The 72,089-nt window shown below is 31.7% G+C and overlaps 3 protein-coding genes and 2 pseudogenes across 3 annotated transcripts; 1 reads left to right on the top strand and 4 right to left on the bottom strand.

The window, feature by feature from the left end:
- The first annotated feature begins 2,077 nt into the window (after positions 1–2,077).
- Positions 2,078–8,416, top strand: LOC131875806 (uncharacterized; annotated as a pseudogene).
- Positions 8,417–15,208: 6,792 nt separating this feature from the next.
- On the bottom strand, positions 15,209–15,825 carry LOC131043091 (18.1 kDa class I heat shock protein). The gene is made up of 2 exons (XM_057976436.2): positions 15,597–15,825; positions 15,209–15,515 (listed from the first exon to the last, which is right to left on the bottom strand). The coding sequence occupies exons 1-2, from the start codon at positions 15,823–15,825 to the stop codon at positions 15,259–15,261; spliced, it is 486 nt and encodes a 161-aa protein (XP_057832419.1). The 3' UTR covers positions 15,209–15,258.
- A 3,539-nt stretch (positions 15,826–19,364) lies between these two features.
- On the bottom strand, positions 19,365–24,391 carry LOC131043084 (probable boron transporter 2; annotated as a pseudogene).
- A 10,783-nt stretch (positions 24,392–35,174) lies between these two features.
- LOC131043088 (18.1 kDa class I heat shock protein) lies at positions 35,175–35,921 on the bottom strand. The gene is made up of 2 exons (XM_057976435.2): positions 35,611–35,921; positions 35,175–35,529 (listed from the first exon to the last, which is right to left on the bottom strand). The coding sequence occupies exons 1-2, from the start codon at positions 35,837–35,839 to the stop codon at positions 35,273–35,275; spliced, it is 486 nt and encodes a 161-aa protein (XP_057832418.2). The 5' UTR covers positions 35,840–35,921; the 3' UTR covers positions 35,175–35,272.
- Positions 35,922–39,447: 3,526 nt separating this feature from the next.
- Positions 39,448–44,461, bottom strand: LOC131043081 (boron transporter 1-like). Its single transcript, XM_057976426.2, has 12 exons — positions 44,358–44,461; positions 44,064–44,146; positions 43,754–43,946; positions 43,441–43,579; positions 42,288–42,453; positions 41,689–41,855; positions 41,270–41,443; positions 40,852–40,947; positions 40,629–40,766; positions 40,219–40,535; positions 39,827–40,097; positions 39,448–39,726 (listed from the first exon to the last, which is right to left on the bottom strand). Exons 1-12 carry the CDS (start codon positions 44,459–44,461, stop codon positions 39,448–39,450), a joined length of 2,127 nt encoding a protein of 708 aa, XP_057832409.2.
- Positions 44,462–72,089: the final 27,628 nt, after the last annotated feature.

Genomic DNA, 72,089 nt, shown 5'->3' with positions numbered 1-72,089 from the left:
AATCAAAAGAGTTACTTATAAAGAAGGTATCTCCTTTTTATGATTATAGACAATTATAAATTAGTGTCATATATATATATATATATATATATATATAATCATAAAAAGGCAATACTTTCTTTTTATGATTATAGGTTAATATCTCTTTTAATTTTTCTTTTTATTTGTATATTTATATATGTTACTTTCTCCTTATACACACATAAATTTATGTTTAAGTTAATATGCTTCTCTTTTTCAGATTCATGTTTATGATATTAAGATAAAGTTATTTTTATTATGGTTATAAAAAGGAGATATCTTTTTTATGATTATAGGTTAATATTTCTTTTAATTTATAGGTTAATATTTCTTTTATTTTTATATTTATTATCTTAAATACCTCTCAATGATACTAATCAATATTGACATATATAGATTACCTAAAACAAAAAAGATATTAATCTAAAAAAGAGAAGCGCACAGTTTTTTTTTATTATAATCATAATTAAAAAAAAAACACAAGACAAATTAACCTATAATCATAAAAAAGAGGAATCTAAAGTATATAAAGATAGAAACAAAAACAAAATCAAAAGAGTTACTCACTTATAAAGAAGGTATCTCCTTTTTATGATTATAGACAATTATAAATTAGTATGTCTTTTACACACATATATATAAAGTTACCTCCTTTTTATGATTATAGGTTAATATCTCTTTTAATTTGTTTTTGTTTTTATATTTATATATGTTAGATACCTTCTTTTTATGATTATAGGTTAATATCTCTTTTAATTTTGTTTTTGTTTTTATATTTATATATGTTAGATACTTCCTTTTTATGATTATAGGTAAGTATATGTTTTGGTTTTTTTTTTTTTTTTTATCTAAGTTATATACGTGATTTTCTTCTTATACACACATAACTTTATGTTTAAGGTAATATGCTTCTCTTTTTCAGATTCGTGTTTGTGATATTAAGATAAAGTTATTTTTACTATGGTTATAAAAAGGAGAAACCCTTTTTATAATTATAGGTTAATATTTCTTTTAATTTTTTTTATTTTTTTAATATTTATATATGTTAAATACCTCTCAATGATAATAGGTAAGCATATCTTTTGGTTTTCTTTTTGTTTTTACCTAAGTTATATACCTTAGTTTCTCCTTATGCACACACATATAACTTTATGTTTAGGTTAATATGCAATTCTTTTTCAATCATGTTTATAGTGTTAAGATAAATTAATTTTTATTATGGTAAAATTATTAACAAATTTGTATTTATTATATATGTTTTTGGATTAGATTGTGCAGAATTTTTCTGGATTAAATTTGTATTTAATGGTTTGTGTGTCTTTTTAGGTTAATATATGTCTATATAGATTAGCATCTCCTTTTTATGCACATATATATAGATTAGTATCCCAATTTTTATAGGTTAGTGTCTCTTTTGGTTTTCTTTTTGTTCTTATATATATATAATTTTATTGTTTTATATGCTTCTCTTTTCTAGATTATTATCTCATCTTATGTCTATTTATTTGATTTTATTTGTTTTTATATTTATTGTCATCGTTATGTCTAGAGTTCTCACGTTTAACTTCATTTTTTAAATTTTTTTTAATTTTAATTTTTAATTGTTTTTTTTCTAATCTTTTCCCTCATCCCAACTCTCCTCTCTCCTTTATATCTACTTTTACAATCCTATTACACATTTTCCTCTTCTTGATGAAAGACTACTATGATTGAAAAAATAAAAAAACATATACAATTTAAATCAAAACTCATACACTTAGTCTAATAAACTGTGAATTGTGAAATATTAATGCCAACTAATCATAATTTCAAACAGTGAATTGTGAAATATTAATGCCAACTAATCATAATTTCAAACAATCATACACATCTAAATGAGAAATAAGCCATCCAGTTTAACATTACGTTAAATTCAAATTGCAAGCTCAAAATTTGGAAAAACAGTTACGGTCAAACAGATGACCGTTAAAAATCACTGCTCCCTCATGACATATGTACACCCAAGAATATTCAGAACTTTCAGTTGTAATCAAGGTTCACGTAATCTTTACGCAACGTGGAAGTGACCCACAGTAATTTACTCACATTAAAAATGCTCTATATATGCTATGGATAAGAAACTCTTGATCAGAGTTCTGGTGTTGGTTGTGATCATGGCTGCAATCAGTACACAGTTGACCTTTCCCAAAGGAAATTCCCAAGATAGCAATGCAGAACACAGGAACTCTACAGTGGTTTATAAGGATCCCCACCAGCCAGTTGAAGACAGGATTGAGGATTTGCTTTCAAGGATAACTTTGGCTGAGAAAATTGGGCAGATGAACCCAAATTGAGAGAGTAGTGGCTACTCCTGCAATTATAAGGCCCAAATTGAGAGAGTAGTGGCTACTCCTGCAATTATAAGGGACCTTGGAATAGGTATGAATGTTTTTAGTCTTGTGGCTTAGGATTATTTTGATCCAACTGGGTCTCATACTCCATTTTTTTAAAAAAAATTCTGAATTGGTTATTTTAGATTGCAACAGGGTAATGAATTGAGTAATATAGCTTGAAATGGGGAGTTATACTATGTTATTAGATTGTAGGAATTATGGTATTGTAGCTTGGGATAAGCATGAATTGGGTGTCACTGCTACATTTGTTTTCTGGGATTTATACGGTGTTGTTGGATTGTCGGAATTATGGCATTCTGGCTTGGAATGGTTATGAATAGGGTATTAATCCAAGAAATTTAAGGTCAGTTTTTTTGATATATTAAATTGCATTAGTTTAAGGATAATTCCTGGTTTGGGGTTTTAGATATCGTAACTTAGCAGGAACTGGATATATATATATATATATATATATATATATATATATATATATATATATATATATATATATATATATATTTTTTTTTTCACTGTGTAGGTTTTAAAAGGTTGTAGATTGTGGTATGGATTGGTTGTACTGTATAATCTTTTTGGGCATAGCTTGAAATGTATATGGACAGGTTAATATACTGCATTTTATATCAGAATTTATGTTCCGATGGGGCTGCTTAGCTTATTTTGGCTAGCAGCCGTTGTTCAATATTTTTAGGGATTATTTGTGAAGCAGCTGACCCCATGAATATTTATGTTTGCTGCTTATTTTTAAGCAAAACATCTTAAATTTGTATTAATAGCATTAATACTAATTTGTGCACTTAAAATTTGGAAAGAAAAAAGAAATAAAATCTTTAAAAAAAAGGGAAAGAAAATTGTGCAGCCACTGCTTATTTCCAGCCCCCTTTTTGTTCCATAGCTTATTTCTAATTCCTAAACAATAGCTGCTCCACCAAAATAGGAAAGATTCCAAATTATCCCTTTTTTTGACAATTTTTAAGTTGCATGGAAACACTTAACTGCTTAAATTTAAGCAAAAAATAGAGTTAAGCAGCCGCATGGGAACAGGATGTTAGGGTAAGGTTTTAAGGGGGCTTCAGAGGCTTCAAGATCTATTTTTATGGAGTGGGAGGTACCATAAAATAAAATAAAAATGCTGCAGGAATGTTTTTCTGAAAAATAGCAGCCCCTACTTTTTAGGACTGAATATTTCAGCAGGGGCAGGAAATTGCCCAACCAGCTTAGGAATTTTTTTGCCACTTGTTAGTTAGTTAATATTTAAGATTCCCCCAGAAAAGAAATAGAAGGAAAATAATACTTACTATTCACAACATTCTTCATGAGACCACCAATGCCCTTCAATTTTTAAGCTGAACTGCACTACTAAATTCATGTGACCACCAGATTTAAAATATTACTATAAATTCATGGGACCACCAGATTTAAAATATTACTAAAAAGTCTCAACAACACCCGCTGAATTCTTTTAGAAAGCCCTCTCTATGGAACCTTACCTTAGTGTGAAGGGTAGGCATTATGGTGAATTACTTTTTCTATTTAAGGTTTAAAGGCTTCTAGCTTGGGATAAGTGTGAACTGGATGTTATTCTGCAGTTATATTGTGTTTTTTTAGCTGAATGTTTTTCCGAAAAAAAGATGGTTCTATCATTTGTGCATTTGAAGGTACGTCTTTGGTACTTGTATACTGCATGCATTTTTAGTTAGATGAATTGGGTATGTTATGGTAAATTAAATCCTTTGAGGCATTAATTTTTAAGGTTTGTAGCTTGTGAAATGCTTGCAATGGAAATTGCACTGCATTTGTATTGGGCCATTTACTTATCATACAAAGTAAGATGGTTGTCGCATTTCATAAAATTAGAGTGGCATTTCTTTTGCAATGAATTTTGCATGTGTTACACTATTGAGATTGATCGAACATAAGGATTGTATTAATTTGAGCTCGTGAGTGGTTTAAATGCTAAAATTGGGGTCAAAAGATTAATTTTTCTATTCTGTATTTGTTCATTGGGTATTTGAATTTTTTATGGATTTTTGGAGATAGCTGGATCATGATATGTTTGAATGGAGTTTTGTTTGTACATCATTTTTTAAAGGATGTCTTTTATTGGGCAAAAGTGGCTCATACCAATTTTGAAAGAATGTTGTACTGTTGTGTTGTTACCTCATGGATTGTGTGTGTTGTGGCTAAGGAGAGTCATGATAGTTTTGAATGACTGCTATGGTACCATGTTCGTATCAGATTTTTTTTTATGACATCATTATTTATTGATGTAGAAATTTGAATCTCAAGGGTTCTTTGTATACCGCAGACTTTTATGGATGTATTGCATTACGGTTAAAATCTAGATGGGTCATCATGATTTTGGAAGTATTGATATTTTCCCATGTTAATACACGTTATTTATAATGTTTCTGTTAATTTAAATAGTAATTTGGATCTCACGTATTTTGCATATTATATATTATAAATGCAGGTAGTGTTTTGAATGGCAGAGGAAGTATCCCTAGAATTGAGGCATCTCCAGAAATGTGGGCTGATATGGTAGATAGTTTCGAGGATGGGGCTCTGAGCTCCCGTCTTTGGATTCCTATGATTTTTGGAACTGATGCTGTTCATGGCCATAATAATGTTTATGGAGCAACCATTTTTCCACATAACATAGGCCTTGGTGCAACAAGGAAAGTGATGTCCATTGTCTTTTTAGGCCTGTATGGATAGATATAAAACATAAATGATTTCTGCAGTTTTCTAATAGAGTCTTTGCAGAGAATTAGTAGCACAACCGATATGTTCCCAATGACTACAAAATATTTACAAAACTCAGGATCTAACTCTCCTACCTATTCTATCTCTCCCATTACACATCTACAATTTAATATCTCTTCCTTTCCTCACAAAGACACTGAGTCCTAATAGAATACTAACTCTTGATCTTTAGTAATCATGCAAGAATTGTCTCCCACTATTTTGTGCCGTTACTAACTATTCTAAACATAGCAAATACTATTAGACTAGTCTCCTAAATCTAGGGGATAGGTTTGATCATGCCTCTTAAAACACAAAAATTAGTTTGCATCATTCTCCCCTTCTTTTAAAATTTTGAACCTCTTGGTTTAAGCTTATTTGCATGAGAATCATCCTTTTGACCATCCTTTTTGACTTGAAGAATCAAGCCATGGTGTTCTCTTCCACCAAATTAAATTTCTTCTTAAATCTTCACTTTTTGTTTTCTTTTGCTTCCAATCACTTGTTGGAATAGAGATCCTCCTCCTTTGCCAGTTTATCTTCTTCTTTTTGCAGCTCCTGGAAGGCTTAGGAGTTCTCCTCCACTGAAAATCATCATTATTTTTCACATCACTTGCACATAAATCAATTAAAACAGAAATAAAGTTAAAGGAATAAAAATCTCCCAGTGGTTCCTTCTCCTCCTCTGTGTTCTGCCATTTAGGCATGCTTTCTTTTTCATATTTCTTGAGATGGTCTTCTTGTCTTAGCTTAGTGTGATGTTGTTAACAATACAAATTCTTTTAGACATTGTCCTTTATACCATAACTGCACTTACTCTCAACCTCAATCATCCTTGTTCCTTCCTCTATTTGAATTACCACCTCTTTTGCTGGCTGCTTTGCTTACTCTATTCAATTTCTCTTCTGTTCTTAAAGTTAATTGATAACTTCATCTACAGAATTCACCTTGAGTAAGGTTAACTCATTTTGTAGCTGGAATCTAAGTCTATTAATATACCTGGCCATAGTATGTGCATTGTCTTCTTGCAAATTAGTTCAGCTTCATAGATTCTTCAGTGTAGGCAGATATGGAGGACTCCTCCTGTTTGAAGTTCTAAAATTCTCTAAAAAGCTTCTGCTCATAATCTGAAGGCATGAATCTAGTCTTTAAGTGCTTCAATACCTTTGGCCACAACTTAATTTTCACCTTTCATTGACTCCTAGTGTTTTGAAGATTCTCCCACCATAGAGTTGCATGACCTCATCTTTGAAGCGGGAACGTCAACCTTGACTCTAGTTCCTTGTTTGTTGATGGCCTCAATAAAATTTGTTGGATGTCTATTGTGATCGAGTAACAGAAGGTGTAGTAGTTATTGCTAGCTTCAATGTATTAGTTCTCTAATTTTCCTTTAAAATGCTTGGTGCATGTCAATATTGTATTTTGTAGTTATATTGTTATAGGAATATCATTATAGTTTACTAAGATTTCTTGATGCCTTATTATAACTTTAATGTATAATTGAAAGCGAAATTGCCTTCTGTAGTCAAGAGTCTTTGCATGTATGATATTTAGGACTTTGAAGTTTAATGTATAACTGAAGGCAAAATTGACCTCTGCAATCAAAGTCTTTGAGTTTATAGTATTGTCTGGTTTTTTTATACTACAATCACAATAATTGAACAAGATTATTGTCAAGAGTCTTTGGATGTATGGTATTTAGAACTTTGAAGTTTAATGTATAACTGAAGGCAAAATTGACCTCTGTAGTTAAAGTCTTCGAGTTTATAGTATTGTTTGGTTTTCTTATACTGCAATCACAATAATTGAACAGGTTCGTTGTGATCCACGATGGGGAAGGTGTTATGAATGTTACAGTGAAGATACTGAAGTAGTTCTAAAAATGGCAGAAATCATTGAAGGGCTACAGGGCTCTCCTCCTGAAGAACATCCTAATGGCTATCCATATGTGGGGGGATGGTATGCTAGCTTTGTTACCATTTTTCATTTATTTTGAAAACTCTTGGGAATGTTTTTCCTATTCATGATTTTCTTCTATTCAAATGTTCAATTTCAGACTGAATGTTGTAGCTTGTGCCAGGCATTTGGTTGGAGATGGTGGAACAGAGGGAGGATTCAATGAACACAATACTTTGGCAACCTACTACGATCTTTTCCAGATTCACATGCATCCATACTTGTACTCCTTGGCAAAGGGTGTTTCAACTATCATGGCTTCTTACTCTAGCTGGAATGGAGAAAAAATGCATGCAAACCAACACCTTCTAACTAGGATTTTGAAAGATGAACTCGGATTCAAAGTAAGTAAATATGACAAATAGAGTGATTCATTTTATTTATTTTCTATAATAATAATTTTATTACAGAGGAAGAACTCTAATCAGAACACCACTTCCATTGGATTTCCAAAGCTTACCGATTTTTTTTTCTGATTAATACACGGAGCAGGGCCATTTAAGAAACATGTCTTTTCTATTACAAGAAAATCATGAAATACCTGCCCAGACAATATGCAAGAAATCTTGAACTGATAATTGGCTTGATCATTTTGAGTACAGGGATTTAACATTTCAGATTGTGAAAATTACATCAGTAACCTTACAGAATTAGTCAATCCAAGCCAGATTTCTATGAGCAGAATAGATGATGCAGTTAGGAGGATTCTCAGGGTCAAGTTCATTGTTGGCTTGTTTGAACATCCCAAAACAGACAGATCATTGTTGGGCATGGTTGGAAATCCTGTGAGTAAAATGAAATCCACTTGCATTGCATGTATTTTTCACTTTGAGGACATTGTATTACAATGTTGACAAGAAGCAAGTGGATTTCATTTTGATTTTTAGTAAATTTTTGTTTTGGTTCAGGCTCACAGAGAAATAGCCTCTCGAAATAGCCAGAGAGGCAGTTTGCAAGTCACTGGTTCTCTTGAAGAATGGAAACAGGGGTGAGAAACCATTATTACCTTTAAACAAGAATGCCTAGAAGATACTAGTAGTGGGCAATCATGTAGACAATCTGGGATATCAGTGTGGTGGATGGACAATAAGCTGGGTAGGCAGCAGTGGATCCACGACTATAGGTAAAAATTTGATAACCCAGAAGGCTTGTGTCAATCTCATCTCCCTATATCATACTTAATGGTTTTGAGTCAATGTCATCTGCCTATCTCATACTTAAGCAGAATTTAGATGACTATTGAGATAGATTCTTTCTTAGAGTAGAATATAGATGGATGGTAGAAGATAGCTGGTTTAAATGGGTCTGAGCAAGAGTTCACAATCTCAAATTCCTCATTGTACCTTTAGATCAACTGCTTCAATTTCCTACCTTGAGCTAATGCTCTCTCCAAGTTGATCTGCCCCTTATTATTTTTAATGTATATGATAATGTTGAAGCCTTTCCAGTTTAAGAAGCAATTCTCAAGTAAAATTTATCTCTTTTTTTATAGGAACCACTATTCTGGTAGGGATCCAAGATGTTGATGGTGATTGTGTTCGAGCCTTAACTGATTGGGATCATTACTTTAGTGTGTGTGGACCTAAATTGGGTCTGATACTATCTAGGTTATGGATTGGCTTAATGTAACATGTTGTTAGGACTTCTCTATGTGCTTATGGGATGACTTATGGGCTGGATGATATTTGTTTGGTCTCTGGCCGCCATGTTTTATAATTATATAATCGGTTTTATTGTCTGGTGGCCGACCTAGTTGTTCAAGGTCGAGGGTTTGTATATATATGTGTAAGATCTCTTTGTAGATCATGTCAAGGATAAGGTAATGCAAGCGAATAATGAAATAATCATTCATGCAGAGGATTTGGTCGATCATAGGTGATCAAGTTGGGTTTATGCAAGAGCTTTAAGACCTCCGGTATTGAGCTTAATAGTTCATTCTTTCTTCCGGATTGTAGTTTGGATTTCTATGTAGTCAGTGAGACTCCTTTTTGTAATGAGTAGTGTGATCTAGGCCAACCTCCTTTTTGTAATGAGTAGTCTGATATAGGTTGTTGGCCTTCTTTCAAGTGCAGGCCCCTCAATTGGTATATCTACTATTTTGGTAATTGGTTTATGTATTCCGATATTGATCTTATGTGTTCGGGTATTAAAGTTTTAATTTTTTAAGATTTCGACAATCTGGTGAAAACTAATTCACCTACCCCCTCTTAGTTGTCCTCCGGTTATTTGAACTGTCTAACACCACTCACATTCTCATGAAATAAATTATCCAAATCAGGCTCCTCGCATTCTCATGAAATAAATGATCCAAATTAGGCTCCATAGATTTGCTAATTAAACCTTGGGAAGCTTTAATTTGACAACTTCTTCTCAGATAAATATTATAGGTAGGACTAATGGTAGTAAAACTGATGCACAAAGGAGGGAAATTTGAATTTGAATTTGCAAATTATGATTAAGCAATACAATTTTTTTTGAAAATGATTGATTGAATAATTAATTAAGAAATTTGAATTATGAATTTGAAAGATAAATGCATCTAGATCATAGAATAACTTTCATAAAAATTAGATCTCATAGTTACTTTGAAATATTATGTAATCCACATGATAAATTTTACAATTTAAAATTAGGGTTTTTGTAAATTCAGCCACTAAATTTATGTAGTTCAATTTAAAAATAAGATCTAGGAATGAAATTTTGAATTTTAAATTAAATCATCAATTTTGAAATAATAAATCCAAATGAGACAATGCATAAGCTCAATTTCAGGATGAAATTTTAGGGTTTTTGTGAATTTAACATATTCATAATTTTTCTTGCAAATGTAAATTTGAATCTGATATATGAAAACCACTAATTTTTGGACTTAGGTACCATTGTATTAAGAGAGGGAAGCAAACCCAATGGATCTAGCCACAAATCAACAAGGTTAAGGACTAAGAATTCTATTGGATTTACTAGGTTTGAATTGTATTGAACTCTTTTTCAAGTTTACTTATAAAAATGTTGAAACTAGGGTAAATGGGTTGGAATTGATGTAAAAAATGCATAAACGGTAAGCTATTGTCATAAGATTGAGCCACAAATCTGGATCCTAGAAGGAGTGGGGGATTGATTTGACACTGTAAATAAACCTAATTCTGATAATTGTAGGTTCGTACCTGTTCCTATGAAAAATAGAAAAGGGAAATAGGTTGGGAATAGGGGTTTACCTTAGGTTAAACCCTAGTTTTTAAATTAACCATGAATTAGAAGGAAATATGATGGAATTGTAGTAATGGAAATGTTCTCTTTTGGAGGGAGATGCTGAATAATGATTGAAATACAAACTCTATACCTCCTTGTGAAGTTTTGTTTGTCTCCACGTATAATTAGGGTTTCATGATGTCTTCAATAACAAATAACATGAATGTCAACTCTAATGCTTGAATCTTGACCTTATCCTCCTTGTGAAGTTTTGTTTGTCTCCACGTATAATTAGGGTTTCATGATGTCTTCAATAACAAATAACATGAATGTCAACTCTAATGCTTGAATCTTGACCTTATCTCTACTTCAATGCTTGAAAGAAGACTGCTTGTGTTCACACACTTTAAATTGGATGCTCGATTGCTTAAATTGATTGATCAATATTTTGTTGAATTCCAATTGTATATCCAAATGAGAGGGGTAGACCTCCTTTTATACTTGCCTATCTAAAAACAACTTAGTTTTTTGACATGAGCCAAAATGGGGTTAGGATTCTTGCTCAAATCTTGTGACTATTAAGGGGCCCAAAAATGGGTCCTAATTGGGAGGACTAGGGTGCTTGCACCCTGGTCTTGACCAATCGGGCACTAGAATATAAGGGAAGATGAAGTGCAGGGTAAAAAATATGGCAAAAGAATCCAATCTTTGTTCAGGCCTCAGCACACAAATACCAAGGGGAGGGCCATCCAAACATCAACTTCTAAGGAAGAAATATAGATTTCCATTATAATGCTCCAAAATCCATAATTTGTGCCATCAAACAAAGGTACCTTATTTGATAATGAAACTTCTAGGTTAGTGATGTGTTCTATTAACATAATCTGCTTAGACTAATTAAGTCTCTAAACAAGCACTATCTCTAATACTAATTGTAGAACACACCTTTACTATTCAAAGGGGGGTGAATTAGTAGTAAATAAAACTTGAACTCTTATCGAGTTAATTCTTTTGAAGAACTTATTCAAATATTATAAACTTAATTCTAAAATGAAAGCACCAAACTGAAATCTAAGAGACAGATCACACAAAGTAACCAATGCACAAGGGACTATGTGGAAACCCGAGATGGGAAGACCACAATGAGAAATGTTGCTAGGATCTACTATCCTCATCCAACCTCATATTTAAAAAATTTACAAACTTTTAGGGCACTAGCACAAGGAATCACCAAATGCCCTATGAGAGCACCAACTCCCTACAAAAATCACAACATAACAAACTGAGAACCAACTTAGCATTCTTAAGGCGTTAACCAAAAGAATGTTACAAATATATCATTCCAAATTTGAAAATTTTTAGTTAGCACTATTAGAATTATATATTGAAACATTAAAAACTGATTACTATTTCCTTTGAGATGTTTTGATTAGATTTACAAATCACAGTGGTATTATCTTCTAAACAAACTTCAATAAAAGAACTATCAATAATCTTCTAAAATGATGTTTATAAACTTAGAAATACTCATCAAATAACTTACAATATACTTCTTTTATTTGAATTACAATTCTATTCAAAACTCTAAAATGTTGACCACAAAATGATCATATACTTGTATTCATAGCACTTCGTCAAGTACTATTATTGAATGCCCTTCACAATATTGCAAGATGAGTTCTCCCTTGTTTTCTTCTGAAACTACAAGTACTTGTATCAACATAACTCATCCTCCTGAAATATGAGACTAAAAATAAGAAAATCTTAAGAGATTTCATCACCAAATAATATGTAGTCTAGAATACAATTTGAAACAACCAGTGATAAAAGAAAAGAATATTTATGAGTTTGGTGACTATGAAATCTATGAGGAATTCTTATTCTATTATCTATAGGCAATGCCATCTCTACATATCTAGTTTTAATGTCAATGGCAAATACAAATATGTGTGTTTGTTTCACAATGTCTAACACCATTTGCAAAATATGATAAAGGAAAAGCCCCTAAAACAAACAATAATGCCAATTACACTAATGTGCCCTATGATTGTACTATCAACCCTATCATTAAATTGGAAAAAAATGTGTCTAACAAAATCATAAAAGGCATAGCCCCAGAATGCGGTGTCATTATTTTGATCCTTGACCTCTTGCGTATTTGATGTTTGCACAAAGCCATTTTGGAAAAATCTTACAAGAGACATTTGTCCCTACCAATCTAAATGTGGACCAGTTTCAAGCCATGGTGGGACACCATTCTACCTCTCATTGCCTTACATTCACCAAATAATATGACACATCTCTACAACAACCACACAATCCACCACTTCACATTGAATCTTTCCTCCATAAACACTAGATAAAATGAGTCTTGCTAGATGGAGGAGTAGGTCTCAATATTTCCACTTTGAAAGTTGTCATAACACTGGGATTATTTGAAAATGCTATAGATTCTAGAAAACATATGATGATCAACGCCCCTCAAAAGGGAAAATAATTCCACCTCTCCAAATTGGGCTACTAACAAAGGATGTGGTATGCCAAGTCCTTGATGTTGATCTCACATACAATATACTTTTGGGACAACCTTGAATACTTGCAATGAATGTAGTGCCTTCAACATACCATCAATGTATCAAGTTCCCACACAATAGAACATAAGTCATAGTTAAAGGTGATCCAGACCCATACATGTATTGCAATAATATCTAGAACCACTAAAAGTTTTCACTTGAAAGCAAGCAGAGCTCAAAGGGAAATTCAAGGACAAAGACGTGGGAGAATATAATCTAAATCAAACCATGTATTTAAGGCAACTAGTGGACTCTCCCAAGATTTATTGTAGATCACATACTTTAGAGCAGGCATCAACAATAATCATAAAATAGGATCCCACTACTTTCAAAAGATGGGGTGAAATGGAAGAAGATATTTACAAGATGTTTTACAAAGAACCAAATGAATAGCTTGATCAAGACCACATCACAATACTAATTGAAAATTATGAAAAATGCATCAATTTTTTGCAAAAGGTGGGTATGATGGGAAAGGTCCTCTTGGACTATAAAAGAAAGGCATCACCATCACCGAAGTTAGTACCAAAGAAATAGAGGACAAAGGGACTTGGTTTTCCACCACTAAGGTTACATGATCTTGACTCTCAAGAGAAATTGCAAATTATTTATCCCACTTCTACCAATGATCAAAATAAGGAAAGACAGTATTGTAAATCATCTAGTAATTATGACATTGCAAAAACCTTTAGAGAACTTTATAAAGGGTATCAAACATTTTAGTCACAAAAAATATTAAAATAAAAATAAATGATGAGTTTTTTTTCTGACAACAACACCAGGATGGTTTCTGACCCCAAAAACTAAAAAGAAAGGAAGCATATGATGGTGAAAAGCTCCCTACATTGTAGAATTTAAAAGAATCTTTTTTTCTTTTCTCTAAGCTTTGAATTGCAGAGTTGATTTATTTGAAATAATATTGACAAGTGAATCCTAATAGAAAAACTAATATGATTTCTGATCAACAACCTAAATGAATCAAAGTTGGAAATGTCTTGTTTTTAAACTCCCAAGAATATTTTAACCTTCATATCACCAGCCGAATCTCTGCCACACTTCAACAGCTTACACGTGTTGTACAGAAGTTAATGTTTCCAACGCCGCTTTTTTGTGTTGTACAGAAGTTAATGTTTCAAACGCCGCTTTTTTTATGTCATGTATATGACAAACATGCTTATAAAATTCCAACTGAATTACTTCATGCATTATCATAATTACTCTGTAAAGTCTAAACCTCTCAAGGAATTAAAAGAGACAGAAATATATAAAACAATCTGAATATTTACATCAACCTTCTAAGTAAGTGTTCTAATAAACTTCAGATATGATTTTTATATTCATTATCATGGAATCCCAGAAGACCATGGGAACATACCCACGCCTTAAATTGCGATCCACAACGGGATAAGTTAGAACAGAAGCACTTTTCAGATATGATTTCATTCCTCTATAAACCATTATAAACTCACAACTTATAGCTCGAAGAGATGGACTCTCAAAAGAAAGTGCATACAAAATGAAAACCATAAAATATATAGCAAATTCATCACTTAGAGTGCATACAAAATGAAAACCATAAAATATATAGCAAATTCATCACGTCCTATTTTCTCCTGGTGTATTAAATGGACTGATGTTTCAGCTGCTTCCCAGAGTGAACTGTTGCATCAGTTTCAAACTGCTTCTCACCTGGCACTCGCTATGGGGCCCTTTAAACAGCAACCCATAGCCCCTACTAAATTTCCTTATATCTAGGCACCCCTGCCCCTCCTATAGGCTATGGGGTGCTGTTTAAAGGGCCCCATAGCCGGTGCGTTCTCACCTAAACTCTGCAAGATTTCCAATTTAAAAAGAATAAAAGATCACCCTATCCTCCTTTTATGCGTGCGAATACAACATTTCCCTTGATTCACCGTGCTTTGAATTATTCTTCTGTTTAAGTAAAATTTCTGAAAGCTGTCATTTCAAACATTGTTTAAGGTGATAGAAATTTCACAGAATCCAACAAAATATGAAGATAGTGATGCATATTCCTTGCAGTTCAAAATATTTGGTCAGTTCCATTTGATGGACTTTAAATGGAGTAATCTTTTTACAAGTTTTTTATTTTGACAATGTTTTTCCCTACAAAGATTTATTATTAAACTAATTAAAACAATAGTAAAAAAGATCCTCAATTATTTACTTAAAACTATAAACTTATTCACTTATTAGAAATCAAACAAAAACATATTTTCAACTGATTTTCAAATATAATGTTTTTCACTTAGTCTCTTCGGGCTAAGATTGTTTATCGATACACCCTAACAGAACATTATTGATCAACACTCAAGAAATCGATGACAAACAGAGACTATATTTAGCATATTTCAATGACAATGTATTTAGCAGATTTCAATGGCTTTGAACTGAGCCTGAGTATCAGGCTGCTTGGGCACTGTGACAGTGAGCACTCCATTTTCCATGCCAGCTTTAACCTCATCCACCTTCGCATTCTCAGGTAGTGTGAAACGCCTCAGGAACCTCCCTTTGAACCGTTCACAACGGAGATAATTCTCTCCCCCTTCTATGCTGCGTTCTCCGCTTATTTCCAGAATCCGACCGTCTACCACTCCTAATTTAACCGCCACTTTATCCACTCCTGCAGCGAAAGAGAGTCCGGCAAAAAATTCTTGAAGCAAAATCGAAATGAAAATGAAACCCTAAATAAATAAATACTTACCGGCAAGGTCGGCGTTAAAGACATGAGTATCCGCAGTTTCATTCCAATCTACAGGTGGAAATGTTGTAGTTTCATTCCAAGAAATGAAACTATCAGGCATTTTGTAATGAGGGTCAATGATTTTGGCGTAACTATTAGCCAAGTCGCTGCGGTTCATTTCGTAATAATTCCCGAAGTCTCTGCGGGTCATTTCGTTATAATTCACGAAGTCTCTGTGGATATCAGACATTTCGTAACAATTTCGCCAAATCAAGAGGAAAAACTTCTTCTAGCTTCACGCGTGTCTCTTGTTAGATCGGCCTCGAAGAAAATGGCAGATTGAAGCGTCTTATATATGTTTCTCAAATTTGTTCCAGAAGTTTCTCAAAGGACCAGATATTTGTAGCACGTTAGGGTAACCGTTATTGCTAAAACATTGTAACTTATTCAAACGATTGCAAAAATAAATTTTATTGTTAATAAATTAATAATAATATACAATTTGTATAGCCATTTTATAATATATTATAATATTTTTAAATATACAGATTTACTCCATCCACTTTATAGAATAAAAGTAGCATAGTTATATTCTAAAAATTTATGTAGTGGTTATAGCAGTATGATCAACAAACACTGTTAATCAGTTAATAATAAATAACGGTCATAACTATCTTATATTTTATTATATATTTAAAAATATAGATTTGTATCATCCAATTTATATGACTAGAATTATTATATTTACATTTTAAAAAACGTATGCAAAATAAAAATCATGGCATTGGGATATACCAACAAATATTGTCAATGAATAACTAATATAACAATCTTATATTGTATAAATGAATGATCCCTCAATGCCTCCTATTTGGGAGGTCAAACAAAGCAATGCAAAATAGAAGTAATGAGATATTGATTTAGCAGCAAATAATGTTAGTAAAAAAAATATACAACTAGCATAGTGATCTTATATTTGATTATAACATTTAAAAATATAGATTTAACCCACCCAATTTATGCTAACAAAGATAACTTACTTATATTCTCGAAAAGTCTATATAAAATAACAATCATTGCACTGTGATTTCCTAACAAATATTGCTATTAAATAAATAGTATACATCTAGCATATCAATCTTATATTTTATTATAATATTTAAAAACATAGGTTTACTCCATCCAATTTACATGAGTACAACTTATATGCTTATATTTTTCATAATCTACGTGAAATAGAACTAATGACATTTTGATTTACCCAAAAATATTTTTAGATGAATTAATAATATACAACCTATCTTGAATGCTTATATTTTAATAAAATTATGCAAAATAGTAGTCATGGCATTGTGATTAGTAATAAATATTGTTAATGGACCTAGCATACTTATATTTTAAAAATTAATGTAAACTAAGAATCATGACATTGTGACTTATCACCATATATTGTTAGTTAATAAATAGTATACAATTTGCATATAGACCTTATATTTCATTATAACATTGAAAAATACAGATTTATCCACATCCTATTTAGAGCTCACTACCATTCTTATATTTTTAAAAATATATGTAAAATAGGAGTTATGGAATTGTGATATACTAAGAAATATTATTAGTCAATAAATAACATAAATAATATAAAACTAGCATTAAAACTTTATATTTTATTATAATATTTAAAAAATATATTTCTCTCAATGTACTTTCGATGAGCCATACTTATATTTTAAAAATCCATACAAAATGCTAGGCATGACATTGTGATTTACTAACAAAAATTGTTAGAAAATTAATAACATACAATTGACTAAGCGACCTTACATTTTATTATAATAGTTAAAATTATATTTACCTCCATCTAATTTACAAGAGCCAGTAAGAATTCATTGATTTTAAAGATCTATTTAAAATTAATGGAGAGATATCAATTTAAAGATAAGTTATAAATTAAAATAAAGAAGCTTATTTTTTATTTTCTTAATAATTTAGAATAAAAGCATATTACAATTTTTTAGATTTTCAAAATTTTACAATTTTATAAAAAATAAAATAAAAATAAAAATATGTTTTCTTAGACACTCTTTGTTCTTTAGGCTCGCTATCTGTATTTTTTTAGGCTCACTATCTGTATTTTAATATGTTTTCTTAGACACTAGCTTTGTTCTTTTAGGCTTGTGGTCAAGCTCTTCTCCTATAGGAGTGAGGGGCACTAATGGCCAAGAAACTATTCATCCTGACTTAGGCTTTCTGAATGAAATAAGAGATATAATGCTGCTCTGGAAAACGAGATCATGCTGCTTCCGATAATCAAGGGAAAAGATTATGCATGGCAGACAACAAAGCAAACAACAAAGATTAACAAGGAGGAGTGGCATCTAGAAAAGTGGAACTTTCCCAAAAATAACAATGAAATGGTGTGATACAAAACAAGCTAAAAATCAATAGGAAGAAGTTAAGGTGAATTTAAATACTCATATCTTCCATGGAGTGTGCTTCTGAAAAACCGGCTATAAGAGCCAAAGAATATTAGCCAATCATTTACAAGTAAAATAATTTTTGTAAATTATAAAGTTTTAAAAACATGCATCTATATTATATATAAAATTAAAAAAAATTAAAGAAAAGAAAATATTTTGTTTTCATTGGTCTAAATAATTTTATTTAATAACCATTTAAACATGACAAATGAATTAAGGAATAATTCAATCATGTAGAGTCAAATTGAATTCAAAATTTAATAATTTATATTCTTCTTAGCTAAAATATCCATAATGTGAATAATCTAAAATAAGAAAGTGTGAAATCTCAAATAATAAGTCTCGCGAGAGGGACCAATAGTTGAATAGGGTTCAATAGTCGTTATAATATTTATTGTAACTAATATTAGCCAATCATTTACAAGTAAAATAATTTTTGTAAATTATAAAGTTAAAAAATATGCATCTATATTATAGAAAAAAAGTTAAAAAATATAAAACAAAAGAAAATATTTTGTTTTCATTGGTCATAATTTATATTATTATATTATAATGCAATGAATATTTTAGATCAATTTTTTTATGTTGCTTAGGATTTTTTCACAATGATTTAGTTTCTTTATCCTCGTTTTTATAAGATTTAATATTTTTTTGATTTTATGATTAAAATAATATGAATATTTATGCATTGTTCCGAAAAACCCGCATATAAGAGGCAAAACGATATTAGCCAATCATTTGCAACAAAAATAATTTTTGTAAATTATAATGTTAACAAATGTGCATAGTATTTTATATTAATAATTTGTCCTATCACAAATATAAAAGGTGAGAACAAAAAACACCTTCAAACCTTAGTTGTAGATAGTTAAGTGTCCATTTTAAATTAATAAAAAAACGGAGTTCTTACGATATTTCATGTGACTGCTACATGTTGACGAAGTTAGCCCTAACTACTACTAATCCCTCTCCCCTAAGTGCACATATATTAAGGAATAATTCAATCATGTAAAGTTAACTCGGAGAATTCAAAAAATAAATATTTAAAAAAATATCAAAAAATTGAAATTTATTATCAAATATTTGATAGAAACAACTCAAGGATCAAATCATTTACACAATATCAAAAAAGAATTTCTCACAATTAATAATTGAATAAAACATGTTCAATAAATCTAAAACACAACAAGTTAACAAAACATGACTTAAAAATAAGAAATCATCTATAACACCTCAACAAAAATATGCTAATATGACGTCATATCTGGTGACATAGTTAACTCACCAAATAAAGTACCATAGAAATTTGAGTTATTCAAAACTACAGGGTATGATTTTGAGAGGTGATAAATTAGGGTTTACTACCAAAGACTCTCCCCTATTCATATGCCTGAGCTGATTGATGCGAGGACTATATGCTCGTTCAGATTCTCCAAGATGTGGACTAAAAGTATTCCTGGCTTCACCAGGCTGTGCGCTTTCACTTGAAATAGTTATCTTTGGACTACGCGTGTCTAATTTCACCACGGCTTTGTGTAATCATCTCATCCGAAATTTCACCTTCATCTGCTTTTGACCCACCAGCGTCCTGTGATATAATACAAATTATATTGTTCAATTATTGGTACAAAATTATAAGGCAATCATGATTTTTCTAAACTAGAAATGTGATAAATGCATCATCTTACACTATTTGTTGTGTCGATTGGTATTGCAGGTGACTCTTCGTACTCAGCTGCATCCAATTCTTGAAGATGTGGTCGTTTGTAAAACCTTGGAAGAACATACTGTCTTATGGGCACAAACAACATTATAAGCAATGGAAAAAGCACACCAGCTGTGGGAATCAAGGTTATGCCAAAACAAGCCAGTAAATAGCATGTCTGGAATATAGTAAACATCACACTTCTTTTGAAAGGCACTTTTTCAATGAATGAAGCATGATGCTTCTCCAGAACCCTGTAACAACAATGTTTGATTAGTTCTGAACTCAAGCAAATTATCTTCAAGAATTTGATTTTCATTGAAAGAAAGAAGAAAGATGTGGTACAGTTTTAGTATAATCCAAATCAATCCATACACGAATCTACGGCTTGGAGCAGTGAATACAAGCAGTATCCTTTCCCAGAATTGATTTCCAGGCAAACTCTCTATGGCCATGAAAGCAAAGTAACCCCAAAGGACAGAAGTCGGGATCTTTTTAAGAACAGGCATTGCACCAAGACAACAAATCACCATTATAGCTTGCAACAAGTTACTAAGTCTTTGTTCCTTAACTTCAATGGGTAGGAGGTCATCTATGTCCTCAATATTGAAAACTGATTCATCAACTGGAGAATCTATAGTTTTATCACTTGCAGCTGACTGAATAGTGGTATCCTTTAATTGGTTAAGTGCCTGCATAATTAGGGTATCCAGTAAACCAATAAATCAATGGGTCAAAGTTTTAAACCATAAAAATTACCTAGAACAAAACAATGGGCTTCTTACCCAGGTAGGTGGTGGCTGGTACACCAATGGAGTTTGCATTTGCTGCTAAGTTTCTTGCATGTGTCCATATAACTCCCCTAAGCTGGAATTAGCCCGAATGCTTTCATGAGCTGTTCTTACTAACTTTTTGCGCACCAACTGTACTAAAACACTTGTCATTAGAAACTATATAACAAAATAGTGCCACTGTGTTATGTTTATAGTGATTAAAATTTATAGGCACCTGATGTTTGAGAGTAGCTAAATTTATAGTGTGCATGGGTGATTGAGGAATAACACCATTTGAAGGCGGTATACCAAGTAGACCACATAAAATAACCTGTCATAAAATAAGAAAACTTTAAATAACCAGCAGGGAGGTTTGTAAAATATTTACAATTAGAATAAATTAACTCTGGATTTATCTTATAGATAATCTAGAAAAATAGATACTTATTAATACAAAATCTTGTTTTGTGTCTATTTATCAATTAGTCATACAATGATAAACATTCACAATAATCAATACATAATAAAGATAAAAACCAATGATCAGTGACAATTGATAATAAAAATAGACTAATCCAAAAATTACAAAACATTTTGATATATATAATCATATTCATGCAGTTTTTTAATCATATTTATGCAATTTTACCTACCAAAAATCCCAGCAGAAGCATGTCATAATGAAATGAAGATAGTTTCTTCAAATTGAATTCTTTTTGTTGGGCAAGTTGGGATGCCACGCTATGGTCAAAATAATAAAGCACGGTAATCATTGTAGCAGGAATAATTGCTTCAATGATATATATAAATGGCACATCAAGCATATCCTGTTTGAACAAGTAAATAGTATTATTAGGTGCATCTGCCCAACTTCCATTGAAGACAATATTTCTTCAGAAATGTGGTTAGTTCAAAGTGAACTTCAGCATCCCATGGAAACAATTTTGAGTAATTTGACACGATTCAAATACCAAACTTCCAAATCAATCAATCACTTAACTCTTGTATTCATCTGGACCTTTCAAATTTTTTTTAAAAAAAACTCTTAAACCAAATCTTGGGACTGTGTACCTTAACAACTGTCCAGTTGGCATAGGCATTAGGTGACCATGGATTAGGAGTGAAAAGCCGCCGGGGAATTCCACTTGGAACATGATTGACTGGAGCATATGAAACTCCAGTCCACACAATGACCATCAATGGTACTCCATAATCAGCAATAAGACCTCGCAGTGATCCTGTAAATACAAAATTTGGTTTAAAACTGCAGTTAGAAAAGTCCCCTAGAAGACAATAATTTATTTCAGCATGCATGGATATCCTTTATTCTTCTTTCGTTACAATTAAAAGTGAATCGGTGAACTACTAAAGTAATCTTATCATAAAGAAAGCTGTAGTCCATTCCACAGTAAGAAGCATGCATAGCTTTCCATCACATGTCTGACTTTTCTATTGTTTCTTAATGTCTAGCAAACAAATTATGACCACAGAGATGGAAGAGAAGGAAAAACCCAACAAAGGACAGTTTAAAGTGTTTCAAAAGTCAAATCAGGGAATGGGTGAGGAATATCATATAAAGAGCAGGTGAGGAAAATCAGGAAGAATAGGTGAGGAAAATCAAAGGAAAGATTGAGTATAGACTAGAACTGGATTAGGTTGAAACATAGATACCTGTCCCATAACGCCAAGATCGGGCTTTGCGGCTCCGTAGTCCACTGAATAGAAGTCCAAATGAGAGAACCACCGCAAACATTCCAATCGCGAAACGCCATGAGGGTTGGAACTGCTCGAGTTTTACATTTCCCCTATCTGGGACCCGAAACTCATTCACGAGGCCCTGTAACAGATGGCTAGCTTTTAATCTATTTGGGTATCTTCAAAAACTATCCTTCGATTTTTTTCTGATTTTATACTTCATCTTATTAAAAAGATGTCAATAAATATCTTCTTTTCATTGAAATTTAGTCATTGAACTGAATGATATTCCAAATTAATTTTTCAAATAATTCAAAAGATTACAATATATAAGATTTAATTCAATAATTTTTCTTTTTTGAATCAAAATGTTTATTTTAGAACCTTTTCACTTAGATAAGTTGTACGTTTAGAATTAGAGTCAATGTACTTTCATTTTTTAACTTAAATGTTTATTATGAAACTTTTTTCAGTTGGGTAAACTATATATTTAGAATTACAGTCAATAATCTTTTTTTTTTTGAACTAAAATGTTTATTTTAGAATCTTTTTCAATTGTGTAAACTGTACATTTAGAATTACAGACAATATCTTTCCTTTTTGAACCAAAATGTTTATTTTGAAACCTTCCTGGGTTGAGTAAACTATATATTTAAAATTAGAGTCAATAATCTTTTCTTTTTGAATTCAAATGTTTCTTTTAGAACCTCCTCTTCATTTAGATAAAGTATGTATTTACAATTAGAATCAATAATCTTTCATTTTTGAACTAAAATGTTTATTTAAAAATCTTTTTCAGTTGAATAAACTATAGATTTAGAATTAGAACCAATATCTTTCTTTTTTAACCCAAAACACATCTCAGTTAGAACATTTTTAATCAATGATTTTATAAACAGAAATTTTATATGTCATATTTAGAAAGGACAATCATAACAAAATTTGTCAATAGTGACATGTTGTGATGGTTAAGTTGTGTTATTATTCTTGCCATCAAGATTCAAATCCCACAAATTCATAGCTCAGATCAAAAGCTTTTACCCCTTAAAAAAATAAAAAAATCATAACAAAATTTCTTGTTCAACATGTGAATAGGAAAATTATAGATCAACAATAAAAATGAAGCCTTACACGAATTGCCTCTTGCATGAACAGCATTGCAATCAGCAAACCGAAAAGTTCACCGGCTACGCGGGTAAACCTATTGATGATTGAGCATGCACGCAGGATTGCCAACAAGATCAACAAAAGTGAAGTCCACACACATACCCTACAGATCAAACAGTACTCTGGTTATTTATGAAGAAAGCCCAACAATTGAAGATTTCTCCTTTTAGTATTATGTTCCCAGAAAATAAAGGCAATACTGTCTAACTTTGGTTCTGGTTTATAGACATGAAAGATCTTTCTTGAACATAACTTAAGCTGGCAGGGAGATGTATACCATCCTGCCCAAGCCAAAAATAAATGGGAGCCCAAATTTTCTTGGCTTTTGGCAAAGTTGAACATAAATGTATACATAAGCACAGTTGGCTCAGCTACTCCAAGAATCAGCAATGGATGGCCACCCAAAAAGGAATGTATGATTCCGCAGAGTCCAGTAGATGCCAATGTTTGAACTGCAGTCAAGATGCCATCTGCAAAAACCAATTTCAGAAATTGCAATCTGTTGACCCTTCTAATTAACTTTGAAATGGTTTCTTCAACTAGACTATTTGATAAATTGATACTGAAGGTGGCAATTCTTACTTGTGTTTCTGTCCAGTTGTTCCCCAAATGCTATCACTGGGATTGCTAATGCAAGGAATATGTAAGTTGTGGGGGCAAGTATCCTGAATATTACAAGGATTGAAGGCTTGGTTAGTGTATGAAAGGTTAAAAAAGATATACATCTTTCGCAGTTAATCAATTCATAGAACAATGAAAAAATATTGTGGTGATAGATCATGGATTGTAATTCAAAATATCAAATACAATTATATACATAACGAATCTAGAAACAATCTTATTATATGAATTATAAAAAATTCATGTCAATAATTAGCATGTTGAGCACCTGAATCCTGCAGTGAAGCCACTAGTCCAATCTTGCTTGTAACACAGCAATCTTCCTTTAAGATCATTCTTAATCCCTTGAAATGGTACAAATGTCTCCTCCATTGCAAGGTAGAGTAAGAAGAAAAAGGGAAATGTAAATTCTAAGTCGAAATTGGTTTTCTACAACATATTTTGGATCCTCCAAAACTATAGTCAAAATTCAAACTCACTTTGTACGGTTACAGTAGAGCTCTCTGATTACAGGCTAGAAGGCTTTGTATAATACAATCTTTTGTATTTGTGTTAGTCGAAGTTCAAAACTTATTTAGGCATCCTAGTAAAAGAAAATACAATCTCAATTAAACTCGGGGGTGAAATTAGGAGGAAAAAACATAGGGGACATGTGCTCAAGATTTAGCAATCGGGAAAAGAAATTCCATGTTTCAGCATTACTTGGACTCCATGACTGAAGACACAAAAGGATAAAATCTGATACTACATCTAACTGGCCAATTCCTTTTACGGACCTAGATGACCACTCTAATACAATAAAATGCGATATGGGATAGGGATCAGAAGAACAGCCAAGAGTTACAATTACTTGAACACCATAGCTGAAGACAGGAAAGATAAAATCTGATATTACATCTAACTGGTGAATTGCTTTCAAAGACCTACATGATCACTCTAATAGACTAAACTGGGATATGTGATCTGGATCAGAAGAACAGGCAAGAGTGACAATTACTTGGGTTACAAGAAAAAAATTGATCTCACATACTGGGCAGAAGCTCTCAGATCCACAGAATGGGCTATAGAATCTGAATTAGGGAGAGAAGGCAAGAATTTTTTTTTTTCCCTTTCGTGGGCTGGCCTTTTTGAACGAAAAAAGATTCAGACTTCAATTGGCAATAGGCATTTGACATTGGATTACATCTGGGAATTTCTGACTTGCAGAATTGACGCCATTGAAAGCTTGTCAAGCCCTTTCTTAAAATGATGATATTCTCAACATATACAAGAGCATAGTTACAATAAACGCTTGAGAGACATGAAGAAGAAAGCCATGGAGGATTTTGGAAGAGATACAACCAGTGACTTTTTATGATGTTTTGATTTTTGGAAGGAAATCAAATACAAGTAGCACAGGGATGGGAGCTCCTTGAAAGGTTTAATGGCGGATTACTGTCATAATGGTGATTATTTATAGACGGTGCGGGTGCAAATGCATACGAATGGAACCTGCCCCTTTGTTTCCTTGTAAAATAAATGGGCTCCATGTGAGCTTCACTTGCAGACAAGGCGCATAAAATCGGATCCGCAGACCAAAAAGAAATCCTTGAGCATGTTAAAACTTATAAAATAGTTTATATACCAAAAGGAACTAATTAGTTAGCCGATAGGCTATTTAACGTGGGCATAGCCCACCAGTAATGTCTCACGCACGCCCGGAAATAGTTGATTTCAAGCCCGTGGTTTTTAAAGTTCCGGCAGTTTGGTGGGTGTCTCTTTCATTGTTCGATACTTGCCACACGGATGTTACGTGCTGGGATAAAGATTATATAGGTATCTTGAATAAAGGTTTTACAATTTGCTAAACTAAAACATGTTGTGTTCGCAGAATAGTCACGAGGAATATCCAAAAGCGTTAAACCTTTTCAATGTTGTGTAACCTAAAACCCTAAGCAAAAGTAGGGAGTTGCTTTTGGTTTGTTGATTCTGAAAATATTCTACCGTGCTATGGTTTTGTGATTTTTCTTTGCAAAATCTACCCATATTTTCATCATCTACATTATTAACACCATGTCAAAATTTGTGCAGAGAAAAATGACAAAACCCTAGCACGGTATAATTTTTGAATCATTATGGGTCTAAAATCACAGTGTTTCACTTCCAGTACATATGTTGTGCTTTTAACAGTAGAAAAAGTATTTCAAAATATTTAGCTGAATTGAGACGCAAAACTCTCTATTTTGGCATCTATATTTTTTAGAGATTGATTGCAGATTCTAAAATTATATTTGTTTCTGTACATATATAATAATTTTTCAATTGTTTATTTGACAGAATATTCATCTTTTATTTTATAAATTAAATTAGTTTTTGCAGATTCTAAAATTATATTTGTTTTCTTATGTATGTAATAATTTTTCAATAAATGAAACTTTTATATTGTATAATTTTATACCCATATATTATTCAAGGTATATTTTATACTTACATATTATTCAACGTATATTTTATCATTTGAAATTAGTTTTTAATTTTATACTCATAACAATTGCATGATTTGATTTGATTTGATGTTACTTTCTAATTTTATACCCACATATTATTCAAAGTATATTTTATTATCAGCTTAACCATTTCACCTCCATCTAGTTTATTTGTAAGTCTTATTTTCCATTCAAATATTTATTTAGCTATCTATTAGTAGCTTCATGCTTATAATTGTATTGTTACAATTAAAAAAACTAAAAAAATTATTTGCAAGTCTTCTATTTATAAAATTTGGATTTTGTTACAATTAAAAAAACTAAAAAAAAATATTTTTTTAATAATATAAAATGTTTTTAGAATCTATGAAAACAGTTAACTTAAGAAATTGAATACATTCATTGTTGACTACTAAGATGTCTTTTTTGTTGTTGATGATGTGGATTTTTTGAAGATGGCTCTATTGTTCATTAGAGTTGATTTATGTAAAATGAAAGTTTGGAAATTGTTCATTTGGTTTCTAAAAAGTCAATCAAACAGGTTTCAAATGATCAAAATATTATTAAACATTTATATAAATGTTAAACTCATGAAAACACATTAATAAGATTGAGCATTATAAAGGTTAACAAAAGTGTGTGCTTCACTTCCCATACAATACCAATGTGTTGATATCTTCTAATATTTTTTACTAAATATATTTAAGATATTTATATTAGTTCTATATAATTTTCATTTTTACAATTATTTATATTTTATATTACATGAATTATTATAATTCTAATAAATTTCATTATATTATATGAATAAATGTGTCATTGAGTGGCACAATATTTACCTTTCACATAAATTTGAGATCTTAAATACAACTATTTAAGAGATATTAACAAATTATTATTATTTTTAACTAAAAATTATTCTAATAATATAAATATATGTGTTTTAATCTAGTTTAATTTATTTTACTTTATAACTATTGAAGAGTAATATTAATTTTTCTACATTATTTACTCTAGATTTTTATTTAATATTTTTTTTAAGTTGTTTATTTTCTTAAATAAACTCTTTAGCAAATAAAACATTTATAATAGAAATCTTAAATAATTTTAAAAATATATTAAATAAAATAAATATTTCTTAAATGATTCTTAAATAAATTTGTTTATATATAAATAAAATATTTTTTTAATTTTTAAAATTTAAACATTCTTCAAAATCATTCTAAGCACAGTTTTAATCTTATTTGTTAATAACAATACATATCTTATCTGCAACAAAACTTAATCTTTATTAATTCCATATACATTTCTTAATAATTTGGTTCAAATTATGTAAAGATCGAAATAGATTTTTTTTATTGAAATCAAAATTATTAAGAAAGATGTTTGAAAGAAAAACAAAAGAAAAGGTTGCAGTTTTATTAGTACAATTTTAAATTCTAAGCAAATGATAAAATTACTATCATTTTCACATTTGTAAAAGAGTCTTATCAGGGGGTGACTTGACTTCACCCAATGGTTACTAAAAAAATTATTTAATTGAATGTTAGTCTATGTCAATAGGCCCTTGGTCTATTGGTGAAGTTGAATGATTCCAAATAAGCCCACCAAGAATCAAATTTTGATCTAGCCTACAAATATGTTTTTTAATAATTTAAATAATAATAAAAATCCAATAGATTTAATAACCATAGTGGGAGGCATGTTTACAAATATAAGAGCACATAAATTAAATCTTTCCTAGCTGCCTTCAGGCAAACTTTGAAAGTAAAATAAATTTACGTTTGCAACCCGTAGGTGCTCTTCCTCTGCGACGACACCTAGGAGAGCCCATAATTGCCTCTGCCAAATTTTTAGATGTCATAAAATTTTACCGGCAACCACAAAAAAATATTTCCGGATGAACGTGAGACAATTCCGGTTGGCAAAGCCCACATTATAATAGCCAATGGGCTAATTTATTTATAATAATAAAGTATGTCTTAGTATGGAAAGTTTGAATAGATAACTATCATGAAAAATTTGATTCACAAGAAGGGTCAACCATCAGATTTAAGTTTGAATGCTATCTAGCAATGAAGGGTTGAAATTAGTGTTTAACTTTTTCATGGTTGAGACACTTATTGTAGTGATTTTTTGGATTTATTTTCATCTTTTAGTTTTAATATGATAGTTAAGTGTTAAAATACCATATTTCTTTTGTATAAGAGTTGGTATTTATTATGTATTTTATCTCGTTATTTCTAATCTTTGTTTATATTATGCTTGTTTTTGTTTTACATAGTCTCAATTTTTTTTTGTGTTACTTGCAATTTAGTTTCAGCCATGAAAACCTCTTGTTTGAGTTCATGTCATTGCCTTAGGTCAAAAAGATGATGCCATCTTTAAGGTTTTGGGATTGAGACTAAGTTTCATAAAAGTTGATCCTTAAAGACTTAATGATTAAAATTGAGTGTTTTTTTGTTATATAAAAGCTATGGAGCTTTCAATCAACTATGCAATTGTTACAAATTACATATTAAACTTCATCTCCCACTAAAATTCATTGTAGGCTTTCTCTATTACTTTGAAATTTGCGCAATTTTTCAAGTGACTCCAATTTATATAGCATTTGCCAAGTGAAACTTCATACATTTTTATCAAATGATTAAACTTTTCTAAATTGCTCAAAAAACGATTTCTTTGCTAAATATAACTGAGCCTAAGGTGATCCTTTTTGGAAAATAAGAAAAAATGTAAATTGTATTTCAAATTTTGGTTTCAAATAAGTTTACATTTTTTCTAAAATTCCATTTGACTTCAATTCCATCCTATCACTAACCATTCCGTTTGATAAGATGTGTGGATTTTATTTTTTTTTCTTGGTAGATGTGTAGAATTTTTTTTTTATCAAAGTATATTTTGCATTTTGCAATGTAAGCCCTAGTTTATGCTTAATTTGTAGAATGCACATTTCAAAGTTTTAAGAATTATTTTTATTTTTTGTAAATAGCAAGTCTACCTTTGATTTACAAAAATTCAAGGTTATTCCACAATAAAGAATAATTAAAAAAATCATTAAAATTTTTAAATCACACCCATTGTTAAACTTCAAAGTTTCCAAAGTCCAAAGTAAATTGACAAAAAATTAATTTCTTCAAAATCTCTAGTTCCCACTAGCCTTGTATTGTCTCATGTTATACTTTCTTAACCTATCATATTAGAATCTCACACATTGTAGATTGCCTACTTAGCTCCTTGCTTTTCTTTTAAATTTTTATGTGTATATTCATTGTTTGAATAACCTAGAAGGCCTCCCCTTTCTATACATTGCAATCTTCTTGACAACTTTGCAAACCAAATCATTTAAGAAAAGGAAGTATGATTTTAAGGGTTATCATCCTACTTCAAAACTCAGTTCAACAATTTTAGAGATTGGAGATACATTGCAACCTACAATATTTCTAGTTTTAGTACAATCTCTTGAACTTGTATTTGTATGTTTAAAATTTTGATGTGCGAAAGGGGAGAATTTACGGGACCCCAAACGAGCTCATCCTTGATATCACTATTTAGGCTATTAAAGAGAATGATAGTTTTCCAACTTATCTCAATTTAATATGCTCCTTGTTGAGCCAAAACAATGGATAAATAACTAGGCACTACACCATAACTCAAAGACATGGATTCTTTATTGAGAAGCCATCAGATTCCATAATTAAGGTTCATTTATCTTATCGACCTAAGGACATTTAACTTGAAATGGGACAACACAGTTTGTGCACTAAGAGCTTTTAAGAATTACTTTCATCCTAAACTTGAACATATGGAACGCTAAAATGAATTCTCAAAAAGGAAATAATTCTAACTAAATCCTAATACAAAGAAATCCTATTTATGCTAAGTACTCTGAAATAGAAATTTCATAGCTCAACATAAACAACTACTATGTTCTTCCTTGGCTGCAAGAACAGTTGCATAATTGTAGTTCAATGGCTGCAGGAGCAAACACTGACCAGTTTACTAGAAACATAATGAATATAAATTAGAAAATGAACCCGCAAAAAATAAACATGCAAAATCCTCACCAAGTGGGCCGCCTTGGATGAGTCATTTGAACTAGTAACTACATAATTAGATTGTTAAGCTCCCACAAGCATGCCATATGCTAAAACAAACAAAGTTGAACTTCATTCTTTTCTCAAAGATACTTGAATAGTACAATAAAGATAAACATAAATTTTTTCAACTCTCTCCTCAAGAAGAATGAGGAGAATTTACAAAATGACTAGATTCTAACTATCTGCCATAATAGACGCTCCACTCCTAATAGATCTAGGAGGAGAGATTTTATTGAAACATAAAACTAAGAAGAAAAGGAGATTGAAACAGAGTATAACTCTATTCCAAACTTGCTTCCATTATAGTCTTTTCGTAAAACTAATCCATCGAGCGACATGGCAAATAAATTGAAGAGTAAACTCTCCCTAACTGGTCTGCGAAGTCTTCAAGTGACACTAATAGCTGGTGAACATATCATAATAGTCTTGACCTCTTTCTTGCTTTGTTTTCCAGGGCGCTTTCAAAGTTCTACCCCATCTTTCCGATCACCTTTGATCCCATCTCAACAACATTGGACTCTTTCAACCAGCTACGTCACCAAGGTTAACATACAAGAAATCTAAGATATTCATGATTTATTAAAATATAACATTTAATATCATCCAAAGATAAAGATATACTTATACTCAATCCATTAAATTGCTATAGCATCACTATAAGAGGTTTTGGGATATAAATTACATGTTCAACATTATGACTCAAAAAACACTATCACAAAGTATATGATCTTAGGAATGTTAAAACAAAGTCTTCAAACACCTTAAAATGTCTGGAATAAAGATGCATAAAATAAGCCTCATCACTCCTATGCATAAAAATCTAAAAATAAATATCATGACAAACATACAACCACTTTTTTGGAATGTTTTAATGACAACTAATTGAGAAAAATAAGAGATTCTATTACTAGAATTCCAAAGAACATTCATAAGACTAAATCCTCTAAATAAAAGTGATCAAATTACTCTACTAATAGAATAGTGACAAACCCTACATCTAAAGATTTCTTCTCCTTGATGTGCTATTTATGCTGACCATTATGAATGACACAAACAAAAGTGATTAGGAAACCTTAACTAGTGATCATCTACATGATCAACTATGTGATTTATAAAATACCAAAAACATTAAATGACATCTTATTTTCTATATATGTTGACAAAGAGAGCAACTATTCCAAGGTTAAATTTAATAAAAAATGGTTTGAGAGAAAAGAAATTTTATGAAAATTATCCTAAACTAGATTTGAAAGGAAGAAAAAAAATTATAATAGGGTAAATGATTCATTCATCTCATATCTAATTTCACTCTTTTAGAGAACTAACTTAATAAGGGATGAGTGGGGAAATTAGTTTATATATTTTTAAAGGTTTATCTATATTAGAGTATATTAGAGTAGGAGAGTTTACCACCACTCCATTTGAGCTATCAAATTATCCTAGTAACAGATTATCATATTAGAATAATGCAAGGACATGAGTGAGGACTATAAGTTACTTTAAAATAAGCATAACATTGGTAGTTTGTTCTATATTTCAATTTTGAACACACTTGTGTGCCCATGCTAAGACTATTAAAAAGGAAATTACAAAGATTAATCTATATCTTTATGAGACAATTTAGGAAATTTTTACCCTAGAGTGAACATTAAGTGTTGATTATATATCTATATCCAAACATTAACTTAACATAGAATATTTATTAGCTAACAACTATTGGGAAAATAGGTGTTGTACACCTTTCATAATAATGTTTATTATTGTAATATTTATTTTATTATGTGAGATACACATGGACATGTGAAGTGTAGAGATTCTTTGGGAATATTCTCAAGGCCACTTGATGGGTTGTATTGTATGTATTGTAATATTGGGATATTATATTTTTTTTATTTAATATTGGGAAAAACTAAATTAATAAAATACCCAATATTAGATGTGGGGTCAATCAGGTAGTTAGCCCATTGTATTAGCACATGGTTTTGTCGTACATGGTTTTGATGTAATATCACTTGGTGGTTTTGAGGGAGCTTGCGTTATCCAGGTTTAACATTTGGGGAGGTAGGAAGCATGGCATGGGATGTGGTTACATTCTTGTTCACATGGACTGTTTGTTGATGGTTGGGGTTTCAAAAGTTGTCATGGTTGTATTTATAATATTGCATTGTTGATAATGCATGCTAATAGATGCTTTTGGAGGCTATTTTTTTACATCTTGTGTCATATTTGATGGGTATGTTATCTATTCTTTGCATATGGATTCTAAATGTTTATTTGATTGATATCTCACTTGGGTTATGTGGAAATTTTCATATGTATGGTTGCAAGTTTCCTTTCAAGTGTTATCAAAGCTAAGGTTTATGGTGTTATAACCCTAGGTTTTGAATCCATGAATGCATATAAGAGTTCAACATACCATCAATGTATCAAGTTCCCACACAATAGAACATAAGTCATAGTTAAAGGTGATCCAGACCCATACATGTATTGCAATAATATCTAGAACCACTAAAAGCTTTCACTTGAAAGCAAGCAGAGCTCAAAGGGAAATTCAAGGACAAAGACGTGGGAGAATATAATCTAAATCAAACCATGTATTTAAGGCAACTAATGGACTCTCCCAAGATTTATGGTAGATCACATGCAGGCATCAACAATCATCATAAAATAGAATCCCACTACTTTCAAAAGATGGGGTGAAATGGAAGAAGATATTTACAAGATGTTTTACAAAGAACCAAATGAATAGCTTGATCAAGACCACATCACAACACTAATTGAAAATTATGAAAAAGGCGTCAATTTTTTGCAAAAGGTGGGATATGATGGGAAAGGTCCTCTTGGACTATAAAAGAAAGGCATCATTGAACAATTACAACCGAAGTTAGTACCAAAGAAATAGAGGACATGAAAGGGACTTGGTTTTCCACCACTAAGGCTACATGATCTTGACTCTCAAGAGAAATTGCAAATTATTTATCCCACTTCCGCCAATGATCAAAATAAGGAAAGACAATATTCTACAAATTCAAATGATTTGGAATGGGGTTCCAGTAAATCATCTAGTAATTATGACATTGTAGAAACCTTTACAAAACTTTAGAGAGGGTATCAAACATTTTAGTCACAAAAAATATAAAAATAAAAATAAAACTAATATGATTTCTGATCAACAACCTAAATGAATCAAAGCTGGAAATGTCTTGTTTTTAAACTCCCAAGAATATTTTAACCTTCATAAACGACAATATAAAACAAAAGCCACCCACCCAGCTCTCAATTTCTTCCACCCACCCAGCTCTCAATTTCTTCTATTGCCAGGATAAGAAGAGAGCTGGGATAAGAAGAGAGCACAAGCACATATGAACACCAGCTGAATCTAACGCTTCGAACGTCGCTTTTTTTATGTCCTGTATATGACAAACACGCTTATAAAATTCCAACTGAATTACTTCATGCATTATCATTATTACTCTGTAAAGTCTAAACCTTTCAAGGAATTAAAAGAGACAGAAATATATAAAACAATCTGAATATTTACATCAACCTTTTAAGTAACTCTTCTAATAAATTTCAGATATGATTTTTATATTCACTATCGTGGAATCCCAGAGGACCATGGGAGCATACCCATGCCTTAAGTTGTGATCCACAACTAGATGAGCTAGGACCGAAGCCCTTTTCAGATATGATTTCATCCCTCTATAAACCATTATAAACTCACAACTTATAGCTCGAAAAGATGAACTCTCAAAAGAGAGTGCATACAAAAGGAAAACCATAAAATATATAGCAAATTCATCACTTACCAAGGAGAGGGAGGACGGAATAAAATATTATCTGCCAAACTACCCTAGCTATAAAGCATGCGAAACCTGCAGATAGAACAGCGGGTAGAGCGTAGAATTAATGTGAATAAGATCCTCCTTGAGTGCTTTTATTTCCAACAACCTCTATCCCAATCCCAACGTCCTATTTTCTCCAGGTGTATTAAATGGACTGATGTTTTAGCTGCTTTCCAGAGTGAAAGGGCCCCATAGCCAGTGCGTTCTCACCTAAACTGTGCAAGATTTCCAATTTAAAAAGTATAAAAGATCACCCTATCCTCCTTTTATGCATGCGAATACATTTAACAGAGCAAAAGTGAGAAGGAAAATAATAATAACTCTGTATCCAATGTTCCACAAAATATATCTAAATGAAGAATGCTTATTCACCGTGCTTTGAATTATTCTTCTGTTTAAGTAAAATTTCTGAAAGCTGTCCTTTCAAACGTTGTTTAAGGTGATAGAAATTTCACAGAATCCAACAAAATATGAAGATAGTGATGCATATTCCTCGCAGTTCAAAATATTTGGTCAGTTTCATTTGATGGACTTTAAATGGAGTAATCTTTTTACAAGTTTTTGATTTTGACAATGTTTTTTCTTACAAAGATTTATTATTAAACTAATTAAAACAATAGTAAGAAAGATCCTCAATTATTTACTTAAAACTATAAACTTATTCACTTATTAGAAATCAAACAAAAACATATTTTCAACTGATTTTCAAATCAAATGTTTTTCACTTAGTCTCTTCGGGCTAAGATTGTTTATCGATAAACCCTAACAGAACATTATTGATCAACACTCAAGAAATCGATGACAAACAGAGACTATATTTAGCATATTTCAATGACAATGTATTTAGCAGATTTCAATGGCTTTGAACTGAGCCTGAGTATCAGGCTGCTTGGGCACTGTGACAGTGAGCACTCCATTTTCCATGCCAGCTTTAACCTCATCCACCTTCGCACTCTTAGGTAGTGTGAAACGCCTCAGGAACCTCCCTTTGAACCGTTCACAACGGAGATAATTCTTGCCCCCTTCAATGCTGCGTTCTCCGCTTATTTCCAGAATCCGACCGTCTACCACTCCTAATTTAACCGCCACTTTATCCTCTCCTGCAGCGAAACAGAGTCCGGCAAAAATTTCTTTAAGCAAAATCGAAATGAAAATGAAACCCTAAATAAATAAATACTCACCGGCAAGGTCGGCCTTAAAGACATGAGTATCCGCAGTTTCATTCCAATCTACAGGTGGAAATGTTGTAGTTTCATTCCAAGAAATGAAACTCTCAGGTATTTTGTAACGAGGGTCAACGATTTTGGCGTTACTATCAGCCAAGTCGCTGCGGTTCATTTCGTAATAATTCCCGAAGTCTCTGCGGGTCATTTCGTTATAATTCACGACGTCTCTGTGGATATCAGACATTTCTAACAAATTCGCCAAATCAAGAGGAAAAACTTCTTCTAGCTTCACCCGTGGCGTCTCTTGTTAGATCGGCCTTGAAGAAAATGGCAGATTGAAGCGTCTTACATATGTTTCTCAAATTTGTTCCAGAAGTTTCTCAAAGGACCAGATATTTGTAGCACGTTAGGGTAACCGTTATTGCTAAAACATTGTAACTTATTCAAACGATTGCAAAAATAAATTTTAATGTTAATAATTTAATAATAATATACAATTTGTATAGCCATTTTATAATATATTATAATATTTTTAAATATACAGATTTACTCCATCCACTTTATAGAATAAAACTAGCATAGTTATATTCTAAAAATTTATGTAGTGGTTATAGCATTATGATTATTAACAAATATTGTTAATCAGTTAATAATAAATAATGGTCATAACTATCTTATATTTTATTATATATTTAAAAATATAGATTTGTATCATCCAATTTATATGACTAGAATTAATATATTTACATTTTAAAAAACGTATGCAAAATAAAAATCATGGCATTGGGATATACTAACAAATATTGTCAGTGAATAACTAATATAACAATCTTATATTGTATAAATGGATGATCCCTCCATGCCTCCTGTTTGGGAGGTCAAAAAAAGCAATGCAAAATAGAAGTCATGAGATATTGATTTACCAGCAAATATTGTTAGTAAAAATAATATACAACTAGCATAGTGATCTTATATTTGATTATAACATTTAAAAATATAGATTTACCCCACCCAATTTATGCTAACAAAGATAACTTACTTATATTCTCAAAAAGTCTATATAAAATAACAATCATTGCATTGTGATTTCCTAACAAATATTGCTATTAAATAAATAATATAAAGCTCACATATCAATCTTATATTTTATTATAGTATTTAAAAACATAGGTTTACTCCATCCAATTTACATGAGTACAACTTCCATGCTTATATTTTGAATAATCTATGTAAAATAGAACCAATGACATTTTGATTTACCCAAAAATATTTTTAGATGAATTAATAATATACAACCTATCTTGAATGCTTATATTTTAATAAAATTATGCAAAATAGTAGTCATGACATTGTGATTAGTAATAAATATTGTTAATGGACCTAGCGTACTTATATTTTAAAAATTAATGTAAACTAAGAATCATGACATTGTGACTTATCACCATATATTATTAGTTAATAAAGAGTATGCAAGTTGCATATAGACCTTATATTTCATTATAACATTGAAAAATACAGATTTATCCACATCCTATTTAGAGCTCACTACCATTCTTATATTTTTAAAAACATATGTAAAATAGGAGTTATGGAATTGTGACATACTAAGAAATATTATTAGTCAATAAATAATATAAATAATATAAAACTAGCATTACAACTTTATATTTTATTATAATATTTAAAAAATATATTTCTCTCAATGTACTTTAGATGAGCCAATACTTATATTTTAAAAATCCATACAAAATACTAGGCATGACATTGTGATTTACTAACAAAAATTGTTAGAAAATTAATAACATACAATTGACTAAGTGACCTTACATTTTATTATAATAGTTAAAATTATATTTACCTCCATCTAATTTACAAGAGCTAGTAAGAATTCATTGATTTTAAAGATCTATTTAAAATCAATGGAGAGATATCAATTTAAAGATAAGTTATAAATTAAAATAAAGAAGCTTATTTTTTATTTTCTTAATAATTTAGAATAAAAGCATATTAAGTTTTTTAGATTTTCTAAATTTTACAATTTTATAAAAAATAAAATAAAAATAAAAATATGTTTTCTTAGACACTAGCTTTGTTCTTTAGGCTCGCTATCTGTATTTTTTTTAGGCTGGCTATCTGTATTTTTTTTAGGCTCGCTATCTGTATTTTTTTAGGCTCATGGTCAAGCTCTTCTCCTCTAGGAATGAGGGGCACTAATGGCCAAGAAAATATTCATCCTGGCTTACATAATACATTAAAAGATAACGAGGGCGTGGGGAGATGTATATATATATATAGAGAGAGAGAAGAAAAATAAAAATAAAAATGTGTTTTGTTAGACACTAGCTTTGTTCTTTAGGCTGGTGGTCAAGCTCTTCTCCTCTAGGAGTGAGGGGCACTAATGGCCAAGAAACTATTCATCTTGACTTACGCTTTCTAAATGAAATGTGATTCCAATAAGCAGTTTAAATAGCAAAATAAAACTCTGATTATGAGGCAAACAGATTATGCATGCAATGGCGAGGAGTTCTGATAATCAGAAAATGAAATGCAAATAGTCAAGGGAAAAGATTATGCATGGCAGACAACAAAGCAAACAACAAAGCTTAACAAGGAGGAGTGGCATCTAGAAAAGTGGAACTTTCCCAAAAATAACAATGAAAATGGTGTGATACAAAACAGGCTAAAAATCAATAGGAAGAAGTTAAGGTGAAATTAAATACTCATATCTTCCATGGAGTGTGCTTCCGAAACCGGCTATAACAGCCAAAAGAAAATAAAATATTTTGTTTTCATTGGTCTAAATAATTTTATTTAATAACCATTTAAACATGAAAAATGAATTAAGGAATAATTCAATCATGTAGAGTCAAATTGAATTTAAAAATTAATAATTTATATTGTTCTTAGCTAAAATATCCATAATGTGAATAATCTGAAATAAGGAAGTGTGAAATCTCAAATAATAAGTTTGGGGAGAGGGACCAGTAGTTGAACGGGGTCCAATAGTCGTTATAGCAATTGTGCTCATAATATCTACTCTACCACAAATTTATACTATATATTATAAGTAAATAGTCCACATGTAAATAAAAAAATAACCAAATGTTGGTCAAAATAGACCTATACTTGAAATAAAATATCATAACTATTGAAATAAAATATCATAACTATCCACTATAAGTGTGTAATTAAAAAAATAAAATGCTCATTTAATAAAATAAGATGCTTAAAAATAAAATATCATAACTATCCACTATAAATGTGTCATTTAAAAAATAAGATGCTCATTTAATAAAATAAGATACTTTCTTAAGCAAGTATTGTTGTCATGAAAAAATAATATTCTTATTTGTACAACTATTGGGGGTAGCAATCTATATTCATTGGAGTATTTTATATTAATAATTTGTCCTATCACAAATATAAAAGGTGAGCACAAAAAATACCTTCAAACCTTAGTTGTAGATAGTTAAGTGTCCATTTTACATTTAAAAAAAAATGGAGTTCTTACAATATTTCATGTGAGGGCTTCATGTTGATGAATTTAGCCATAACTACTACTAATCCCTCTCCCCTAAGTGCACATATATTATGGAATAATTCAATCATGTAAAGTTAACTCATAGAATTCAAAAAATTAATATTTACAAAATATCAAAAAATTGAAATTTATTATCAAATATTTGATAGAAACAAATCAAAGATCAAATCATTTACACAATATCAAAAAAAAATTCCTCACTATTAATAATTGAATAAAATAAGTTCATTAAATCTAAAACGCAACAAATTAACAAAACATGACTTAAAATTAAGAAATCATCACCAAATGAAGTACCATAGAAATTTGAGTTATTCAAAACTACAGGGTATGATTTTGAGAGGTGACAAATTAGGGTTTACTACCAAAGACTCTCCCCTACTCATATGCCTGAGCTGATTGATGCGAGGACTATATACTCGTTCAGATTCTCCAAGATGTGGACTAAAAGTATTCCTGGCTTCACCAGGCTTTGCGCTTTCACTTGAAATAGTTATCTTTGGACTACGCGTGTGTCTAATTTCACCACGGCTTCGTGTAATCATCTCATCCAAAATTTCACCTTCATCTGCTTTTGACCCACCAGCGTCCTGTGATATAATACAAATTATATTGTTCAATTATTGGTACAAAATTATAAGGCAATCATGATTTTTCTAAACTAGAAATGTGATAAATGCATCATCTTACACTATTTGTTGTGTCGATTGGTATTGCAGGTGACTCTTTGTACTCAGCTGCATCCAATTCTTGAAGATGTGGTCCTTTGTAAAACCTTGGAAGAACATACTGTCTTATAGGCACCAACAACATTATAAGCAATGGAAAAAGCACACCAGCTGTGGGAATCAAGGTTATGCCAAAACAAGCCAGTAAATAGCATGTCTGGAATATAGTAAACATCACAATTCTTTTGAAAGGCACTTTTTCAATGAATGAAGCATGATGCTTCTCCAGAACCCTGTAACAACAATGTTTGATTAGTTCTGAACTCTAGCAAATTATCTTCAAGAACTTGATTTTCATTGAAAGAAAGAAGAAAGATGGGGTACAGTTTTAGTATAATCCAAATCAATCCATACACGAATCTACGGCTTGGAGCAGTGAATACAAGCAGTATCCTTTCCCAGAATTGATTTCCAGGCAAACTCTCTATGGCCATGAAAGCAAAGTAACCCCAAAGGACAGAAGTGGGGATCTTTTTAAGGACAGGCATTGCACCAAGACAACAAACCACCATTATAGCTTGCAACAAGTTAATAAGTCTTTGTTCCTTAACTTCAATGGGTAGGAGGTCATCTATGTCCTCAACATTGAAAACTGATTCATCAACTGGAGCATCTATAGTTTTATCACTTGCAGCTAACTGAATAGTGGTATCCTTTAATTGGTTAAGTGCCTGCATAATTAGGGTATCCAGTAAACCAATAAATCAATGGGTCAAAGTTTTAAACCATAAAAATTACCTAGAACAAAACAATGGGCTTCTTACCCAGGTAGGTGGTGGCTGGTACACCAATGGAGTTTGCATTTGCTGGTAAGTTTCTTGCATGTGTCCATATAACTCCCCTAAGTTGGAATTAGCCCGAATGCTTTCATGAGCTGTTCTTACTAACCTTTTGCGCACCAACTGTACTAAAACACATGTCATTAGAAACTATATAACAAAATAGTGCCACTGTGTTATGTTTATAGTGATTAAAATTTATAGGCACCTGATGTTTGAGAGTAGCTAAACTTTTAGTGTGCATGGGCGATTGAGGAATAACACCATTTGAAGGCGGTATACCAAGTAGACCACATAAAATAACCTGTCATAAAATAAGAAAACTTTAAATAACCAGCAGGGAGGTTTGTAAACTATTTACAATTAGAATAAATTAACTTTGGATTTATCTTATAGATAATCTAGAAAAATAGATACTTATTAACACAAAATCTTGTTTTGTGCCTATTTATCAATTACTCATACAATGATAAACATTCACAATAATCAATACATAATAAAGATAAAAACCAATGATCAGTGACAATTGATAATAAAAATAGACTAATCCAAAAATTACAAAACATTTTGATATATATAATCATATTCATGTAGTTTTTTAATCATATTTGTGCAATTTTAGCTACCAAAAATCCCAGCAGAAGCATGTCATAATGAAATGAAGATGGCTTCTTCAAATTGAATTCCTTTTGTTGGGCAAGTTGGGATGCCACGCTATGGTCAAAATAATAAAGCACGGTAATCATTGTAGCAGGAATTATTTCTCCAATGATATATATAAATGGCACATCAAGCATATCCTGTTTCAACAAGTAAATAGTATTATTAGGTGCATTTGCCCAACTTCCATTGAAGACAATATTTCTTCAGAAATGTAGTTAGTTCAAAGTGAACTTCAGCATCCCATGGAAACAGTTTTGAGTAATTTGACACGATTCAAATACCAAAGTTCCAAATCACTCAATCACTTAACTCTTGTATTCATCTGGACCTTTCAAAAATTAAAAAAAAAAAACTCTTAAACCAAATCTTTGGGACTGTGTACCTTAACAACTGTCCAGTTGGCATAGGCATTAGGTGACCATGGATTAGGAGTGAAAAGCCGCCGGGGAATTCCACTTGGAACATGATTGACTGGAGCATATGAAACTCCAGTCCACACAATGACCATCAATGGTACTCCATAATCAGCAATAAGACCTCGCAGTGATCCTGTAAATACAAAATTAGGTTTAAAACTGTAGTTAGAAAAGTCCCCTAGAAGACAATAATTTATTTCAGCATGCATAGATATCCTTTATCTTCTTTCGTTACAATTAAAAGTGAATCGGTGAACTACTAAAGTAATCTTATCATAAAGAAAGCTGTAGTCCATTCCACAGTAAGAAGCATGCATAGCTTTCCATCACATGGCTGACTTTTCTATTGTTTCTTAATGTCTAGCAAACAAATTATGACCACAGAGATGGAAGAGAAGAAAAAAACCAACAAAGGACAATTTAAAGTGTTACAAAAGTAAAATTAGGGAATGGGTGAGGAATATCATATAAAGAGCAGGTGAGGAAAATCAGGAAGAATAGGTGAGGAAAATCAAAGGAAAGATTGAGTATAGACTAGAACTGGATTAGGTTGAAACATAGATACCTGTCCCATAACGCCAAGATCGGGCTTTGGGGCTCCGTAGTCCACTGAATAGAAGTCCAAATGAGAGAACCAACGCAAACGTTCCATTCGCGAAAGGCCATGAGGGTTGGAACTGCTCAAGTTTTACATTTCCCCTATCTGGGACACGAAACTCATTCACAAGGCCCTGTAACAGATGGTTAGCTTTTAATCTATTTGGGTATCTTCAAAAACTATCCTTAGATTTTTTTTCTGATTTTATACTTCTTCTTATTAAAAAGTTGTCAATAAATATCTTATTTTCATTGAAATTTAGTCATTGAACTGAATGATATTCCAAATTAATTTTTCAAATAATTCAAAAGATAACAATATATAAGATTTAATTCAATAATTTTTCCTTTTCGAATCAAAATGTTTATTTTAGAACTTTTCACTTAGATAAGTTATATTTTTAGAATTAGAGTCAATGAACTTTCATTTTTTAACTTAAATGTTTATTTTGAAACTTGTTTCAGTTGGGTAAACTATATATTTAGAAATACAGTCAATAATCTTTTTTTTTTTGAACTAAAATGTTTATTTTAGAATCTTTTTCAATTGTGTAAACTGTACATTTAGAATTACAGTCAATATCTTACCTTTTTCAACCAAAATGTTTATTTTGAAACCTTCCTTGGTTGAGTAAACTATATATATATAAAATTAGAGTCAATAATCTTTTCTTTTTGAATTCAAATGTTTATTTTAGAACCTCTTCTTCATTTGGATAAAGTATGTATTTACAATTAGAATCAATAATCTTTCATTTTTGAACTAAAATGTTTATTTAAAAATCTTTTTCAGTTGAATAAACTATAGATTTAGAATCAGAACCAATATCTTTCTTTTTTAACCCCAAAAACATCTCAGTTAGAACATTTTTAATCAATGATTTTATAAGCAGAAATTTTATATGTCATATTTAGAAAGGACAATCATAACAAAATTTGTCAATAGTGGCATGTTGTGATGGTTAAGTTGTGTTATTGTTGTTGCCATCAAGATTCAAATCCCACGGATTCGTAGCTCAGATCAAAAGCGTTTACCCCTTAAAAAAAAAAATCATAACGAAATTTCTTGTTCAACATGTGAATAAGAAAATTATAGATCAACAATAAAAATGAAACCTTACACGAATAGCCTCTTGCGTGAACAGCATTGCAATCAGCAAACCGAAAAGTTCACCGGCTACGCGGGTAAACCTATTGATGATTGAGCATGCACCCAGGATTGCCAACAAGATCAACAAAAGTGAAGTCCAGACACATACCCTACAGATAAAACAGTACTCTGGTTATTTATGAAGAAAACCCAACAATTGAAGATTTCTCCTTTTAGTATTATGTTCCCAGAAAATAAAGAAAATACTGTCTAACTTTGGTTCTGGTTTATAGACATGAAAGATCTTTCTTGAACATAACTTAAGCTGGCAGGGAGATGTATACCATCCTGCCCAAGCCAAAAATAAATGGGAGCCCAAATTTTCTTGGCTTTTGGCAAAGTTGAACATAAATGTATACATAAGCACAGTTGGCTCAGCTACTCCAAGAATCAGCAATGGATGGCCACCCAAAAAGGAATGTATGATTCCGCAGAGTCCAGTAGATGCCAATGTTTGAACTGCAGTCAAGATGCCATCTGCAAAAACCAATTTCAGAAATTGCAATCGGTTGACACTTCTAATTAACTTTGAAATGGTTTCTTCACTGGACTTGAACTAGTTGATAAATTGATACTGAAGGTGGCAATTCTTACTTGTGTTTCTGTCCAGTTTTTCCCCGAATGCTATCACTGGAATTGCTGATGCAAAGAATATGTAAGTTGTGAGGGCAAGTATCCTGAATATTACAGAGATTGAAGACTTGGTTAGTGTCTGAAAGGTTAATAAACAGAGAAATCTTTCGCAGTTAATCAATTCTTAGAACAATGAAAAAATATTGTGATGATGGATTATTGATTGTAATTCAAAACATTAAATACAAAAATATACATAACAAATTTAGAAACAATATTATTACATGAATTGTCAATAATTCACACGTTGATCACCTGAATCCTGCAGTGAAGCCACTAGTCCAATCTTGCTTGTAACACAACAATCTTCCTTTAAGATAATTCTTGATCCCTCGAAATGGTACAAATGTCTCCTCCATTGCAAAGAAGAGTAAGAAGTAGAAGGGAAATGTAAATTCTTGTATTTGACACTTGGATTGTGTACTATAGAATGTGTAACACTATTTTATAAATGATAATATAAACACTTATTCATAAAAACAAAATTTAAAAAAATATAACAGATTTAAGAAAGTCGATCCTTCAAAATTATAGAATAGACAAAATTCAAACCCACTTTGTATGGTTACAGTAGAGCTCTCTGATTACAGGCTAAGAAGGCTTTGTATAATACAATCTTTTGTATTTGTGTTAGTCGAAGTTCAAAACTCATTTAGCCATCCTAGTAAAAGGAAATACAATCTCAATTAAACTTTGGGGTGAAAGTAGGAGGAAAAAAACAAAGGGGACATGTGTTCAAAGATTTAACAATCGGGAAAAGAAATTCCATGTTTCAGCATTACTTGGACTCCATGACTGAAGACACAAAAGGATAAAATCTGATACTACATCTAACTGGCCAATTCCTTTTACAGACCTAGATGACCACTCTAATACAATAAAATGCGATATGGGATAGGGATCAGAAGAACAGCCAAGAGTTACAATTACTTGAACACCATAGCTGAAGACAGGAAAGATAAAATCTGATATTACATCTAACTGGTGAATTGCTTTCATAGACCTTACATGATCAATCTAATAGACTAAACTGGGATATGGGATCTGGATCAGAAGAACAGGCAAGAGTTACAATTACTTGGGTTCCAAGAAAAAAATTGATCTTACGTACTGGGCAGAAGCTCTCAGACCCACAGAATGGGCTATGGAATCTGAATCAGGAAAAGAAGGCAAGGAATTGTTTTTCCTTTCGCGGGCTAGTCTTTTTTAAGGAAAAAAGATTCAGACTTCAATTGGCAATAGGCATTTGACATTGGATTACATCTGGGAATTTCCGACTTGCAGAATTGACGCCACTGAAAGCTTGCCAAGCCCTTTCTTAAAATGATGATAACATATACAAGAGCATAGTTACAATAAACGCTTGAGAGGCATGAAGAAGAAAGCCATGGAGGATTTTGGAAGAGATAGAACCAGTGACTTTTTATGATGTTTTGATTTTTGGAAGGAAATCGAATACAAGTAGCACAGGGATGGGAGCTCTATTAAAGGTTTAATGACGGATTACTGTCATAATGGTGATTATTTATAGACGGTGCGGGTGCAAATGCATACGAATGGAACCTGCCCCTTTGTTTCCTTGTAAAATAAATGGGCTCCATGTGAGCTTCACTTGCAGGCAAGCCGCATAAAATCGGACCCGCAGACCAAAAAGAAATCCTTGAGCATGCTAAAACTTATAAAATAGTTTATATACCAAAAGGAACTAATAATACAGGAACTGTCCAAATTAACTAAGGAAACATAGGACATATGATGATTGTGTTTGGGTCATCAATAAACTGGTGATGCAAACCTAGGACGTAGGATTGTTGAAAATACATGAAATTATTATGATATATGTATTTAATTTATATAACTAGTGCTTGCATCAAGAGGAAAATATACTTTTTATTTTATTTATTAAATTGAATAATTGTATAGGAGGTATAGATCTGAACTTTAATGTATAAATAGAGTAATTTGATGTTTCTTGTTGTCTTTTCCATAGATTTATTTAAAATATAAGAACCCTAGTTTATTTGTAAGTCTTACATTTAGATATTTATTTAGCTATTGTTAGTAGCTTCATGCTTATAATTGTATTGTTACAATTAAAAAAAATAAAAAAAATATTTGTTTAATAATATAAAATGTTTTTAGAATCTATGAAAACAATTAACTTAAGAAATTGAATACATTCATTGTTGACTACTACGATGTCTTTTTTTTTGTTGATGATGTGGATTTTTTGAAGATGGCTCTATTGTTCATTAGAGTTGATTTGTGCAAAATGAAAGTTTGGAAATTGTTCATTTGGTTTCTAGAAAGTCAACTAAATAGGTTTCAAATGATCAAAATATTATTAAACATTTATATAAATGTTAAACTCATGAAAACATGTTAATAAGATTGACCATTATAAAGGTTAACAAAAGTGAAAAGCGTATGTTTAGTATGAGTGGGCATAAATATAAATCCAAACCATAACCATAACAATAAATATAAACCCTAACCCTAGACACAATCCTGAATGTAACCCTAAATCCTAAGCCTAACAATAATCTTAACCCTTTCCCTAACCTTAATCCTAACCATGATATAAATCTAAACCCTAACCATTAGCCTAACCTTAACAATGTTGTAAACCCTAACTATAATCCTAACCCTAACCCTTAACCCTAACTCTAACCCTCTAATATAAACCCTAACCCTGACATTGTGATATAAACCGTACCCCTAAACATAAAATTAACCATAATCATAAATCCTAATCCTAACACTGATCCTAAGCCCATGATATAAACCCTAACCCTAGAAATAATCATAATAGTAACATTAAATCCTAGCCCTAACAATAATTGTAACCCTAATCCTAACTCTAACCTTAAACCCTAAATCCAAAACCTAATCATTAACCTAACCCTAACAATGATATAAACCCTTACTACAATCCTAACCCTAAAAGTGATGCAAACCATGACCATTAGTCGAACCCTAACCCTAACCATGTTGTAAATCCAAACTGTGCCCATTAACTTAACCCTAACAATGATATAAACCATAAACATAATCCTAATCCTAACCGTAACCCTATGATATAAAAGCTAACCTTGGACATAATCCTAAACATAACCCTAAATCATAAGCATAACCTCAATCTTAACCCTAACCCTACACTTAACCCTAACCATGATGTAAATGCAAACCCTAACCATTAACCCAACCCTAAAAGTGATGCAAAACACAACTATAACCCCAACCCTAACCCCTAACCCTAAGTCTAACCCTATTATATAAACCCTAGCCCTACACATAATCCTAAGCATAACCATAAATCATATGCCTAAACATAATCTTGACCCTGACCCTAACCCTAACCATTAACGTAAACCTAAGGACGATGTAATATCTATCTATAATCCTAACCCTAACCCTTAACCCTATGATATAAACCCTAACCATAGACATAACCCTAGCCATAATTTTAAATATTAATCCTTTGAACCACAATCATAAACTTAACTATAACCCTAACCTTGATGCTAATCCTAACCCTAACGTTGTGATATAAACCCTAACCCTAAATGTAAAAGTAACCATAATCATAAATCCTAATCATAACCCTAATCTTAATCCCATGATATAAACCCTAAACCTAGAAATAATCATAACAATAATACTAAATCCTAAGCCTAACCATTAACCTAACTCTAACAATGATATAAACCCTTACTACAACCATAACCCTAACCATTAACCTAACCCTAAAAGTCATACAAACCATAACTATAACCCTAACCCTTAACCATGAGTATAACCCTATGATATACATCCTAACCTTACACATAATCCTAACCATAACCATAATCCTAAGCCTAAACACAGTCTTAACCCTAACCCTCACCCTGAATCTAACCATTAACCTAACCCTAACAATGATGTAAAATCTATTTATAATCCTAACCCTAACCCTATTCCTATGATATAAATCCTAACCCTAGACATAACCCTAACCATAATTATAAATGTTAAGCCTAACCAAAATCTTAAACTTAACCATAACCCTAACCATTGTGCTAACCCTCACCCGAACACGGTGATGTATAAACTGTAACCCTAAACATAAAACTAACCATAAATGTAAATCCTAATCGTAACCACAATCTTAACCCTAACCCTAATCATGATGTAAATCCAAACCCTAACCATTAAACTCACCCTAACAATGATGTAAACGCTACCTATAATCCTAACCCTAACCCATGACCATAACCACCCTAACCCTATGATATAAAGGTCCTAACCCTACATATAATCTTAACCATAACCCTAAATCCTAAGCCTAACCACAATTTTAACATTATTTGTAACACTAAACTTGATGTAAATCCAAACCCTAACCATTAACCTAACCCTAAAAATGATGTAAACCCTAACTATAATCCTAAACCTAATCCTTAACCCTAACCCTAACCACAATCATAACCCTAACCTTATGATATAAACTCTAATCATAGAGATAATCCTAACCATATACCTAAAAATTAAGCCTAACTAGAACTTTAACCCTAACCATTAACCTAACCATAACAATGATGTAAACCCTAACTATAATCCTAACTCTAACCCTAACCCTAGACATAATCCTCACCATAATGATAAATCCAAAGCCTAACCACAATCTTAACCCTATCCCTAATCCTAATCATGAAGTAAATCCAAACCCTAATCATTAACCTAACCCTAACAATGATGTAAACCCTAACTATAATCCTAACCCTAATCATAGCTCTATGATATAAACCATAACCCTACACATAATCCTAACCATAACCACCCTAGCCCTATGATATAAAGGTCCTAACCCTACATATAATCTTAACCATAACCCTAAATCCTAAGCCTAACCACAATCTTAACATTAATTGTAACACTAAACATGATGTAAATCCAAGCCCTAACCATTAACCTAACCCTAAAAATGATGTAAACCCAAACTATAATCCTAAACCAAATCCTTAACCCTAACCCTAACCGCAATCATAACCCTAACCTTATGATATAAACTCTAATCATAGAGATAATCCTAACCATATACCTAAAAATTAAGCCTAACTAGAACCTTAACCCTAACCATTAACCTAACCATACCAACGATGTAAACCCTAACTATAATCCTAACTCTAACCTTAACCCTAGACATAATCCTCACCATAATGATAAATCCAAAGCCTAACCACAATCTTAACCCTATCCCTAATCCTAATCATGAAGTAAATCCAAACCCTAATCATTAACCTAACCCTAACAATGATGTAAACCCTAACTATAATCCTAACCCTAATCATAGCCCTATGATATAAACCATAACCCTACACATAATCTAACCATAACCTAAATCCTAGCGTAATCATAATCCAAACACTAAACGTGATGTAAATCCAAACCCTGATCATTAACCTAAACTCAACAATGATGTAAACTTTAACTACAACCATAACTCTAACCCTAATAGCAAGACAAAATGAACCCTATTCCTTATTGAATTAGGTCTACTATTTTAAACTAAATCAAATCCTAACCCTAATAGTAAACCATAATGAACCCTAATCCTTATTGAATTAGGCCTACTATTTTGATTCCAATCCTAACTATAATTATAAATCTAGAATTGAACCAAATGGAATCCTAAATCTAACACTGTACCAATACAAAATATACAACTATACAACAATATATAATTTGAAATTAATTTATGTCATGTCTTTCAATTCATGTTGCGACTGCTACTAGCTTATATATATTTAATAATATATATAGAATAAGCTGAGAGATATTCTTCTCGAGGCACCTATTGCCATTTAATGTTGATAAATTAATAAAAAAATAGCTGCCTCTAGAAGGATATCTCTCGGCTTATTCTATATATATTATTAAATATATATAAGCTAGTCTATTTATTTTGGAAAGAATTTCATTTTACTATAGCATATTGTTAGTTTAAAGTGAAACCTATTTCAAAATTTAATGATGTACAAAATTTAAATTAAAAATATTTATTATATTATGAAATATAATTGTACTAAAGCAAGGGGTGTATTGTAATACTATGAATGTATTATTAAAAAACTTAAAATTTAAGTTCATGTGTGCTTCACTTCCCATTCAATACCAATGTGTTGATATCTTCTAATATTTTTTTACTAAATATATTTAAGATATTTATATTAATTCTATATAATTTTTTATTTTTACAATTGTTTATATTTTATATTACATGAATTATTATAATTTTAATAAATTTTATTATATCATATGAATAAGTGTTTCATTGAGTGGCACAATATTTACCTTTGGCATAAAATTGAGATCTTAAATACAACTATTTAAGAGATATTAAAAAATAATTGTTATTTTTAATTAAAAATTATTCGAATAATATAAATATATGTGTTTTAATCTAGTTTAATTAAAGCTATTGAAGAATAGTTTTAATTTTTCTACATTATTTACTCTAGATTTTTATTTAATATTTTTTATAAGTTATTTATTTTCTTAAATGAACTCTTTAGCAAATAAAACATTTATAATAGAAGTCTTTAATAATTTTAAAAATATATAAAATAAAATAAATATTTCTTAAATGATTCTTAAATAAATTTGTTTATATATAAATAAAACATGTTTTTTTATTTTTAAAATTTAAACGTTCTTCAAAATCATTCTAAGTACAGTTTTAATCTTATTTGTTAATAACAATACATATCTTATCTGCAACAAAACTTAATCTTTATTAACTCCATATAAATTATTCAATAATTTCTTAATTTAAACACATAATCTTAAAATTTAATAATATAATATACAATATACATTTCTTAATAATTTGGTTGAAATTATGTAAAGATCAAAATAGATTTTTTTTATTTAAATCAAAATTATTAAGAAAGATGTTTGAAAGAAAAACAAAAAAAAGTTGCAGTTTTATTAGTACAATTTTAAATTCTAAGCAAATGATAAAATTACTATCATTTTCACGTTTGTAAAAGAGTCTTATCAGGGGGTGACTTCACGCAATGGTTAATTAAAAAATTATTTAATTGAATGTTAGTCTATGTCAATAGGCCCTTAGTCTATTGGTGAAGTTGAATGGTTCCAAATGAGTCCACCAAAGATCAAATTTTGGTCTAGACCTCTATAAAAAAATAAAAAAATATTAGTCTACAAATATGTTTTTTAATAATTTAAATAATAATAAAAATACAACAGATTTAATAACCATAGTGGAAGGCATGTTTACAAATATGAGAGCACATAAATTATATGTTTCCTAACTGCTTTCCCTAGGAGAGCCAAAATAAAAATAAAAAATATTAATTTACAAATATGTTTTTTAATAATTTATATAATAATAAAAATCCAATAGATTTAATAACCATAGTGGGAGGCTTGTTTACAAAATTAAATCTTTCCTAGCTGCTTTCAGGCAAACTTTGAAAATAAAATAAAATTACGTTTGCAACCCGTAGGTGCTCTTGCCTCTGCGACGACACCTAGGAGAGCCCATAAAATTTTTAGATGTCATAAAATTTTACCGGCAACCACATAAAAAAATTTCTGGATGAACATGAGACAATTCCGGTTGGCAAAGCCCACATTATAATAGCCAATGGGCTAATAATATTTAATATTTATAATTATAATAAAGTATGTCTTAGTATGGAAAGTTTGAATAGATAACTATCATGAATTTATAATAAAGTATGTCTTTGTATGGAAAGTTTGAATAGTCATCAAAAATTTGATTCACAAGAAGGGTCAACCATCAAATTTAAGTTTGAATGCTATCTAATAGTAAAGGGTTGAAATTAGCGTTTAACTTTTTTATAGTTGTTCATCCATTTTTCTTCATATAGGAGTGCAACACTTATTGTAGTAATTTTTTGGACTTATTTTGATCTTTTAGTTTTAATATGATAGTTATGTGTTAAAATACCATATTTCTTCTCTATAAGAATTGGTATTTATTACGTATTTAGGTGTTTCTAGTCTTTGTTTATATTATGTTCATTTTTGTTTTACATGGTCTCAATTTTTTTTTTGTGTCACTTGCAATTTAGTTTCAGCCATGAAAACCTCTTGTTTGAGTTCATGTCATTGCCTTAGGTCAAAAAGATGATGCCATCTTTAAGGTTTTGGGATTGAGACTAAGTTTCATAAAAGTTGATCCTTAAGGACTTAATGATTAAAATTGAGTGTTTTTTTGTTATATAAGAGCTATGGAGCTTTCAATCAACTATGCAATTGTTACAAATTACATATTAAGCTTCATCTCCCACTAAAATTCATTGTAGGCTTTCTCTATTACTTGGAAATTTGTGCAACTTTTCAAGTGACTCTAATTTATATAGCATTTGCCAAGTGAAAATTCATACATTTTTATCAAATAAATAAAATTTTCTAAATTACTCAAAAAGCCATTTCTTTGCTAAATATAACTGAGCCTAAGTTCGATCTTTTTTGGAAAATAAGAAAAACTTGTAACTTGTAACAAAGTTTAGTTTCAAATAAGTTTACATTTTTTGTAAAATTTCATTTGACTTCAACTCCATCCTATCACTAACCATTCCATTTGATAAGATGTGTAGATTTTTTTATTTTTTTTCTTGGTAGATGTGTAGAATTTTTTTTTATCAAAGTATATTTTGCATTTTGCAATGTAAGCCCTAGTTTACGCTTAATTTGTAGCATGGACATTTCAAAGTTTTAAGAATTATTTTTATTTTTGTAAATAGAAAGTCTACCTTTGATTTACAAAAATTAAAGGTTATTCCACAATAAATAATAATTAAAAAAATCATTAAAATTTTTAAATCACACTTATTGTTAAACTTCAAAGTTTCCAAAGTCCAAAGTAAATTAACAAAATTTTAATTACTTCAAAATCTCTAGTTCCCACTAGCCTTGTATTGTCTCTTGTCATACTTTCTTAACCTGTCATATTAGAATCTCACACATTGTAGATTGCCTACTTAGCTCCTTGCTTTTCTTTTAAATTTTTATGAGTATATTCATTGTTTGAATAACCTAGAAGGCCTCCCCTTTCTATACATTGCAATCTTCTTGACAAATTTGCAAACCAAATCATTTAAGAAAAGGAAGTATGATTTTAAGGGTTATCATCCTACTTCAAAACTCAGTTCAACAATTTTAGAGATTGGAGCCACATAGTTGGGCATGTAGATATTAATGAATTCATTCAAAGGAGTTAATAAGGTGGAGGAAAAGCCACATTGAATCAGCACATAGAAAATAATGGAATTGTGCAACCTACAATATTTCTAGTTTTAGTACAATCTCTTGAACTTGTATTGGTATGTTTAAAATTTTGATGTGCGAAAGGGGAGAATTTATGGGACCCCAAATGAGCTCATCCTTGATATCACTATTTAGGCTATTAAAGAGAATGATAGTTTTCCAACCTATCTCAATTTAATATTCTCCTTGTTGAGCCAAAACAATGGATAGATAACTAGGTAATACACCATAACTCAAAGACATGGATTCTTTATTGAGAAGCCATCAGATTCCACAATTAAGGTTCATTTATCTTATCAACCCAAGGAAATTTAACTTGAAATGGGACAACACAGTTTGTGCACTTAGAGCTTTTAGGAATTACTTTCATCCTAAACTTCAACCTATGGAATGCTAAAATGAATTCTCACAAAGCAAATAATTCTAACTAAATCCTAATACAAAGAAATCCTATTTATGCAAAGTACAATAAAGATATTTAACATAACTTTTTTCAACTCTCTCATCAAGAATAACGAGGAGAATTTACACAATGACTAGATTCTAACTCTCTACCATAATAGCCGCTCCACTACTAATAGATCTAGGAGGAGAGATTTTATTGAAACATAAAAAATAAGAAGAAAAGGAGATTGAAATGGAGTAGAACTCTATTCCAAACTTGCTTGCATTATAGACTTTTTCTAAATCTGCTCCATCAAGAGACATGGCAAATAAATTGAAGAGTAAACTCTCTCTGTCTGGTCTTTGAAGTCTTCAAGTGACACTAATAGTCGGTGGCCATATCATAATAGTCTTGACCTCTTCCTTGCTTTTTTGTCTAGGGATCTTTCAAAGTTCTACCCCATCTTGCTGATCACCTTTGATCCCATCTCAACAACATTGGGCTCTTTCAACCAGCTACATCACCAAGGTTAACATACAAGAAATCTTAGATATTCATGATTTATTAAAATATAACATTTAATATCATCCAAAGATAAAGATATACTTATACTCCATCTATTAAATTGCTATAGCATCACTACAAGAGGTTTTGGGATATAAATGATATGTTCAACATTATGACTCAAAAAAACACTATCACAAAGTATATGTTCTTAGGAATGTTAAAACAAAGTCTTAAACACCATAAAGTGTCTGAAATAAAGATGCATAAAATAAGCCTCAACACTCCTATGTATAAAAATCTAAAAATAAATATCACGACAAACATACAACCACTTTTTGGGATGTTTTAATGATAACTAATTGAGAAAGAGAAGAGATTCTATTACTAGAATTCCAAAGAACATTCATAAGACTAAATCCTCTAAATAAAAGTGATCAAATTACTTTACTAATAGAATAGTGACAAACCCTACAGCTAAAGATTTTTGCTCCTTGGTGTGTCATTTATGTTGACTATTATGAATGACACAAACAAAAGTGATTAGGAAACCTTAACTAGTGATCATCTACATGATCAACTATGTGATTTATAAAATACCAAAAACATTAAATGACATCTTATTTTCTATATATGTTGACAAAGAGAGCAACTATTCCAAGGTTAAATTTAATAAAAAATGGTTTGAGAGAAAAGAATTTTTCTGAAAATTATCCTAGACTAGATTTGAAAGGAAGAAAAAAAATTATAATAGGGTAAATGATTCATTCATCTCATATCTAATTTCACTCTTTTAGAGAACTAATTTAATAAGGGATGAGTGGGCAAATTAGTTTATATATATTTTTAAAGGTTTATCTATATTAGAGTAGGAGAGTTTACCACCACTCCATTTGAGCTATCAAATTATACTAGTAACATATTATCATATTAGAATAATGCAAGGACATGAGTGAGGACTATAAGATACTTTAAAATATGCATAGCATTGGTAGTTTGTTCTATATTTCAATTTTGAACACACTTGTGTGCCCATGCTAAGACTATTAAAAAGGAAATTACAAAGATTAATCTATATCTTTATGAGACAATTTAGGAAATTTTTACCCTAGAGTGAACATTAAGTGTTGATTGTATATCTATATCCAAACATTAACTTAACATAGAATATTTGTTGGCTGACAACTATTGGGAAAATAGGTGTTGTACACCTTGCATAATAATGTTTATTATTGTAATATTTGTTTTATTATGTGAGATACACATGGACATGTGAAGTGTAGAGATTCTTTGGGAATATTCTCAAGGCCACTTGATGGGTTGTATTGTAATATTGGGATATTATATTTTATTCATTTAGTACTGGGAAAAACTAAATTAATAAAGTAACCAATATTAGATGTGGGGTCAATGGGATAGTTAGCCCATTGTATTAGCACATGGTTTTGTCATACATGGTTTTGATGTAATATCACTTGGTGGTTTTGTGAGAGCTTGTGTCTATAAAAGTAACCACAATGGTAGTTGTTTGCGTTAGCCAGGTTTAGCATTTGGGGAGATTGGAAGCATGGCATGGGATGTGTGGTTACATTCTTGTTCACATGGACTGTTTGTTGATGGTTGGGCTTTCAAAAGTTGCCATGGTTGTATTTGTAATGTTGCATTGTTGATAATACATGCTAATAGATGCTTTTGGAGGCTATTTTTTTGCCTCGAGAAGATTTTTCTAGGATACATCTTGTGTCATATTTGATGGGTATGTTGTCTACTCTTGGCATATGGATTCTAAATGTTTATTTGATTGATATCTCACTTGGGTTATGTGGAAATTGTCATATGTATTGTTGCAAGTTTCCTTTCAAGTGTTATTAGAGCTAAGGTTTATGGTGTTATAACCCTAGGTTTTGAATCCATGAATGCATATAAGAGTGTAAGAGAAGGCAATATATGAGGGTTTTGCAGGTTGTTTATTACATATATATGGCTTTTGGGTTTGTTATTATGATGGGTTGTTGGTAGATTTGGGATTAGAAAAATGAATAGTCAAATGGGTTTCTAGGTTGTGATTTTATATGAGGGTTTTGAGGGTGAGATTGCACAAATTATCCCATGAGACAAAATGGATCTCATGGATGTATCTAGGTTGGCTGAGAAATGAAGATTGAGAAACAAATTGCTTGACGGTCGTATAGCAGTCAAACTTGAGTCTAGAGAAAATAAATTAATAATTAAATGTAATCCCATATGAAAAATTATTTTGCAAACTCTGAAAATTAAAAAAAATAATAATATATAATAAATTTGTAGGGCCTACGTATTTGGGGAGAAATGAAAAAAATTAAAAATTATGTGTTTGGGGTGGCAAGACCACCAACCTCGTCCACTCCCTATACCTTGCCCTTGCATTGGAGTGGAAGACCTTGCGATGGTAGGGGTTGTCACCTTGATAGTCCCTGTGATGGAAGGGGCTGTCAAGCTACCACCTCTACTGAGGGTTCCAAGATGGCAGGGCCAGTATCCAAGCCCTGGTTGGGGGTGGTGGGACCACCGTCTACCAATTTTATTTGAAAAAATAAATTAAAAAAAATCACCAAATTCTTTAAATATGATTTTTTTAAAATAAAGAAAAAACTTTGAATTTTAATAAATCTCGCTCGACATTTTTAATAAATATTTTTAAAACATTAATATTAAAAATTAATATTGCCCCAATTAAATTTATTTTGTGATGTCTTAATTTGGGTTGGGTCCATGGGTGACCCAAATTAAATGTATTATTACAAAATTATTTATAAGGCATATTGGGCAATTTTTGGGATCCTGCTATTGCAAATACAACCTAATAGCCTTTTTTTTATTTAGCATACAGAGTTGGATTTTGGATTTTGAATAGTTGATGGAAAGTTGTTGGAGCGCATCACACATTGGTTCATATTTGGTGATGATTTGACATGCTTTATTTGTTGATATATTGATCTAATTAAGTTGTTTATGTGTTCTTTTGAATATGGTCTCAGTATGAGTTTATGGCATGTTACATATTGGAGATTTGGAGTATATGTCATTGTACACAAGTAGTATTGTACCTCGGATTGCTCTCATGTTGACATGGTTATCAATAATTGGTTTGAGTATGTATGTTGCATTATTGGGTCTACAAGTTTTGTAGTGTTGTAAGAAGTCTATACTTAGAGGATTGGATTTATGGCTTGGATATGGGTTGTTTATGCCTATAGACCTTTCATTATTGATTCATAATTATATTGGTATCTTGGTTTAGTCACTTGGTTTGCTTATTTTGTTGTCATGTTGAGGAGTAGACATGTTGTTATCAAGTATAATCATGGTGGAGGACCTATGATTATGCCATGCTTACAGGTTGGACACATTGGGAGTTAAATGCTTGTTTCATGGATGCTATCATGATGTCATAGATGTTAATTGTGTTTAGAGAACTTGGCATGACATGTTTGGATTTCCAAGTGTTTTGATTGGTTATGATTTGATTGGATTCCTTATTGGTTATGTTGGTGTATCTTCTTGTTTGAGGATCATAGTTACTTTGGCTTTTGGGAGCTCATGATGTGCACTTTGAGTTCTTTGATTGTTAGATGGATTTGGTTGATTCTCATGTTAGAGGATGGTTTTATCATGATGTCATGGATAGCTTGGTTACACTTTTAGTGGGATCTTTTTATAGTGATGATGTGGTGGTGTAGGATGGGTTCCTGATTATTTATTGGTGGTTTTGTATCTTCTTGTCTTTGAGATCTTGGTTTACTTGATGTTATTGATATTTCAATTGTATGTTTGTAGACCTAGATGATACTCATTTAGGAGATGGTTATCATGATGCTATGGAGAGCTTGTGGTAGTGATGTGTATTCACCATTAGATGGTAGATGATCTTCTTAGTGTGTAGATGTTGGAGGATGCCTTAAATCCTATTGTTATAGAAGGGTCTTTCATATTTGCAGGTGCATTCATAGGAGATGGCTATCTTCATGATATTTGAGGATGTTGACATCTTTGAGGGCTCAAGGAGTCCTTGGTTGAGGTTTGGTTTATGTTTTAATTAGACATGTTATCCTTTTTTGATAGGATGGTTGATATTATATTATGGTACACTCTTGATACTAGTTTAGAGTTTTGGAATGATATGGTTGTTTGATATGTTCATTTGGAGCATGTTATTTCCTCGAAGGTGATGGTTAGATCATGTTGTCATGTTTATGTTCCTAATTTTATGGTTGGATCTTTGACAATGATATTGATCAATTCTCTTTGTATTGGGTACATGATCATTTTATTTATTACCTCATGGTGGTGCTATGCTTGATTTGGAGTTTGGCATGGATTGATTGGTTACAATTACTCATGGATAATTGGAGACATAGGTGATGCTAGTATTCGCTTATGATTAGAGACATGTGTTGAGATGGATGATAGTTTCAACAAGAGGACTAAGGAGCATTCACCTAGTATGGAATTGAGAGGATATTGTTATTAGTGTGAGTCATAATGACTTGGATAGGTTGAGGAGCATTATCGTTCCCCACTGTTGGTCTACTCACTAGTTTTACTACTTAAGAAGTATTTCCCATTGTTCCTTTTAGGTGCATTATATTTATGCTTATCTATCATAGATTTGGATCTTGAGATACGAATAAATGGTTAGTTATGGAGGATTCAATTTGAGAGATTTTTGGCATTGGTTAGCTCCTTGTACATTTGAGTTATTTTTATTATTATTATGGCTTTCATTATTGATTGAGTTAGGAGATGGTTTATTAGGCTTATTCCTTAATATTGGGAATGGTAATGGGTTGATGTTCCTAGTTATGAGAGGCTTAGATCCATGCCGATTACATGATATTTATGTTTTTTCTAGTCTAAGAGAGTGAACGAGCTTGGGTGTTGTTATGGATTTACATTTAGGGTTTATGGGAGAGATCATAATTGACATGGTTGGCATTTAGAGGTGTATGTAGAAGGAAATAGTACATGTTTAAATTTGTAGTGTTTCTCTTTGGTCTTGGTTGTCTTCCTAGATGTTTGGTTTCATATTACATTGGCTTTGAGGTTGTTTGGAGCTATGTGATCACTAGTTTGTGTTCATGTGTTGTCATATGGGAGATGACATGGAGGTTCTTTTATCTCTTTCTTTTGTTGGTTGTGGAGAACATGGGAGAGTATTGGAGACTTGTGGTGAGAGTTATGGTTTTAGATGTTCTTTGATAATACATAGTTATGGTTGTGCTAGAAATGTGGGATCAACTTGCACTGCAACGGAAACAACTCAAACACATACATAGAACATTGTATTAGAGATTAGAAATCAGTAAAAAAAATTAATGAATCTAAACTCTTTAAAATCATTCCATGCTCCTCTATCTCTAAAGATCCCGAAGATTCAAGGTGGCCCTCACTTGGAAGAGCACTTGATCTCTTCGATGACAACCTAGAGAACGAGATTTAAATGATTTTATGATCAAAATGGATGCAACTAAGATCCTAATGAATGCTAAGATGATGGATGAGATCTAGGATGCAATATGCAAGACTAAATGCTCAAGATGATGAAGATAATAAAACTAGATTGATACCAAATTAAAGATTAAATGATACTAGATGAGTTAATTAAGCTATGAAAAGATATGCTTTTAAACTAGATGATATCCTAAAACATGATGCAAATGATAATGCTTGAAGATAACTTGAATGAGCTCCTTAACCTACAAAATGATTATAATTTAGATGCACAAAGAGATTGGATCAATTGAAGAAGGAATGGGCTCTATTTATAGGGAAAATAGAGAATTTGATGGTTGAGATTGAGAAATATCAACAAGGGATATGATTGAAAGTTGTCAATCCATGTGAGGGATTCAATCCAATCCCAAGTTGACAAATGACACCTTGAGAGGGCTTGAGAGGAGATGTAAGAGGCATTAAATGCTTAAGGAGACATGGTGGTTACCTTAGGAGGTAAGGTTATGGTTGGATTAGTGGATAACCAATGGATAAAGCCTTTACCCAAGGGGTAAACTGTTGTGGAAGGGTTAATAGGATAACTAGGGTCAAAACCATGAATGCTTGATAAGACCCTTGGGTTAGATGAGGGTTAAGTTAGAGAGAAATTATCTAACCATGAGGGGAGGTTGAACTAACCATTAATGGTTAATAGGACTTTGGGGGACAAATTTGTAAGAGTCCTACCAAATTTGGGGAACTCAAAAAGTTAACTTGTTGAAGAAATGAAGCCTTTAATGCATTTAGAAGACTTTCTTCCAAATTTGAGAAGTGACCTCCTCAAACTTAGGGAAATGACATGATTAGGATGGGATTAGGAGGTTTCTAGAAGCATAATTAGGAGGCAAGTGGGAGATGTAGGATTTTACAAGTGGGTGAGGGAAAAAAGGATTTAATTAAAATAAAATTGATTTATTTCAATTGTTGGTTGCACCTTGCATTTGATAGATTTAAATAAATATGGATTTATTTAAATGTGAATTTTGAATTTTTGCAAGTGGGGGGACTTATAAATAAATTTTGATTTATTTATTTGCAAAGGGATTTTTAATTAAATGTGGATTTAATTAAAAGGGGAAAGGGGATAAATGGAGATTTTTAATTAAATGTCAATTTAATTAAAATGGCTAGAGGGGGGTATTTAATTAAATGTGAATTTAATTAAATCTTAATTTAATTAATTGGAAGAATTAGGGATAATTAAATGAATAAAATTCACTTAATTTATTGTGCAACTTTTAGGTGTCTACATTTTGCCCCTCTTTGAGTTGATGTGTGACCACATGTTGATTCAAAGAAAAACGCTCAATTTGTCATCAAAATTTTTCGATATGTTGTTGTTGCCAAAGTCATTGATTTGATTCCCTGGATATGAAAATTGATTTTGATATGAAATGCTGATATGAAACTGATTAGTCGAAATGAGACTGATGACGATGTTGATTTGATATGAAGTTGATATGACGATGATATGACCCCTCGGGTAATAAATTGAGAAAAATTGTGTTTTCAAGGGAGCAACGCAAAGTACAGCAATTTTGAATTTTTGTAGTTTTTGATTTTTTTGATTTTTTGGGTTTTTTATTTTTGAAATTTTATCGCCCAATAGATTTTATTAAAAAGAATATGTAAAAATGGGGTAAGGACTATGTGGGGATAGCACATACATGCCCCACATGTCCACTGAGGCATCATAGCCGTCTGCATCAGTATGGGCTATATAAGCCTCTAAGAGCCCATTGTCAGCTCATTTGCACACTTGTCTTTGGAGAATTGGAGCTTGGAGGAGAGAGCAGATATGGCACCCCCCTACCATCATCATCGATTTGAGCGAGTTTGGTGATTCAAAAGGCCACCAGAGCATAGGCCACCTGTGAGTTGATTTTCTAACCCTCTTTATGAATTTTTAGCTTAGTTTTTAGGTGATTTTGCAAGATTTTTGAATTTTTCACGCTAGGGTTAGGGCTTTTTCCGCATTTTCAATTTTTGGTTTCTTTTTGCGCATATTATTTTTCTTTTTGCCCATTCGAATTTTATTTTTGCGCATTTGATGAATGTCGTCATGCATATGAATTTTTAGATAGCGTATTTGATTTAGTTTTTAGCGCATACGAGTTAAATTTTACCGCATATGCAAAATAGTGTAGCGCATATAAGTGATTTTTTAGCGCATACGATGAATTTTGGTACACATATGATTAATTAAACAGTGCAATTGAAACAACGCATTTAATTACTGTTTCAGCGCATTTGACACAGCTGGTAATTTTTTGAATTTTGGAAATTTTTTGACATGTGCAATTTGGATTTTTAGGTTTGTTATGAGTTTCTACAGCTTGTCAACGTGTCAGTTGAGTGGATTGTGTTGATTTTTTTGTCAATTGACTACCATTTATCGTTATGAGTCCTTTGTGTCAGTTCGAGATGGTTCAAATTTTGGTTTGGATCAAGTTAGTCAAAGCTGATATGGTTCAAGGTTGATATGGGTTGGGTCACTTGTTTGATATGGATCTATTTTCGATAAGGGTCTCTTGTTTGATATGAGTCTCTTGTTCGATATGGGTCTATTGTTGTTCAATATTGAATGGTTTTAATATGGGATTGATTTGATTGATAGATTGATCTATGATATGAGTCTTGATTGAGTGCAACATGATTGATTAGATTCTGAGATTCATTTTTGATATGGAACTTGGTCGTTGATATGATACTTGATTTTTGATATGAGTCCTGAAATGAAGTTGTTGATAGATTCTTGATATGATGCTTGATTGATTGATTAGATGATTAGATAGGCCTTGGTTGATGTCGTGACTATCATCACTTGATTTGTTGATTGTCTGATTATTTTAGAATAGATGTAACTAATAGGATGATACCCATGTGTTAATATAAGTCCATCAAGGGGTTCTCATGCTTGGAGAGAAATACCTAAAGACTTTTGTGATGAGAGATCTATTGACTGTCGATGATTTGGTAGTTATAGAGGATTACGGTCTCATTCACTTGCTGCACATGCCATCCTATCGGAAGAATAGGGCATTGCTCACTGCGTTGGTCGAGAGATGGCATAGCAAGAATAACACCTTCCATTTACCGACGGGTGAGATCATAGTGATGCCCGAGGACGTCTATCATATTCTTTGGATTCTGGTTATAGGAGAGCTGGTCATTTATGATGTGGAGGAGGTCGGTGGGATAGACACTATGTGGGAGGTGTTTGTCGATCCACAGATTTTAGGCTACTTAGTGGCATGGTAGGACATGGTAGACAACTATGCTCCACTCCCGTCAGTATTGGCAGGTTTGGTTGGTAGCTTCTTGGTTCTAGGCAGGAGGTCGCATGGGTTATTAGTTGGATGGGGCCGAGTTTTACGATAGATGGTGCAGTCGTGCACACGATATGCGTGGGGGATATATTTTCTTGCCCACCTATATCATGATCTCTATCACATGGTCTATGATGATGCGACTAGTCTAGCTTCTGGGTGCACTCTTTTGTAGATTTGGGCATGGGAGCACATAGAAGTGACCCATCCACTTGGTGAGAGGTTCAGATCAGCAAGGGAACCTTTTGTGATGATGTATAGCCAGATCACTTCCTAACCGATGCTCGAGAAGTTAGAGTATTGGAGGCAGGCTTTGGATGACATGGATTCAGTAGTGTGGAGGCCATATCGACTGTGTGAGCCTTGGCCTGAGGATGGTTTTGAGGTGCCATATTTATTTTTGAGTGGATTTCTTTTGGGTCACACCCCTTATGTGGTAGAGTGGTTTATTCTACCTCAGGTTTACCAACAGTTTAATCATGTGAAGCCTATGCCATAGGGGATGACTGTGTATGCTAGGGTACACAAGGAGAGGACAAATTGGGGGCCTACATTAGATTTTTCTACAACCCAAGCCGAGTTATACTCCTTGCCATTTTGTGTATGGATCATGCTAGAGGATGTAGTTGATACTAGGATGACTGTGGAGTAAATCTTCTGAAGTAGAAAAGGATACACACATACATGCTAAAGCTGCTGTCAGAATGTACCGAGTATCTGAAGCTGCTAAGCAAGCTGATCAAGCACCTAACCTATCCTCAGACAAACTGGATGAGGTATTTGACAGTGAAGGTGGAAGAGTGACAAAACAAATTGACCCTATTGATGTTGATGCATTAGATAATGAGGATGTCACTCCTAACAAAGAACAAGTTGAGAAAGAGAAACATAACAAAGAGAAAGAAGAGAAAGAGTGAGAGGAAAAAGCAAGGCATGAAGAAATCAAGAGGAAAGAGTTAAAGAAAAAGAAAGAGGAAGACAAGAGAAAAGAGGAAGAGAAAAAGAAAGAGGAATACAAGAGAAAAGAGGAAGAGAAAAAGAAAGAGGAAGACAAGAGAAAAGAGGAAGAGAAAAAGAAAGAGGAGTACTAGAGAAAAGAGGAAGAGAAAAAGAAAGAGGAAGATAAGAGAAAAGAGGTAGAGAAGAAGATAGAGGAAGAAAAGAAGAAAGAGGAAGAAAAGAAGAAAGAGGAAGAGAAGAAGAGAGAAGAAGATAAGAGAAAAGAAGAAGAGAAGAGGAAGGAAGAAGAAAGGAAGGAGGAAGAGAAGAAAAAACAAGAAGAGGAGCAAAAGAAGAAAGAAGAGGAGAAGGAAGCAGAGAAGAACAAACAAGTGAAGATCAAAGCAAAAGAAGGAGGGCAGACTCCTAAGGCAACCGGTGATCACACCAAACAGGTTGATACCACCAGTCCTATTGATCTAACTCTTGCAAGTCTGACTCAATCAGTAGATGAGTTTGAGCTACTATGAAGCATCAAACTTGCACAGGATAGACTGGAAGAATTGCGTAGGAAGAAAGAACAAGATGTCATACAAACTGCGGTTGACACCCTTACCAGTCTAATTCCTGGTACCAACCTCCCCAGTACTGATTCCTCTCTATCCAAGCTCAAACTTCTTTGTACCATAGTGGAGGACCAGTTACAATGCTTAGAAGATGTTGCTGAAGCAACTACAAAGAAGAACCATGAGCAGGCACTCAATGTTGCCTTAGTCAAGAAAACGAATGAACTACGGACACAACTACTGAAGCAGCTAAATGATATTATTGTTTCTATGGGTGAAGGTAAATTACTGTTGAGTAAAATCTACCAACCCCATCTATTTTGTGACGACGTGCTTAAACAAAAATCTAAACTCCAATCGGAGTTACAGGCATATATCAGCAATTTCAAGATTCCATATGATTCATTCACTACCTATGGACAAACTGTTCATCATTATCAGCATCAGACTACCAAGATGGACTTAGAGATCAACAACTAGACTCAAGATTTGCAGGAGCTTCAACTGCTCCTATTCCCAAGACTGCAGATTCTTCAGAAATGTTTTCTCAACCTGGAAGCTATCACGGTAACTCAAGAGATGAGTACCATCGATGCAATGGAAGAACTGGCATTCCAGATGAAGACTAAAAGTGAGGTTGCTACCTCATTGCTTGAGTCATGGACATTGGACATGAAAACTTTTGTGCAGAACTTTAAATCTATTTTTGAGAAATTTCATTCCTTATTGTCATGAACATTTACTCTATTTTATTACTTTGTCATTGTTGGCAAAGGGGGAGTAGTGACAGTAAAATTTTTGTGAATGTTATCCTTTCATGCACTTGTAATTTTTGCAAAGGGAGTAGTGTATATGCTTAGGGGGAGTAATTTTGATTATGGCATTTTTTTTGTAAAGCACTTTGATGTCAAAATTTTTGTAAGTGTTGTCATCAATGCCAAAGGGGGAGATTGTTGGCATTTTGGTGATGTTTTGATTGTCATTGATGGACACGCACTTTCTTGATGTATGAGTTATGCTCAACTGGTAATTGTTCCAACCAGTATTGTGTATTATTGAACGTATAGTCTTTAGACTATTGGTGTTTTGCAGAAAATGGTTTACCGGTCATAGATTGACTGAAGATCTCAAGAGGTATGAAGACACCAAGCGGTTTGAGGATCTCAAGCGGTACGAAGGACCCAAGCGGTAGTTAACTTTTGATCGGAACACTATGATATACCAGTCTTCATTTTTGACAACCGGTAATCGATATATTGTATTAATCGATATTACTCTGTGATGAGTTACCAACCGGTATTACTGTAATGTGTGATGAGTTATCATCCACCGACACTTTGGTGGTGTTTTTGTGCCATGTTACCAAATTTGTCTATATAAGCTGAACCTAGGAACTTGTAGTCTAATCCCATTGGACCGACATGAAATCAGTTTCCTTTAGAAGGACATCATGTCTATGGTTTGCATGTGTGAGACATAAAAGAGAAAAGGTTATGTGTGATCATTGAAGAGAAGATTAGGTCTATGTGAAGAGATAGAGTGTGGAGATATTGAAGACTGAAGTAATGCTAAAATGCATTAACAATGAGTTGTCAAGGATCTAATTAAGCATACTGTGCTAGCATCTAGATCATTCACATGTTGATTACTCACATCTTCGACAAGTTTGAAACCCTTAACCGGGTAGGCCCAGCAAAGCCTTTGTAAATCCTCTAACAAGGTAGTCTTTAATAGGACTTATCTCTTGATAGAGATCTAGATTCCTAACAGGATCTGTTCTGGTGAAGAACATTATATGACCTTAACCGATCTGGTTACTATTCTACAGATAGTTACTTGTGAGTTTCTTCTCACCATGGTTTTTCCCATTTGGGTTTCCACATCAAATATCTTTTGTTATGGTGATTGTGCTTTTGTGGGTGAATTCTTTTTTTGCTATTTGGTTTGTATGTATCCTAACCGGTTTATTAATGAATCTGCTGCACCGGTTATTGGCTAAACTATTTAAGAGTTTGATTATAGTATTTTTTGGTATACTAATTCACCCCCCTTCTTAGTATTCATCAGAGACCCTAGATAGTACTGCCTCTAAGATCAACATCGATAGCAGCAACTCTACTTTAACCATGTTGAATATCATGAAGAGTGGGATGATGGATTTCTGCAAGGTTATTGATTGGGTCTATTTAGAGATGGACAGTTTGAAGAACAAGCAGGAGGATTAATCCAGGAAAGTGGATATCTTAGAAGCTGTTGGAACAGGTAAGCTCAATACCCTACTAACTACCTAAATGAACTGATTAAAGACATTAGCTATGCAGAGGCTATCACTGGAGTGTATGGCTCTCAATTTAAGGCTGTCGAGGCTAGATTCAATGATATCAAGAAGCGGGTTCTCAATCATGGGAACACCTTGAAGAAAATTGGAGAACAAAGCCAAAAAATTATGAAAGCCTCTGTCGACAACTTCAGTGTGATCAACAAACTGGAATGGATCCATCAGGAAAAGAACACTATTGATACTACTGAGGAAAAGGTTATGACTCTTGAAGGGGGGACTACTAGTCATGGCAAAAGAACTCGAGCTAGTACTAGGAAGATGACCCAACATGCCAAGGACTTGGAGGAATTGAAGAGTGTTGCTACCTCTATGGTCCAGCTAGAGCAAGAAGCGTCAAAGATTATCGTAAACCTTTCTTAGGGTCTGTTGCTCATGGTTGTCCCTTAGTTATCTTTGTGTTGTCCATTTTCCTCTTTTGGCTTCTTGCTGGCTTTTTATCTTCGCCAGTTATCTCTTTTTTTATGTTTTACTCTATCTAGCTGGTCTTTAATATCTTATCTTTTGATTATCTTTTTGTAAAAGGGTTTTCTTTCACTTAATAAAAAACTAATTGAATCATATACCAAATTAAAACCTAACACTAAACCAAAACAAACCCTAACACTAAAAAAAACCCTCACCCTATTTGTAAACAAAATTGTACCCTAGCCCTAATAGTAAAAAAATTACACTAACCCTAAACCAAATTGAGGTCTACCCCTAACACCAAAATAAAAACAAACCCTAGCCATAAACCAAATTGAATTCTAAATGCAAACCTAATTAAACTCTAATCCAAATGGAACCACACACCTTACTCTAAACAAAATCGAACCCTATCCTAACAATAATTCTATATATAATCTTGACCCTAAAGCTAAACCAAACTAAACTCTAACCTTAAACCTAATTCAATAGTATACCACATTGAACCTAACCCTAAAATTAAATTATACTAAATATTGATTATGATCTTAATTAAACCCTAACTATAATACTAAACCTAATTGAATCCTAATGCTAATAGTAAACTAAATTGAACCCTAAATAAGTCAAACCATACATCAAATTGAATCATAACCCTAACACTACTATAACCCTGGAAACCAAATTGAATATTAATTGTAATCATTTATCAAATTAAATCCTAACCCTTGTCCTAATTAAAGACTAAGTCTAGATTGAAACCTAATATTAAATAAACACTAAACCAAATTGAACTCTAATTCTAAATGAAAACTAAACTAGATTGAATTATAATCTTAAATGAAATTGTAACCTAACCTTAACAGTAAATCAAATTGAACCCTAATCCTAAAACTAAACCAAATTGAATGGTAAACAAAATTGAACTTTAACACTATACCAAATTCAACCCTCACACTAAACCAAAAGAAACCTTAACCCTATCACTAAACCAAAGTGAACCCTAACCCTAAACCAAACCAAATCTAAATCATAACCCAAATCAAAACTTACAATAAACCAAATCTCAAAATCCTAACCTTCAATAGAATTCAACCCTAACCATACTTGTAAACATAATTTTACCCTAGCCCTAAAAGTAAACCAAATTAAAAACTAACCTTAAATTTAAAACACATTGAGCCATACCTTGAAATAAAATTAAACACTAAACTAAATTGAACCGTAACCCTAACTAAACCAAATCAAACCATAACCCTAAATTAAATCATGCACTAACTCTTATAATAAACCTAATCAAAATTAACTTAAACAAAATTAAGCAAAAATAATTCATGAAGGGTGCCTAAATAATTAACTTGAAACAAAATTAAGCAATAAACCAACTCAAATCATAACCCTAAATTAATTCATACTCCAACTCTTACAATAAACCTAATCAAACTGCAACTCTCAGCCAAATAAAACCCTAACCCTAATAGTAAACCAAAATGAATCTTAATCCTTATTGAATTAGGGCTACTATTTTAATCCCAATCCAATATATAACTATACAATAATAAGCTAACCAAATCAAATCCTAAATTAAATCAAACCAACCTTAAAACGGAAATATTAATTAAACCCTAACTCTAAATTAAATTAAAACCTAAACATAACTCTAATCCTTATTGAATCGGTGCTATTATTTTAATCCCAATCCTAACTATATTATTAAATCTAGAATTAAACCAAATGAAATCCTAAACCTAACACTAAATGAATCAAAACCTATCACTAAACCAAACTAAAGAGAAAAATTAACACCATCTTGAACCCTAACTTGAAACAAAATTAAAAAATAAACTAAATTGAACCCTAAATCGAACCCTAACCCTCACTACACCAAATCAAACTTTAACCCTAAAAAAAATCATTTACTAACTTTTACAATAAACCTAATAACAATTAACTTAAACAAAATTAATTTGTGGCCAATGCCTACTGTAACTCTAAACCAAATAAAACCCTAACCCTAATAGTAAACCAAATTGAACCCTAATCCTTATTGAATTAGCTCTACTATTTTAATCCCAATAGTAACGATATTATTCAATCTAAAATTGAACCAAATGAAACCTATCACTAAACCAAATAAAAGAGAAACATTAACACCATATTGAATCCTAACTTGGAACAAAATTAAAGACTTAACTAAATTTAACCCTAAATTGAATCCTAACCCTAACTACATCAATCAAACCCTAACCCTAAAAAAATTCATTTATTAACTCTTATAATAAAACTAATAAAAATTAACTTAAATAAAATTAAACAAAATCAATTTGTGAGGAGCAAGCTTAAACAAAATTAAACTAAACCAAATCAAATCCTAAGCCTAAAATTAATCATACACTAACTCTAAGAATAAACCTAATCAAACTATAACTCTAAACCAAATCAAAATCTGACTCTAATAGTAAACCAAAATGAACCTCCATCCTTATTGAATTAGGGCTACTATTTTAATCCCAATCCTAAATATAATTCTAAATCTAGAATTGATTGGTTGTATTTCGTCCTTTGTAATATATTGTTATAAATTTTCATTAGAGTTTCATAAAGTATATTGTATAATTTTAAATCATTATTTTTTTAAAAACTTCAATAATTTAAAGTTATTGCTTCTCTTTTATTATTTGTATTAACTCTTAAACAAATTAATGATATTAATAAAAAAATTCAATGACTATCTATATGGTTTACCTTTGTATCATTATTTTTATGACATTTCACATATTAAAAAATAAATTTAGTCTAATGTGTAAAATGTTTTCTACATATTTTAATTTTTTTACACATTTCTACCAAAATTTATTATTAAATAGAATAATTATCTTTTGTCTTCTTTAAATGCTTTATTTGATCTAAGATTTGTGACATTAACTAATTCAATAATTTATGCCTCTAATTATTTCTTAAAAAATATATCTTTATATTCTTTTAACTAAAATATTCATAATGTGACTTTGTTTCATATCTATTGAACATTTCCTTTTATACCAATTGAATACTCCTCACACTAATTTTATTTCTTAACAAGTGCCACATAGTGGTGAGTACTTGCCTTAATAATTTTTAGTTTAATAATAATTTTTTTTTTTTTTGATCGATAAAAGGCCGAAGCCAAAATTTTATTATTTTTTTTTATAAAAAATATTACATCTCCATTCAGTGTGGGCACCGGTAGGAAAGAATGGAGATAAGAAAACCTCCGGTCTAGCCCAGATCCCTTCTAGGATCAAATATTATAACCAACTGTTCATTTTTACAAATCCTCATCAGAGGATGGAGGCTGACATATTAAGACAATTTAGATTCTTTCTGTACATAAAATCTTTCATCACTTTCCGGTTGAATCCATCTTCGCAAATTTGGCTAATCCACTAATGCTTCGAGCTTTAACTTCTGTCCTATTTCCCGAATCTGCAAAACCTTATTGCAACTTACTTTGCCAGACTGTTAGAAGCATAGTAAACATAATAATTTGCTGCAATCATACAATGAATAATTACATCTTTCTATTTATGTAAGAGGATTATAGCCTGGATATCCCTTAGCTTGAAACCATCTTAACCTTTTGGGTTTCAATTTAAGAGATTATCCAGGCTACAATTCTGCCTACTAATGGAAAGGATCAATTTCTATCAGATTCTTAATTACTTTTAACTCTGCAGAGATCAGATTCACCCAAACATAAATATTTTCATATGCATATGTATGTGTATTTATATGCCAATATGCAAAAAAATCTATCATTGAGTCTGCCATGATCATAAGTATATACAGATGCACACAGAAATAAATATGCCTGGAGAAAGGAGTGAAACAACAAAAGGGCAGAGGGACTGTCTAAAGGCTTTTCATCAATAGAACCAACTAATTATCTGAATCCATGACTAAGTCTGGGTTAACCTCTACTACCCTCCACAAAACCTCAACAAAAAACCTGCCACCCATTCCTCAATCGTTTGAAAGAACCCGAATGAACCCTACACGATATAGACAGGGTATCTCTAAATCGAGAAAAATTGAATGCTAAGCTATTCTGTAAAATCCTCTACTGTCATGCAAACATCGAGACAGAAACCAGAAATATATGTCCCAGTTTTAAAACAAGGCTTGTATCATATGTTGGAATTATTACCAACTCTAACTGATATGTAGAATCTTGAAGACCGAATATCAAAAAAACCAATGACCATAGCTCGAAGACACATAGCCTGGCAGACCCAAATTGCCATTAAAAGATATGATTTAATCCTTATTTAAGTCTATACCCTCGCAGCCCAGGACCATCTTAACCCATATTACATGCATTGGAGGGATAACCTGCAAGAGCCAGAACAGAGAAACCAGACTTCTACCAATCTCCTCTCTACACAACTGAAACACCCCTGGCACCCACTCACAGACTTGGTAGTCAAGGAATCGGTTAGGAGAAAGTATGCAATCATATATGAAGGTTCAGATATGGATATATATAAATATATATATATTTATATATATACATACTCATATATATATAGATTCTGTATATATATATGTATATATGCGTGTGTGCAATTGTGTAAGTTTCTATTTACACCCACACATACACACACATATACATATATATATGAGAATATGAATATATGTATATATATA

This window comes from Cryptomeria japonica, chromosome 5 (assembly GCF_030272615.1).
Source record: "Cryptomeria japonica chromosome 5, Sugi_1.0, whole genome shotgun sequence".
NCBI lineage: Eukaryota > Viridiplantae > Streptophyta > Pinopsida > Cupressales > Cupressaceae > Cryptomeria > Cryptomeria japonica.
Note: the sequence above shows the minus strand (reverse complement) of the source record. Positions and strands in the feature narration are given on the sequence as shown.

Coding starts and splice junctions, on each gene's coding strand:
- LOC131043081 (XM_057976426.2), bottom strand. CDS start 44,461: ATGGAGGAGACATTTGTACCATTTCGAGGGATCAAGAATTATCTTAAA. Junction 41,856..42,287: donor ATCTTGGCGTTATGGGACAG/GTATCTATGTTT, acceptor TTGTATTTACAG/GATCACTGCGAGGTCTTATT. Junction 40,767..40,851: donor TAGCTACTCTCAAACATCAG/GTGCCTATAAAT, acceptor GTTTTAGTACAG/TTGGTGCGCAAAAGGTTAGT.
- LOC131043088 (XM_057976435.2), bottom strand. CDS start 35,839: ATGTCTGATATCCACAGAGACGTCGTGAATTATAACGAAATGACCCGC. Junction 35,530..35,610: donor CTTTAAGGCCGACCTTGCCG/GTGAGTATTTAT, acceptor GTTTCGCTGCAG/GAGAGGATAAAGTGGCGGTT.
- LOC131043091 (XM_057976436.2), bottom strand. CDS start 15,825: ATGTCTGATATCCACAGAGACTTCGTGAATTATAACGAAATGACCCGC. Junction 15,516..15,596: donor CTTTAACGCCGACCTTGCCG/GTAAGTATTTAT, acceptor CTTTCGCTGCAG/GAGTGGATAAAGTGGCGGTT.